Raw genomic sequence first — 72089 nt, 5'->3', positions numbered from 1 at the left:
ATGTAACAGTATAGCTTCCGTCCCTCTCCTTGAACCAGGGACCCTCTGTGCACATCAACAACTGACACCCACGAAGCATCGTTAACCATCGTGCCACAAAAGCCACGGCCCTTGCTGAGGAGGGGGAATAACTACTTCAGGTCTCAGAGCGAGTGACGTCACCCGAATGAAACGCTATTAGCGTGCACCACCACACACCACCTAACTAACTAGCCATTTCACATTGGTTACACAGACACAAATGAGAGAACACCTCACTCTGACCATTTTACTTGCCGAAGCAGAGCTGGTTAAGCTGTTTACATGTCATTTAGAGTGTTGTTGACTAACAATTACTTTTTTTTGCATACGTTTACTGAAACCAGTCATATTCAGCAGGTGTTGCGCGTTCGTAAATCCATCAGCTGTTCTGCGCCCTGGCATAATCAGACGAGAGTACTCTGATATCAGAGTAGACAGCCAGAGTGAATTTGCGAATGCAAGAGATATGCTAACTGTATAACAGTCGTTCAAGTTCATGCTAACTAAAAAAATGACACCTGAATCTCTAGCTGTGTATAGCCACTGAAAAATGATATGATGGGAAAGAGTCAGTCAGTCACTCACTCCTCTAGTGGCATGACATGACATCCTCCTAGCAGCTAGCTATCTAGCTAACGTTAGGCTCTGTGTTTTTTAGCTTTCTACATAAATAGATACGCTAGCCTATTAGCCACATGACTGGCTTGTGGTCATTGCCCTTGCTAGTTTGATTGTATTGACATTCCCAGCCTTAGTTACATTCGTCTGTTTTTGTCCAGAATATTGAGTCATTGAAACTGAAACAGTGCATCCCAAATGGAATGTGATTTAGAACCTTATACAGTAGCAATATTTTTGGGACTACCAAGAAATGTATTTGGTGAATTATATTAATCATGCATTGAACTGCATCCATCTATTCTGCCAACAATGCCTTAGTGTACGTCATGAAACATTGAATCAAATAAAACCTATTTTTACAACCTCTTATAAAGTTGGTTATGTAGCATAAACTGGGAATTTGATATTTTTTACTGATATTAGGATTGACTGTTTGTTTCATATATGCAAAGTAGTTAAAACGCTGTCAGTTCCACTTTAGACTTTAGTCACCGGTTACTTTGTGTGCTAAAGGTGAAATGTTTCTTTGCAATGGGAAGTAATAGTTGTAAATTTCGATTGGGAAATGCTTAATGGTTGTGTTTTTGTATTCTTATGATTGGGACCTAGTTTATGGACTGCTTATCCTTCAACATCGTGCTTTGTGTGACTCATGTCTTTCCATCGGCCCTGTGTAGTGGTGCCTGGAAAAGTGTGAATACTCAAATTTTGCCAAAAAGTTGCCAAATGGCCCACCTAGCGAAGGAAAGCCACCCTGTGTGAAAAAAATCCTATGTTTTTTATTCATTTTCCTACAGATTTTTCAGATGTTCACTCTCAAATTCACACCTTTTAAAAATTATGTGTTATAATTCTTTAAAAATATTTTGATGGTCTGAGTCCACAACAATGTTTAAACCACATCAATCTGATTGGGTGGACCTCTCAGGGCCTGGCTCCCAGTGGGTGGGCCTCTGTCCACCCAGGCCCACCCATGTTTACGTCACTGATGCAAACAGCGCATGATGACAATTGCACATCACAAATAGCCTACTAACCAACACTTCGGGCTAAATTTTATCATTACCTGGTTTGCATACCCATTGTTTCCTTAGTTAGCATATACTGGTAGATATCACAAGTTGAAACGTCTTTCCTACCCTAACGGCTACCGATGTCTTTCTTCTGTGAGCTGCTTCGTGCCAAAACCAGTTTAGAGCTGCACACTCTTGCTGCCTACCTGCAGATGATATTCAGCTGAAACTACGCTATGTATACAGCACGCATGAGAATATATTACACATGCTTTGCGATTGTCTAGGCTACTTTGAGCATGATTTCTCTATTGTACTACATAATTGATAAATCGTATACCTCAACTACACTACTTTGATACGTATTAGTAGGGATTAAGAAGTGAGCATGAGTAATGCCCACTGGGAAAAAAATCAGTATAAGGTTTATAACCGCGTATACCCTCCAATACACCATTGGCCCTTAGTGTTTTACAAAAAGTGCACTCCTACATTAGTGAGCTGGTATTACGTTTGATGTCCTTTCAGAATCATGAACCTGTCACACATTGAAGGCCTATAGGTTCGCCACTGCGCAAATGTCTAGGACGAAATTGAATCCTCGCTGTCCGATTCAAGACCGAGTACACTTTGTGACAACTGGTAACATGATATCAGGAAACATCCTATGACAATTTTGCAAAAAGTTAGGCATCACAACACATTATGCTTATGTCAATACATTGCAGTCAATGGGAAAAGATGAACGTCACCATGCTGATGCTTATCTGAATACATCGCATTCAATAGGAAAAGATTAGCATCACAATGACAGATTTGACAATAGCTCATTATCTTAAACTCCCATACTTAAACAGGCGGGTATAGGGACCAGCTATAGATCCCCACTATAGGGACCTACTCCCTATCCTGCTTTCAATTGCCTGGGGCAAGGTACATCATGCCCTCTCCAATGTGAAAAATCTATGCCTGTACTCCACTTAAATCAACAGGTGACTGGTGACAACAAGTAAAGAGAATTTGCTGCACTGTACATCCTGTACATTCTGATACTTTACTGTATATTTTTTATTTTTGTTGATCATTCTTGAATTTTATCAGTTTAACGGTGAGTAGTGGAGAGGAGGTAAGTGTCGCATATGGGAGCGTTTGTGGGTCACCACCACTTCCCACATTCACCCAGCTGCTCAGGAAACATGTGCCTCTGTGTGTGGGGGGACTGTGTGGTGACGGGCAGCGGGCTGGGTGTGACCTGGGGGTGACACCACAGCCTGCCAGCCAGAAGCTCGAAGATATAAAAACCACAGTGGGGTTAAAGGAAAGAGATGGGCAAGGGGGGCACCAAGGGACAGGGGGCGGGGGAGTACAGTAAGCATGATTTATCTAAGGTACACTGCAATTCTCCTGTGGTACACCAGACACCTCCCTCCTGCTCCCAGCCCCCTGTGCTTACACACGCATACATAGGGAGGGCACAGGGTACACACAGTCCCAGTCTGGGATGACCCAGAAAAACAGTAAATCAGTAAAGATAAAGAAATGGATGGGGATTACACTGAGACTGGGGTGAAGGTGCAAAGGTTTTTTTCATCACATGCTTTTTCTGTACATGTACTTTATATTCAAATGTGTGCTCTGACACCGCCTGGTATAGAGGTCCTGGATGGCAGGAAGCTTGGCCCCGGTGATGTACTGGGCCGTACGCATTACCCTCTGTAGTGCCTTGCGGTCGGAGGCTGAGCAGTTGCCGTACCAGGCAGTGATGCAACCCGTCAGGATGCTCTCGATGTTGTAGCTGTAAAACCTTTTCAGGATCTGAGGACCAATGCCAAATCTTTTCAGTCTCCTGAGGGGGAATAGGTTTTGTTGTGCCCTCTTCACAACTGTCTTGGTATGTTTGGACCATGTTAGTTTGTTGGTGATGTGGACACCAAGGACTAGAAGCTCTCAACCTGCTCCACTACAGCCCCGTCATTGAGAATGGGGGTGTGCTCGGTCCTCCTTGTCCTGTAGTCCACAATGATCTTATTTGTCTTGATCACATTGAGGGAGCGGTTGTTATCCTGGCACCACACGGCCAGGTCTCTGACCTCCTCCCTACAGACTGTCTCATCATTTTTGGTGATCAGGCCTACCACTGTTGTCGTCGGCAAAGTTAATGATGGTGTTGGAATCGTGCCTGGTCATGCAGTCATAAGTGAATAGGGAGTACAGGACGGGACTGAGCACGCACCCCTGAGGGGCCCCCGTTTTGGGGATCAGCGTGGCAGATGTGTTGTTACCTACCCTTACCACCTGGGGGTGGTCCGTCAGGAATTCCAGGATCCAGTTGCAGAGGGAAGTGCTTAGTCCCAGGGTCCTTAGCTTAGTGATGAGCTTTAAGGGCACTATGGTGTTGAACGCTGAGCTGTAGTCAATGAATAGCATTCTCACATAGGCGCTACTTTTGTTCAGTTGGGAAAGGGCAGTGTGGAGTGCAATATAGTTTTCATCATCTGTGGATTTGTTGGGGCGGTATGCAAATTGGAGTGGGTCTAGGGTTTCTGGGATAATGGTGTTGATGTGAGCCATGACCAGCCTTTTAAAGCACTTCATGGCTACAGACAGTGTGTGCTACAGTGTGTGCTACGGGTCGGTTGTCATTTAGACAGGTTAACTTAGTGTTCTTGGGCACAGGGACTATGGTGGTCTGCTTGAAACATGTTGGTATTACCGACTCAGTCAGGGTCCGGTTGAAAATGTCAGTGAAGACACTTGCCAGTTCGTCAGCGCATGCTCGGAGTACACGTCCTGGTAATCTGTCTTGTGAATGTTGACCTGTTTAAAGGTCTTACTCACATCGGCTTCAGGGAGCGTGATCACACAGTCGTCCGGAACAGCTGATGCTCTCATGCATGCTTCAGTGTTTCTTGCCTCGAAGCAAGCGTAGAAGTTATTTAGCTGGTCTGGTAGGCTTGTGTCACTGGGCAGCTCGTGGCTGTGCTTCCCTTAGTAATGCGTAATATTTTACAAGCCCTGCCACATCCGACGAGCGTCGGAGCCGGTGTAGTACGATTCAATCTTAGTTCTGTATTGACACTTTGCCTGTTTGATGGTTCGTCGGAGGGATTTCTTATAAGCTTCCGGGTTAGAATCCCGCTCCTTGAAAGTGGCAGCTCTGCCCTTTAGCTCAGTGCAGATGTTTCCTGTAATCCATGGCTTCCAGTTTGGTACATACAGTCAGTGTGGGGACTACGTCACTGTTTTTTTTTTACCCCCTTTTTCGATCTTGTCTCATTGCTGCAACTCCCCAACGGGCTCGGGAGAGGTGAAGGGGGAGTCATGCGTCCTCCGGAACATGACCCGCATAACCACGCTCCTTAACACCCGCCAGCTTAACCCGGAAGCCAGCCGCACCAATGTGTCGGAGGAAACACTGTTCAACTGACGACTGGGGTCAGCCCGCAGGCACCCTGCCCGCCACAAGGAGTCGCTAGAGCGCGATGAGCCAAGTAAAGCCGCACCGGCCAAACCCTCCCCTAACGACACTGGGCCAATTGTGCACCGACTCCCGGCCATGGCCGGTTGTGGCACAGCCCGGGAAATTAACCCGGGTCTGTAGTAACACCTCTATCACTGCATGCGATGCAGTGCCTTAGACCACTGCACGACTCGGGAAGCCCTGACTTTCACTTTTACTTTAGTGATTTTCTATTAAGTTATCTATACTTTTACTTAAGTATGGCAATTTAGAACTTTTTACGCCACTGATCGTTTTTCCACTATTCAATTTTCCCATAGGAGATTTTAGAAACACTTAAAATAAGGGCTGTGTTTCGTGTAGGCTTACCCTGGCGTAACATTTTGATAACCATATAAATCTCTCTTGGACAAGATTCATTTTTTCAATAGGCTTTATTCGGCTTTATTTACTCTCAGATTGGAAAATACTAATTAGCATCAAAGCAGATATCATGTAAAACTACATCCCAGCAAGCTCTAGCTGACACTTTTACTAACAAGTATTGTGTCAATTTAAAACTTGCACAAGACAGTTCACAGAATTGTCAATTTAAAGAAATGTAGTCAATTTATTCATTACTACATTTAGCTAACATCACACCCACACTAGAACGTATCAGTTAGTTGGAGGGGCCTTTGATTTCCATGGGTGGGCCCTTTTTTTAAGGGAACTCCTATGTGTCAATGCACTTGCATGCATTTTTTAATAGTAAAGACGATAGGCAGCTCATGAGTTTTAAGTTTGGGGAAGCTTACATTTTATCTTACCATTTCTACCAATCTGCATGCCAGTCACAATCTCCGTGCCGATCTGCGGGCCAGTTATTTTTATATGCGCATTTTAATTTAACAGTTTCATTTCAATAATACGTTTTTGTTTCTCAAAATCATTGTTACATGGTTAATCATAACAATCTGAAGTAAAATTATAAAAATCTAAAAGTTAAAATTAAACTATGGCGAGAGTACTAGATGGCGAGAGCACTAGCCTCTGCCATATGGACACATTGTAAACTGTGATCCATTGGCGGCTAAAGAAATGAGAGCATAGAACTCAGAGATAGCCAATGGGCAGTGGCGCCCCACCTGTTTTGAACCCCACCTGTTTAGCTAAAAAAACATGTGTCGTATATTAATTTGTGTCACATATCAGTTTGCAAACAATGTAAAAAAATATAGAATTGAGTTAATAAAGCTGCATACAAACATGGTCTCTTTTTTGCTTTCTTGAATAAGGTAGCTCCAAAATGCAGGTGTTTCAACCTAGCTCAGTGCTAGGTAGTGGTGGGGCAGCCAGCGGAAAATATGGAGTGTAGGGGTTGGTAATGTTCTCTAGTTGCGCCATGATTGGCTCAGTGTTCTGTCACTCCTGGGGACACTGCGTCACTGAAAAATCCACAGAAAATTAAATTCCCTAGGGTGCTGCCATAGAGTTACATTAGAAGAAGGCTCAAGGTCATTGGCCACAAATTAAATGAGTCAAATCACGTTACATCTACCGTAGCCTTGATTGGACTGATCATGTCAATATCATACTTTCAAAATCTTAGCTATCAAGCTAGTAGTCATCATGAATCAAGTTGACAATCTACTGGCAAATCCTTTTCAAGCCTTGTCATATGAAGAGAAATGATGAAGAGAAATTATAGATAAAACGCATCAGTGCTCATTGGCTGTTGGACATAAACATTACACAATAAGTTGGAAATCGCAAATTCAACAATGAGTGGTTTGGAAGGTATCAGCGGCTAACTGCAAGCTTTGCAAAGCAATCACTAGCCTGCTATTCAGTGGAATTGGTGTGTGGTCCAAGTCTGGGTTTAAGCATCTCTTTTCCAAGCTTTAAAAGATAAACATTCAACACCATGGGCCATAAAAGTTTGAATACATTGGCCATGCTGTCAATCCAGCATGACGTCTGCCACTTTCTTCAGTGAGTTCAAGACTGGGAACTCGGAAGAAAACGTGCTCCGACTGGGAAAATACGGTCATCCAACTCAGCCCTCTTTCTAGAGCTCCGACCTGAAGATCACTGATGTCATGACTCAACCTTGTTTTTTTCCAAGTTCCCAGTTGTCTTGAAAGCATCATAAATCCAGAGATTGCCAGACTTTGATGACAAAGTTTGATGACAAAATTTGCCCACAAAGGACCGCCGCACCACCTTCCTGTTCAAGTGAGCACAACAAGGTCTAAAAATATATTGTATGCTGCTGCATAAATGATGTAATATGCCAGGGAGGTATGTATACTGTAGCTAAGAAAGTAATACTAAGTGTATGTTGTGTAGTAAGCTGTTAGTAGCCCATGTGCCTCACCGTAATAATTTGGTCAATTTCCCCCTCATAATTTAGCCTACTGTTCTGACTTGGAAGTGCACATGTAGCCTATAGCCTGTTTTAGAGAAATGTAATCATTGAATATTGTAAGAGCTTTCATTGTCTGCTTATATGTTCCCTTTATTTATCCTGCGGTTCTGACTTGGTGTACAGGGAGAATACTGTAAGAAAGGACCATGTTCTGAATTATGTTGCTGTACATTTCAAAAGTGCTGAACAAATAGTTATATTGACTATGTACGTCCTAGCTCGGTCATTAATGTCTTAATCTAAATTACAGATTGGCTCTCATCCTCTCTTTGTCCACTTATGCTATAGTTTGTACACCTTAATTGTCAGTAGAAACCACATTTGTTTATGAAAGTCAGCCATATCAGCTATGTTTTTTTAAAGGCTGTAAATGAGGCTGAATGAACTGTTTCGTTGCCAGACAAGGCTCTGCTGATAGCCAGGTATAGCAGTGGTAACGATTCACTACATGGTGCTGAAAAGAAAGCTATGCTGTTGGGACAGCTTTAAGAGTTTGTGGGCACCGTTTGTCACCGTTATAGTGCAATTAATGTATTGTGTTGTGTAGTGGCTTCGCTGGCATGCATCTAAATGTATATTATTTTGCCCCGCCAAGATTTACATCACTGCCTATAGTCCAAATCAGCAGTAGTCCTATAACTTACATCATCAACTAAGTAAAATATATAGGGTTAAAGCCTACAAAATAAAAACAGTAGAAAACATCTGGTTCTTTCAATCAAGTTCATCTCTCTTCTCCACCTGTCTGCCTCCCTTTCCATGTCTTGAGCTATTGCTAGTGAAGTTCAACATTGTATCTGTCATGACGTGGCCCTTTCTGGGTGTAGATCGTGGCTTCCCTCTCTCTCTCACTCTCTCCTACACCCAGGTTCTGTTATCTCAGGCCATAAATTACTGATGGGAGACTTGCTCCCCCTGATCATGCAGAGAGAGAGACCACAGAGAGAACAAGGGATTTCACTTGGCCAAACTCCTAAATCCCCAAAATGGGAGAATTAAACAAAATGTCCACTTTTGAGAGTGTGGGAATGGTCCATGGACACTTAAGGGACAGTTATGTTGAGTGCATTTCATTTGGTGACCTCATGAAGGACAGGAAACACACACAACTATATCTCTGAATGTGTACATTTCTCAATTATGAGGTTTGCATCTAATTCTTGTATAAAATGAATGAGTAAAGATGAAACTATTTGTGAAATGATGTAATGTGATGTTAATCTTTTATTTGAGAGAATTGTATTCCCTGTAAAGTTTAACTAGTCAGTGGCCACGCCCCTGTGACACCGACATGATCAGGCGTCATGGGACCGCTCTTTTCTATTGTTACGAATAAAACCTCCTGAGGTAATTCTCATCAGACTAAGCAAACCCCCAGCATGAGCTGTGTTTGCGAATAGTTAAGACAACACAAACCCCGGTGTAAGCTAAGGTTGCAATGGTTGTTGAATTCCTAACCATACCACGTGGAGCATTGGCTACACGACTAGAAATGGTTAAACTCTAAGACTCTCGATCTCTACAGAATAAGAGCAAATCTTAGATACTAATTACAAGACTGCAGCTAGAAATGATGTAAACCTAGAATTTGAATACCGCCGAAACAACTATTCTAAGAACAATGGACGCCTGACGTATCCATTACAACAGACACTATCAGGAGCCGCTGATAAAGCTACCGCCATGAAAGACATAGTGACTTCTGGGAAAGTAACCAGAGACTCTCTGATGAACTGACTCTCCAGCAGACGGACCGACGATTCCAACAGAGAAGCCAACAATGACATATGGGCGTAAATATATTGATTACAATTATCCCCAAATGTGCAAGCATTCATGTGCAAAGGATTAGCATTTCAATGAATATATTTATCCACTGTGTGTAGTGATCCATTTTGTCTTTCCCGCGCCTTTATCGGTCCACACACCCTTTTCTATCAGACCTCAGGATAAGACCCAGATGCAGACAGTTCGAAGTAACAAAAGGTTATTACAAAAACAGGGGGCAGACAATTGACAGGTGAAGGGCAGGCAGAGGTCAGTAATCCAGAGCAGAGTCTGAAAGGTACAGAACGGCAGGCAGACTCCGGGTCAGGGCAGGCAGAGGTCAGTAATCCAGAGCAGAGTCTGAAAGGTACAGAACGGCAGGCTCAGGGTCAGGGCAGGCAGAGGTCAGTAATTCAGGGCAGTGTCCCAAGGTACAGAACAGCAGGCAGACTCAGGGCAGGCAGAATGGTCAAACCGGGAAAACAAGAAAACAGGGACTAGAGTGAAAACAGGAGTACGGGAAAACCACTGGTACGCTTGACAAGACGAACTGGCAACAGACAAACAGAGAACACAGGTATAAAGGGGATAATGGGACAAATGGGCGACACCTGGAGGGGGTGGAGACAAGCACAAAGACAGGTGAAACAGACCATTTTGAATGGTTTTATTTAGACGCAGGAGTAATTATATTATTTTAGCGAAACATCAATTTAATTTAGGGCAATCCGGCACTGTACACCGGCCAACCATCCTTTACAATTCGCAAGAGACTGAAACCAGAGATCTGTAAAATGACGAGATGCTCATGTCTCCGCACTAATAATTGGAGTCTTTCAATAAAGACGGCAAGGCAGGCGACAAGTTTAGGTCTGCATATTATTCCCATAGAAACGCATTGGGTTAATACTGGACAGATTTTAGCGAGAGTGAGCACTCTTCCTCTATGCTAAAACTAGATGACCGGAAAAAGCATTTGAGCGAGCGAAACAGCGCCCCTCAATATGTGCTGTCTGGACTGAAATAATATGACATGCCATACTATTTTAGTCCAGACAGCATCGGATAAATGGTCTACACATACTTAGACAGAGGGGCACTGTTTCGCTCGCTCTAATTCTTTAATGAGATTGATGCGTCTTTCAGTGGGCGCATCACGGTTAAATAAATGATCAATATTTCAATATTTTATTTGGACGGGCAAGGAGGTACAGTAGGGCGGGCTAAGCCCCTCTAAGGCCTGCCCATAACGCCGGCCCTGGCTAACATTAGTTAGATAATCCAGAGATTCTTACCTTTGCCTCTTTTCGGCATTCTCATCCAGATCATCATGGCATTTGTAGTTCTTCATGATACCACATTAGCAGCTAATTAGCATTTCATTTTTGGGTGTCAAATACAAGTGAATATGTTGATAAATGTCACCTTGTCCTAGAGAGATTTACACGGTTATCAAAATGTCACGGCAGGGTAAGCCTACACGAAACCCAGCCCTTATTTGAAGTGTTTCTAAAATCCCCTATGTGAAAAATTAATGGTGGGAAATTATTGGAACCATTTCCCTGTTTGACCACTAGGTTTGATGGGTATTATGACTCATACTGTGGTACTCTATTTAGGTCAGCTAATACAGGACTAGTAAAGGCCCAGTGCACTACTTTATTTAAATATACATATTTATTTGTATTATTCCGATTTTTCAGGGGCATCACCCCTACTTTCCGTGCCTTCAGAAAGTATTCAAATTGTGGTAGACTATATAGGTCTGCTAATACAGGACTAGTAAAGGCGCAGTGCACAACTTTAGTGTTTTTTTATTTTATTTTTACAATTTATACATATTTTTTATTATTCCGATTTTTCAGGGGGTGCAGCAGCTCCCTCAGCACCCCTACTTCGCGCGGCTATGTATGCAGTGCCTTCAGAAAGTATTCACACCCCTTGACTTTTTCCACTTTTTATTGTTACAGCCTGAATTTAAAATGGATTAAGTTACGATTTTGTGTCACTGGCCTACACACGATACCCCATAAGTGGAATTATGTTTTTAGAATGTTTGTTTAATTAATAAAAAATTAAAAGCTGAAATGTCTTGAGTCAGTAAGTATTCAACCCCTTTGTTATGGCAAGCCTAAATAAGTTCAGGAGCAAAATTGTGCTTAACAACTCACATAATACGTTGCATAGATGGACTCTGTGTGCAATAATAGTATTTTTTAATGACTACCTCATCTCTGTAGCCCACACATACAATTATTTGAAGGCTCCCTCTGTCAGATAGTGAATTTCAAACACAGATTCAACCACAAACACCAGGGAGGTTTTCCAATGCCTCGCAAAGAACAGCACCTATTGGTAGATGGGTAATACAAAAAAAAGCTGACATTGAATTTCCCTTTGAGCATGCTGATGTTATTAATTACACTTTGGATGGTGTATCAATACACCAAGTCACTACAAAGATACAGACGTCCTTCCTAAATTGACGTAGAGGAAGAAAACCGCTCAGGGATTTCACCATGAGGCCAATGGTGACTTTAGAACATTTACAGAGTTTAATGGGAGTGATAGTGGAAAACTGAGGATAGATTAATAACATTGTCGTTACTCTACAGTACTAACCAAAATGACAGAGTGAAAAGAAGGAAACCTGTACAGAATACAAAACATGCATCCTGTTTCCAATAAGGCACTAAAGTGAAACTGCAAAAAAATGTTGTAAAGAAATGAACTTTGTCCTAAATACAAAGCGTTATGTTTGGGGCAAATCAAACACAACACATCGTTGAGTACCACTCTTCATATTTTCAAACAAGGTGGTGGCTGCATCATGTTATGCTTGTCATCGGCAAGGACAAGGACGTTTTTGGGGATAAAAAGAAACGGAATAGCACAGTCATAAACCGGAAAACCTGGTTCAGTCTGCTTTCCAACAGACACTGGGAGACAAATTCACATTTCAGCAGAACAATAACCTAAAACACAAGGCCAAATATACACTGGAGTTGCTTACAAAAACCGCATTGAATGTTCCTGAGTAGCCAAGTTACAGTTTTGACTTAAATTGGCATGAAAATCTATGGCAAGACTTGAAAATGTCTTTCAAGCAAGGATTAACAACCAATTTGACAGAGCTCTAAAAAGAAATTTAAGAATAATGTGCAAATATTTTACCTTCCAGGTGTGCAAAAATCTTAGAGACTTACCCAGAAAGACTCACAGCTGTAATCACTGCAAAAGGTGATTCTAACATGTATTGACTCAGGGGTGTGAGTACTTATGTAAATTTAATATTTCTGTATTTCATTTTCAATACATTTGCAAAAATGTCAAAACATGTTTTCACTTTGTCATTATAGGTTATTGTGTGTAGATCGGAGAGTTTTTTTTATCCACTTTGAATTCAGGCTGTAATAGAACAAAATGTGGAATCAGTCAAGGCGTATTAATACTTTCTGAAGGCAATATCTTTTCTGCTTTCTATCTGGTTTTGGTCATTTAAGTTTACACTGAAACTGTTTTTCCATCGCTAAAATTACCACTTACCTCTTAGATGGCCCTTCTAAGAGTTTTCTATAAAGAAAAAAACGTAATTTGCTCCAATGACTGTAATTTCATCCATATTAACCCCCTAGATTCGAATTAGCATAATACAAAAATCGCCTTAGAAATCCGTCTTTTTAAGCAAGAGATACAGTGCCTTCGGAAATTATTCAGACCTCTTGACTTTTTCCACATTTTCTTAGGTGGCAGCCTTATTCTAAAACTGATTTAATTAAAAAAAATGTACCCATCAAAATACACTCAATATCCCACAATGACAAAGCAAAAACAGTTTTTCTGATATTTTTGCTAATTTATTCAACATAAAAGACTGAAATATCACATTTAATTAAGTTTTCAGACCCTTTACTCAGTACTTTGTTGAAGCACCTTTGGCAGCGATTACAGCCTCGAGTCTTCTTGCGTATGATGCTACGGCTGAGTGCTTCGGGTTGTTGTCCTATTGGAAGGTGAACCTTCGCCCCAGTCTGAGGTCCTGAGCGCTCTGGAGCAGGTTTTCATTAAGGATCTCTCTGTACTTTGCTGCGTTCATCTTTGCCTCGATCCTGACAAGTCTCCCAGTCCCTGCCACTGAAAAACATCCCCACACCCCCACACCTGCATGCTTCACCGCAGGGATGGTGCCAGGTTTCCTCAAGACATGACGCTTGGCATTCAGTCCAAAGAGTTCAATCTTGGTTTCATCAGACCAGAGAATATTGTTTCTCATAGTCTGAGACTCTTTAGGTGCCTTTTGGCAAACTCGAAGCAGGCTGTCATGTGCCTTTTACTGAGGAGTGGGTTCTGTCTGGCCACTCTCCCATGAAGGCCTGATTGGTGGAGTGCAGCAGAGATGGTTGTCCTTCTGGAAGGTTCTCCCATCTCCACAGAGGAACTCTAGAGCTCTGTCAGAATGACCATCGGGTTCTTGGTCACCTCCCTGACCAAGGCCCTTCTTTGCTCAGTTTGGCCGTGTGGCCAGCTCTAGGAAGAATCTTGGTGGTTCCAAACTTCTTCCGTTTTAAGAATGATGGAGGCCACTGTGTTCTTGGGGACCTTCAATGCTGCAGAATTTTTTGGGTACCCCTTCCCCAGATCTCTGCCTTGACACAATCCTGTCTCTGCGCTCTAAGGACAATTTCTTCAACCTCATGGCTTGGTTTTGGCTCTGACATGCACTGTCAACTGTGGGACCTTATATAGACAGGTGTGTCCAATCAACTGAATTTCCACAGGTGGACTCCAATCAAGTTGTAGAAACATCTCAAGGATGATCAATGGAAACAGGATGCACCTGATGCACACTTCGAGTCTTATAGCAAAGGGTCTGAATACTTATGTAATTAAGGTATTCTGTTGTTTATTTGTAATAAATTAGCAAAAATGTCTAAAACCTCTTTTTGCTTTGTCATTATGAGGTATTGTGTGTAGATTGCTGAGGATTATTCTTTTTTAAATCCATTTTAGAATAAGGCTGTAACACAAAGAAATGTGGGAAAAGTCAAGAGGTCTGAATACTTTCCAAATGCACCGTATGTGTTTCCACCACATCTGCTGATGTTGGTCATCCGCATCTGTGGCAGAGCTACAGTGGAGTTTATCAGACCATGAGACCATCGGTCTTCTCTGGAAAACATCTGTAGCGTCTAAACTGTTTGGCCTACAAACTTATGATCCTTCTATGAAAGATGAAACTCTCATGAACACGATGGTGTTCTCCACAAGCGTCATGGGACTAGTCTGAAGTGGGTACCGCCGATCTGCCAATTTCTGTCTGTAGTGTCCAAAGAGTTTGGGCTACACACTAATATGACCCCTCTCTGGAAAGGTAAGACTCTTACGAACACATACAAGCTTTACAAGACTCTTCTGAAGGCAGAACGGTACCAGTAGAAAATAAATATGGAAGTATGTATGAAAGTAGTTTTGTGCCTAAGAAAGGAGATAAATCCACTACATGGCCAAAAGTATGTGGACACTCCTTCAAATTTGTGGATTTGACGATTTCAGCCACATTCATTGCTGACAGGCGTAAGAAATCGGACACGCAGCCATGCAATCTCCATAGACAAACATTGGCAGTAGAATGGCCCGTACTGAAGAGCTCAGTGACTTTCAACGTGGCACCATCATAGGATGCCACCTTTCCAACAAGTCAGTTCCTCAAACTCCTGCCCTGCTAGAGCTGCCCCGGTCAACTGTAAGTGCTGTTATTGTGAAGGGGAAACATCTAGGAGCAACAACGGCTCACCTGCGAAGTGGTAGGTCACACAAGCTCACAGAACAGGACCGCCACGGTGTGCTTAGCATGTAAAAATCCTCTGTCCTCGGTTGCAACTCTCACTACCGATTTCCAAACTGCCTCTGGTAGCAACGTCGGCACAATAACTGTTCGTCGGGAGCTTCATGAAATTGGTTTCCATGGCCGAGCAGCCAGACACAAACCTAAGAACACCATGCTCAATGCCAAGCGTCACCTGATGTGTGGTACAAAGCTCACCACTCTGGAGCAGTGGACTCTGGAGCAGTGGTTTTCTGGAGTGATGCTTCACCATCTGGCAGTCCGACTGACGAATCTTGGTTTGGCAGATGCCAGGAGAACGCTACCTGCCCCAATGCATAGTGCCAACTGTAAAGTTTGGTGGAGGAATAATGGTCTGTGGCTATTTGTCATGGTTCGGGCTAGGCCTCTTCTTTCCGGTAAAGGGAAATCTTAATGCTACAGCATACAATGGCATTCTAGACAATTCTGTGCTTCCAACTTTGTGGCAACAGTTTCTGTGAGGCCCTTTCCTGTTTCAACATAACAATGCCCCCATTCACAAAGTGAGGTCCATAGAGAATTTTTTGGGGGAAGAACTTGACTGGCTTGCACAAAGCTCTAACCTCAACCCCATCGAACACCTTTGGGATGAATTGGAACTGCGACTGCAAGCCAGGCCTAATCGCTGAACATCAGTGCCTGACCTCACTAATGCTCAATGTTCCAACATCTGGTGGAAACCCTTCCCAGAAGAGTGGAGGCATTTTATAGCAGCAAAGGGAGTACCAACTCCACATTAACGCCCATGATTTTGGAATGAGATGTTCGATGAACAGGTGTCCACATATTTTTGGCCATTCAGTGTATGTGTCAACCCCAAAAAGTATATCTGTTTCTGCGTTTCTATGAGCTAATTCAATGTTTTCATATTTTGGGCCTTCCGAGTGCTTGAGGCGTCACTACAGCCCTGGATATGATCCCAGGCTGTGTCGCTCTCGACTTTTGCCTCTCCCGAGTTCGTAGGGGAGTGTCATCGATGGAACAAGACTGTAACTACCAATTGGGGAAAAAAGTACAAGTAAAAGTGCACAGAAAATATATATTCAGTACCAGTCAAAAGTTTGGACATACCTACTCATTTAAGGGGTTTTATTTATTTGGACTATTTTCTACATTGTAGAATAATAGTAAAGACATCAAAACTATGAAATAAAACATATGGAATCATGTAGTAAACAAAAAAGTGTTAAAACAAATACATTGTCAAAATATATTTTATATTTGAGATTTTTCAAAGTAGCCACCCTTTGCCTTAATGACAGTTTTGCACACTCTTGGCATTCTCTCAACCAGCTTCATGATGTAGTCACCTGGAATGCATTTCAATTAACATGTGTGCCTTGTTAAAAGTCAATTTGTGGAATTTCTTTCCATCTTAATACGTTTGAGCCAATCAGTTGTGTTGTGACAAGATAGGGATGGTATACAGAAGATAGCCCTATTTGGTAAAAGACCAAGTCCATATTATGGCAAGAACAGCTCAAATAAGCAAAGAGAAATGACAGTCCATCATTACTTTAAGACATGAAGGTCAGTCAATGAGGAAAATTGTAGTCGCAAAAACCATCAAGCGCTATGATGAAACTGGCTCTCATGAGGACTGCCACAGGAAAGGAAGACCCAGAGTTACCTCTGCTGCAGAGGATAACTTCATTAGAGTTACCAGCCACAGAAATTGCAGCCAAAATAGATGTTTCACAGAGTTTAAGTAACAGACACATCTCAACATCAATTGTTCAGAGGAGACTGTGTGAATCAGGCCTTCATGGTCGAATTGATGCAAAGAGACCACTTCTCAAGGACACCAATAAGAAGAAGAGACTTGCTTGATTGTGATTGTGATTCCCACAATACGTTGGGTGAATGTTGACCCATTCCTCCTGACAAAGCTTGTGTAATTGAGTCAGGTTTTATAGGCCTCCTTGCTCGCACACGCTTTTTCAGTTCTGCCCACAAATTTTCTATGGGATTGAGGTCAGGGCTTTGTGATGGCCACTCCAATACCTTGACTTTGTTGTCCTTAAGACATTTTGCCACAACTTGGAAGTATGCTTTGGGGTCATTGTCCATTCGGAAGACCCATTTGCGACCAAGCTTTAACTTCCTGACTGATGTCTTGAGATGTTGCTTCAATATATCCACATAATGTTCCCTCCTCTTGATGCCATCTATTTTGTGAAGTGCACTAGTCCCTCCTGCAGCAAAGCACCATTTCCCAAGCTGTTTAAAGGCACAGTCAACTTAGTGTCAACTTCTGACCCACTGGAATTGTGATACAGTGAATTATACATGAAATAATCTGCCTGTAACAATTGTTGGAAAAATTACTTGTGTCATGCACAAAGTAGATGTCCTAACCGACTTGCCAAAACTATAGTTTGTTAACAAGACATTTGTGGAGTGGTTGAAAAACAAGTTTTAATGACTCCAACCTAAGTGTATGTAAACTTCCGACTTCAACTGTATATAGAATTTTTTTATGTATAATTTTTTTATATCTACAGGTGTCTTAAATCTCAAAATGAAATAGCTAAATTATCCTTGATATGACCATCTTAAAACAAATCATATGTTAGCTTAGTAGAACCCCTCGCTGAGAATCCAGGGGGTTAAAGGGATAGTTCAAGATTTTGGCCATCAAGCCATTTATCTACTTCCCAGGAGTCGGATGAATAGAAACAGCTAGCATGCTAACTGTTCCTGTAGACTTCCAGTCATTGCGCTAACGCTAGTCAGCATTGGCTCAGGAAAATACCTCTAACTTCCTTCATACTGGACGCAGATACATAAAAATGGTATCCAGGGTAGGATTCTGTTTTAGCTAGCAACATTCATAAAAACAATGTTTCATATAAAAGAATCCACAAAAATTCTTAAAATAAAAAATCAAGGAACTGGTGAGCTGCCGAGAGCTGCGGACTTCAGTTTTTGCTACCATTGAACAGAAATGTTTGGCAACACCTCCTGTTTCTCCCTGTAATTTCCTAGGATCTTTAGAGTGCAGGATGGGCCGGTTTTGTTTTCGTTTTTGTTTTTTTATACAGAAGAATGAGAGTCTCATGCTAGAGGCTGGATCTGTAGAGTTGGCTCTAGCAAGGGATTGTCTTTGTTTGGGCACTTTTTCAAAAACCTTTGCTAAGATTGTGGATAATAGGTATTTTCTTGCATGTCCAGGCTAAGTTCCTTAGTTGTTAATTTAATCAAAATCTAAGACACAGCTTAGATTTGAGTCAGTGTCTTGAGCAGTTGAACATGTTATTACTCCAACCGCATTTTCATTTTAGTCAAAACAACTTCATATCGAAGGCATTGGTATGACGGCCTTCACATGTCAAAACATGTTTTCACTTTGTCAATATAGGTTATTGTCTGTAGATCGTTGAGTTTTTTTTATCCACTTTGAATTCAGGCTGTAATACAACAAAATGTGGAATCAATTAAGGAGTATTAATACTTTCTGAAGGCAATACCTTTTCTGCTTTCTATCTGGTTTTGGTCGTTTAAGTTTACACTGAAACTGTTTTTCCATCCCTAAAATTACCACTTACCTCTTAGATGGCCCGTCTAAGAGTTTTCTATAAAGAAAAAAACCTAATTTGCTCCAATGGCTGTAATTTCATCCATATTAACCCCCTAGATTCGAATTAGCATAATACAAAAATCGCCTTAGAAATCCGTCTTTTTAAGCAAGAGATACAGTGCCTTCGGAAATTATTCAGACCTCTTGACTTTTTCCACATTTTCTTAGGTGGCAGAAATTCTAAAACTGATTTAATATTTATTTTTTTACTCATCAAAATACAGTCAATAACCCACAATGACAAAGCAAAAACAATTTTTCTGACATTTTTGCTAATTTATTCAACATAAAAGACTGAAATATCACATTTAAATACATTTTCAGACCCTTTACTCAGTTCTTTGTTGAAGCACCTTTGGCAGCGATTACAGCCTTGAGTCTTCTTGGGTATGATGCTACGGCTGAGTGCTTAGGGTTGTTGTCCTATTGGAAGGTGAACCTTCGCCCCAGTCTGAGGTCCTGAGCGCTCTGGAGCAGGTTTTCATTAAGGATCTCTCTGTACTTCGCTGCGTTCATCTTTGCCTCGATCCTGACAAGTCTCCCAGTCCCTGCCACTGAAAAACATCCCCACATCCCCACACCTGCATGCTTCACCGCAGGGATGGTGCCAGGTTTCCTCCAGACGTGACGCTTGGCATTCAGTCCAAAGAGTTCAATCTTGGTTTCATCAGACCAGAGAATATTGTTTCTCATGGTCTGAGACTCTTTAGGTGCCTTTTGGCAAACTCGAAGCAGGTCACCTGGAATGCATTTCAATTAACATGTGTGTCTTGTTAAAAGTCAATTTGTGGAATTTCTTTCCTTCTTAATACGTTTGAGCCAATCAGTTGTGTTGTGACGAGATAGGGGTGGTATACAGAAGGTAGCCCTATTTGGTAAAAGACCAAGTCCACATTATGGCAAGAACAGCTCAAATAAGCAAAGAGAAATGACAGTCCCTCATTACTTTAAGACATGAAGGTCAGTCAATGAGGAAAATTGTAGTCGCAAAAACCATCAAGCGCTATGATGAAACTGGCTCTCATGAGGACCGCCACAGGAAAGGAAGACGCAGAGTTACCTCTGCTGCAGAGGATAACTTCATTAGAGTTACCAGCCACAGAAATTGCAGCCAAAATAGATGTTTCACAGAGTTTAAGTAACAGACACATCTCAACATCAATTGTTCAGAGGAGACTGTGTGAATCAGGCCTTCATGGTCGAATTGATGCAAAGAGACCACTTCTCAAGGACACCAATAAGAAGAAGAGATTTGCTTGGGCCAAGAAACACGAGCAATGGACATTAGACAGGTGAAAAACTGTCCTTTGTTCTGATGATTGCTATTTTTGGTTTCAACCGCCATGTCTTTGTGAGACGCAGAGTAGGTGAACGGATGATCTCGGGATTTGTGGTTCCCACCGTGAAGCATGGAGGAGATGTGATGGTGTGGGCGTGCTTTGCTGGTGACACTGTCTGTGATTTATTTACAATTCAAGGCACACTTAACCAGCATGGCTACCACAGCATTCTGCGGTGATACACCATCCCAGCTGGTTTGCTCTTTGTGGGACTATTATTTGTTTTTCAACAGGACAATGACCCAACACACCTTCAGGCTGTGTAAGGGCAATTTGATCAAGAAGGAGAGGGATGGAGTGCGGCATCAATAACCTGACCTCCACAATCACTCGACCTCAACCTAATTGAGATGGTTTGGGATGAGTTGGACCGCAGAGTGAAGGAAAAGCAGCCAACAAGTGCTCAGCATATGGAGGAACTCCTTCAAGAATGCTGGAAAAGCATTCCAGGTGAAGCTGGTTGAGAGAATGTCAAGAGTGTGCAAAGCTGTCATCAAGGCAAAGGGAGGCTACTTTGAAGATATATTTAGATTTGTTTGACACTTTTTTGGTTACTACATGATTCCATGTGTTATTTCATAGTTTTGATGTCTTCACTATCATTCTACAATATAAAAAATAAAGAAAAACCCTTGAATGAGTGTGTCAACTTTTGACTGGTACTGTATATACAGTTGAAGGCGGAAGTTTACATACACCTTAGCCAACTACATTTAAACTCGGTTTTCACAATTCCTGACGTTTAGTCCTAGTATAAATTCCCTGTCGTAGGTCAGTTAGGATCACCACTTTATTTTAAGAATGTGAAATGTCAGAATAATTATTTCAGCTTTTATTACTTTCATCACATTCCCAGTGGGTCAGAAGTTTACATACACTCAATTTGTATTTGGTAGCATTGCCTTTAAATTGTTTAACTTAGGTCAAACGTTTCGGTAAACTTCCACAAGCTTCCCACAATAAGTTGGGTGAATTTTGACCCATTCCTCCTGACAAAGTTTTTGTAACTGAGTCAGGTTTTATAGGCCTCCTTGCTCGCACATGCTTTTTCAGTTCTGCCCACAAATTTTCTATGGGATTGAGGTCAGGGCTTTGTGATGGCCACTCCAATACCTTGACTTTGTTGTCCTTAAGCCATTTTGCCAAAACTTTGGAAGTATGCTTGGGGTCATTGTCCATTTGGAAGACCCATTTGCGACCAAGCTTTAACTTCCTGACTGATGTCTTGAGATGTTGCTTCAATATATCCACATAATGTTCCCTCCTCTTGATGCCATCTATTTTGTGAAGTGCACTAGTCCCTCCTGCAGCAAAGCACCATTTTCCAAGCTGTTTAAAGGCACAGTCAACTTAGTGTCATCTTCTGACCCACTGGAATTGTGATACAGTGAATTATACGTGAAATAATCTGTCTGTAACAATTGTTGGAAAAATTACTTGTGTGATGCACAAAGTTGATGTCCTAACCGACTTGCCAAAACTATAGTTTGTTAACAAGACATTTGTGGAGTGGTTGAAAAACGAGTTTTAATGACTCCAACCTAAGTGTAGGTAAACTTCCGACTTCAACTGTATACAGAATTATTTTATATCTAAAGGGGTCTTAAAATTCAAAATGAAATAGCTAAATGATCCTTGATATGACCATCTTAAAACAAATCATGTTAGCTTAGTAGAACCCCTCGCTGAGAATCCAGGGGGTTAAAGGGATAGTTCAAGATTTTGGCCATCAAGCCATTTATCTACTTCCCAGGAGTCGGATGAATAGAAACAGCTAGCATGCTAACTGTTCCTGTAGACTTCCAGTCATTGCGCTAACGCTAGTCAGCATTGGCTCAGGAAAATACCTCTAACTTCCTTCATACTGGACGCAGATACATAAAAATGGTATCCAGGGTAGGATTCTGTTTTAGCTAGCAACATTCATAAAAACAATGTTTCATATAAAAAAAAATCCACAAAAATTCTTAAAATAAAAAATCAAGGAACTGGTGAGCTGCTGAGAGCTGCGGACTCCAGTTTTTGCTACCATTGAACAGAAATGTTTGGCAACACCTCCTGTTTCTCCCTGTAATTTCCTAGGATCTTTAGAGTGCAGGATGGGCCGGTTTTGTTTTCGTTTTTGTTTTTTTATACAGAAGAATGAGAGTCTCATGCTAGAGGCTGGATCTGTAGAGTTGGCTCTAGCAAGGGATTGCGTTTGTTTGGGCACTTTTTCAAAAACCTTTGCTAAGATTGTGGATAAAAGGTATTTTCTTGCATGTCCAGGCTAAGTTCCTTAGTTGTTAATTTGATCAAAATCTAAAGACACAGCTTAGATTTGAGTCAGTGTCTTAAGCAGTTGTACATTTTATTACTCCAACCGCGTGCAAGTGAACTGACACGTTTTCATTTTAGTCAAAAACAACTTCATATCGAAGGCATGCCTTTGGTTTGACGGCCTTCACATGGGCAGTTCGGTGCAAGATGACCGTTAGACGACCGTTGGATCCGATGTTGTGTTTCTATACATGAGTTTAGCTAGCCAACGTCGCCACGACATCGCTTACAAGCGTGATCGGGGATTTCTATTGGAGAAGCCGTTTTAGCCTATCTTCATACTTTACTGTCTATGCTAAATCCTTTCCCAAGCTGTCATTCTCAGGTTTGACTCAAGTGTTTGGATTGTCTATGGGAAGGCTTAGCCATGGAACATTCCATTGGGTGTAGGAAGATCACCTGTCCACCCAATAATGATTCAACAGCAGGCATAAAGGACAGGTAATAAAGGACAACCCACTGGGTACAGACATCAATTCAACGTCTAGTTTGGATTTACATTTGGTTGAGTTGTTAACTAACGTGAATTAATTGTGAAATCAAAAACAAATTAACATGTCATTGGATTTAGCTTAAAAGCTGTGTGGAAAAAAATATTGATTACTTTTTTTCAATTCAAGTTTTCCATGTTGATTCAATTTCAGCACATTGAATCAACCAGTTTTTGCCCAGTAGGAAGGTTTGAAGTGTCCTGTGAATGTTTGTCTGGTGACCTTTACCCTGTGCTCAATAAATGAATTCATTTGAATCAACTTCATTTTTATATTAGATAACAGTGTCTGATAATGTTGGATAACCCTTTTATATATTGTATGATCTATGTAATATCCTTCCATCATACACATTTCTGCTGTAAATCCTTGCTGTCTAAATAAGTGCTGTGAAGGGCTGTCACTAGCATGTGTGTTTTCACAGTGCAATGGGTCCAGTAAGGAGTCCACTGGACTGGAATTCAAACAATCTGTTCCTGATGGTCCCTCTGCCCTTTTACATATGGTGCTAATGAGAGCAAACGCACGGGGAGATAGACCCGATGGAGCGTGACTGACTGGATGGTCAGGGGTTAAATGAAAACCTATGGTCTAGTCCTGGCTGGCCAGCTGGCACAGTCACACATAAGCGTAACCCAAAGCACAGGAGACTTATAAAAGATTGTAGGTTGAGTCATTCAAGAGAAATGATGGATCAGCTTGATCTGAACTGAGAACACGTTTATTTGTGGAGTGGGCATACGCCCTTTCATCTCTGAGAACATTGTGATCGGTAAGCAAGTGATATAACACCACATCAGGCCCAGTTCTATTCCAGTCACTGGTCCCACCCCCTAGCTTCTTTCCCCTAACCCTTCAATACTCACAGATCTGAAAGGACTGGAGATGGTGAAAGCAATTTGCTATAAGCTCCACTTCACCTAAGGGAGGGCTACGCAAAGGCCATCACAATACCGATTACCCCATTCCCGTTCTTTCAGATCAGTCAACACATATGGAGTTGTCTCTAGGAAACGGAGCTAGGGACTGAAATTAAATCAGACCTGCTGCAGGCTATGTACGTGTCATTCAGATGTCAATAGGATTGGCTTTCATGCTTCACTGTCCTGTTCGGTTAGACTGTTAGATTGCTGTCAGTGAAGTCAAATAAGCCAGAAGTCTGTGAGCAGTAATGACCTGTCTGCCCCTTGTCATTTTAGGCCTCACTCACTTTGGTAGAAAGGTGCAGACACATCCAGATTAGTTTGTGCGACATGCCTCTCTTCCTCTCTTTAGACAGAACTCAACATATTACTGTACTGAAACAGATGTGGCCTGAGCAGCAAATGCTAGCTAGCCCCTGGGCACTGGGCAGTATGTTTGGCTGAACGCACTCAAGATAAGTGGCTGTTAATTGATATAGACACGTGTCAGATCAGTCATTACTCTTTAATGGGGTGTCTGTAAAACTTTTTGGACAACAGGGAAATGTATTATCAGTTTCAATAAATATTATACAATCATATCTAGAAAGATTTGGATTAATCCGCCATACCATTTTGGTTGTATTAAATGACTCCAATACTGAAGAGCTGTTTTGACCTTCACAGTCTGACCCTCATTGATCGTGGGCTATGGGTTAAGGCTGCTAGTTAACCACTGCCACTCAGAGAGAGTAGTCACTCAAACTAGCACTGTTAGCTGTTGAATAACAGCGAAAAGCAGATCTAATTTGTGCTGAGACCTGTGCATCCCAACAGGCCATTACATGTCTGGGAGGACCCATGGGCCCTAGGGCATAGAAGTGTGTGTGTGTGTGTGTTCAACTAAGACACCCTTTATAACTGAGAAATACAAACCCTCTGAATCAATATTAGAAAGTATATTAACCTTTGAAGATCCTGTTTGGCGTGTCTGGTGTGTCCCACTACCCCTAGCCTGCAGACATAAACCCCAAACTGTTTAATAAGTCACATTTGAATGTCTCACTGTACTCTGGTTATTAAAACAATTAATGAATCCAAGAACAGTACGATACCTTTTCTTTTTTTTCCCACGTTAGGTTATTACAGCCTAAGAACATCAAAGACAGCTCTCTTACCCACATCTCCTCCTGACTGCACAGCACTTGCTCTTCATAACTTCTCCCCAGTCATATCTGATATGTCTGTATTGCTCTTATCCCAGGACATTGTGCCTTTTATTCATTACTGTTATTTAATTATGGGGGGTCACCATAATTAAACATGGCCCTGTCTGAACTCAAATTGAAAGTCAGTGAAGCATACTAACAGTCTGTCTGGAAAAACGGATATTTGGATGGTTTACAGAGTGAACAGAGATACCTTAGATATGAGGAAACAGCAAGGTGTTTTAGCTGTCACTTTTACTATTACAATTATTACCCAATATTACTATTATAATTATGATTGTGGACTACAGAAAAAGTAGGACCGAGCACGCCCCCAATCTCATCGATGAGGCTGTAGTGGAGCAGGTTGAGAGCTTCAAGTCCCTTGGTGTCACCATCACCAACAAACTATCATGGTCCAAACACACTAAGATAGTCATGAAGAGGGCACGACAATGCCTATTCCCCCGCAGGAGACTGAAAAGATTTGGCATGGGTCCTCAGATCCTCAAAACGTTCTACAGCTGCACCATCGAGAGCATCCTGACTGGTTGCATCACCGCCTGGTATGGCAACTGCTCGGCCTCCGACTGCAAGGCACTGCAGATGGTAATGCGTTCGGCCCAGTACATAACTGGGGCCCAAAAAATTGCCAAGGACTCCAGCCACTCTAGTCATAGACTGTTCTCTCTGCTACTGCACTGCAAGCGGTACCATAAGACTCTTGAACAGTTAATTAAACGCTGCTGCTACTCTCTGTTTATTATCCATGCAAAGTCTCTTTACTGCTACCTACAGTACATGTACATATTACATCAATTACCTCGACTAACCGGTGCCCCCGCACATTGACTCTGTACCGGAACCTCGTCTATATAGCCTCGCTACTGTTATTTTATTGTTGCTCCGTAATTATTTGTTATATATTATAAAAAAAAATTTAAACTGCATTGTTGGTTAAGGGTTTATAAGTAAGCATTTCACTGTACGGTTTACACCTGATGTATTTGGCTCATGTGACAAATACAATTTGATTTGATGTCACTGCTCAATGTTTTTCCATGTCATGTTTGAGCTGTATCTCTGCTCTAGGCTGTTCCAGGATCACTCAGGGATATGTTTGGGCAGTCTTGTAGACCTAGCTAATAATATTCAAATGATCATATTCATATTTTATTTCAATGTTTTTTGTTCAGTTTTCTACTCGGACCATGGTGGAGGATTTATTTGCGTTCTGATATAATGAGGCTTAAAAACTGCATGGGAGCAGATTTGCACATAGGAAAATAGATGTTAAACTTCTGAGGTGATTGGTCATATGATAACTGTCACGTCCTGACCATAGTAAGAGGTCATTTTCTATGGTAGAGTTGGTGAGGGCGTGACAGGGGGTGTTTTGTGTTTTTCTGTGTTTTGTATTTCTATGTTTAAGTTCTAGTTTTTCTATTTCTATGTTGTTGTTTTTTGGGTTGATCTCCAATTGGAGGCAGCTGGTACTCGTTGTCTCTAATTGGAGATCATATTTGAGTAGGGGTTTTTCTTCCTGGGTTTTGTGGGTTATTATATTTTGAGTAGTGTTTGTTTCTCTCTGCGTCACGGTTTGTTGTTTTTGTCAATTCAGTTATTTCTGTTTTGCAAAGTTTCACGGATTTAATAAAATGTGGAACTACAACCATGCTGCACTTTGGTCTGCTCCTTTCGACAGCCGTGACAGATAACCATAAAAAAATTGACATTTCACCTACAGAGATCCGGCTTCAAACACCACATTCTCTTTCTTTGTCTATTTTATGCCTCTTATTTTACAGAAATGCTATGATATCAATAGATATAAACTATTCTTGCTCTATTTGGTCAAATGGTTAATAAATGTGTGAATCTAGGTTCCTCAATATAGTTTCACTTGTGTTGTTGCTGTGCTCTTCTCTTCATGTATCTATAATTAGGTAAGCCACAGAATCTTAGTATAAGATGAGACAGGGCTGATCTGATGTAGGCTACAGATAAAATGACCAATACTTGTTTTTTTAATATTTGGCCCAGATGCACGCACGCACACACACAGTGTTAATTTCGTCAACAAAAATAGTGACAAATATTCGTCAAACACCTATTTTGTCAGTGCCAATTGATGAGACTACAGTATAACCGACTATTTAGACCCAGAAAACACTAACTAAATCAAATATATTTTTCCGTTCACTAAAACGAGACTAGATTAAATTATCTCTGTGACTAAAATCTGACTAAGTGAACTGGACAATAGTTTTTGGAGAGATTGAGAGCTTTTCAGTGATAAGCATTATTAATATTAGCAGCACAGATGCACAGTGCTGTTCTATTCAGCAGCGGGAAGGACATGCCGCACCTGGCACACACAGCCTACATCAGCTGGTGAGGAGTGGTGTAAAGTTCTTACTCTAGATACAAATTCTTTAAAGTACTACTTAAGTAGTTTTTCTGTGTATCTTTACTTTACTATTTATATTTTTGACAACTTTTACTTTTACTTCACTACATTCCTAAAGAAAATAATATACTTTTTACTCTATACATTTTCACTGACACCCAAAAGTAATCATTACATTTTGAATGCTTAGCAGGACAGGACAATGTTCCAATTCATGCACTTATCAAGAGAACATCCCTGATCATGCCTACTGCCTCTGATTTGGAGGACTCACTTAACACAAATGCATAGTTTGTAAATTATGCTGGAGTGTGCCCCTGGCTATCGGTAAATTAAAACAATAAAATCGTGCTGTCTGTTTTGCTTAATAAAATGAATTTTAAATGATTTATACACTTTTACTTTTGATACTTAAGTATATTTGAACAATTAAGTTTACTTTTGATACTTAAGTATATTTAAAACCAAATACTTTTCGACTTTTACTCAAGTAGTATTTTACTGGGTGACTTTCGCTTTTACTTCAGTCATTTTCTATTTAGGTATCTTTACTTTTTACTGACAATTGGGTACTTTTTCCACCACTGCTGGTGAGATGCGGGGGAGCAAACAATGGTGCGGATAAACAAGCTCCGCTCCGGCTCCGATTATACACATTCTGCAGGCGACTCTCTTGCTTCTCTGAAGCTAACCAGTCACCACCAGTCTAGTTAGCTACCCTTTGCCTGGTTAAGAAATACAAACTGCTTTACTAAATTAAAACAAAAGCAGCATTTAGTTTAATAGTAAAACAACAGTCTAGCTATGTTTTTATCTTCCTTGAGTATAGAAAAGTAGACTGTCTTTGAATTTGTAATCTCGCTCAACCCTCCCACTTTACCCACTGCATTTCATAGCCAGGTTCTGTAGCCAACGTCGCCAAGTCTCTCTAATTTCCTCAGAGAAAACGGTTTGATTCTAGCCCTTGCAGTTTAAAAGATATGACCCATAATACCTGCGCTACGTTCTTTTTAAAGTACATTGAAGGGGCCGTTCGTGGGCCGTTCTAAAACTAGGCAACTTGCGGACCGGATCGTTAACCGTTTGTTTAGGCTACACCTTGTTCAGTCGTGTTACCGCATTAGCTAGCTAAAGCTTACAAAATTGGGCAGGTTCAGCAGGACGCCACGTTTTGAAACGTTCAGATAGAAATATGCTATGTAGAACAAACATGCCTTTCTGATATATTGAATAAGGAATAACGGCAGCTCTATTCATGGAATTTCAATCTGCAATGTTTGAGAACATTACCAGAAGCCTATATGCAAACATTTGTTGTCACAGAAAGAAAGAAAAATGTATTGCAAACAATTGATTGACTAAATTCCTCTTGGCCTCCTTTGACGAGGTAAATAACTATATTGAGTTCATGTGGACCCAGTGACTCAGACTTGAGCACTTGGACAAGGACTTGAGAACTGGGACTTGGACTTCAGCCATAGGGACTTGTGATTCGACTCGTGACTAGTCCATTGCTGCTTCAAGCTTGGACTCCGACTCAAGCACAGGGTACTTGGGACTCGATTCAGACTCAAGGTTTAGTAACTGAACTACATCATTGGGCGAAACAGTCATTAGCTCCCGCTCAAAGTCATTAGTCCCCGTTCTACTCTGGACAACAATGTGGCTGCAACATCTTTGGAATGTTGATAACAATGGCAATGACACGACCATTGTGATGTAACAAAAATTATATGGAATGTAGTTGACTAGAATGGCCCATTGTTTTCAACATTTTGACAATAACTAGACTAAATCATTATTCAAATGACAAAAATGTGACTTAATTATATTTTTGTCAAAATGACTAAGATCAGTGGAGGAAAAATTACTCAATTTTCATACTTGAGTAAAATTAAAGATACCTTAATAGAAAGTGACTCAAGTAAAAGTCAGTCACCCAGTAAAATATTACTTGAGTAAAAGTCTAAAAGTATCAGGTTTTAAATGCCAAGTACAGTGGTAGAAAATGTACCCAATTGTCATACTTCAGTAAAAGTAAATGCTATACCAGAGGGCACAATTTCCTTGTTTTTATTTATTTACGGACAGTCAGGGGCACACTCCAACACTCAGACATCATTTACAAATGCATTATTTGTGTTTTTTTCATACCTTTTTTCTTTCACCTTTATTTAACCAGGTAGGCTAGTTGAGAACAAGTTCTCATTTGCAACTGCGACTTGGCCAAGATAAAGCAAAGCAGTTCGACACATACAACAACACAGAGTTACACATGACATAAACAAACATACAATCAATAATACAGTAGAAAAAACTATATACAGCATGTGAAAATGAGGTAGGATAAGAGAGGTAAGGCAATAAATAGGCCATGGTGGCAAAGTAATTACAATATAGCAATTAAACACTGGAACGGTAGGGTGTGCAGAAGATGAATGTGCAAGTAGAGATACTGGGGTGCAAAGGAGCAAGATAAGTAAATAAATACAGTATAGTGATGAGGTAGATTGGATGGGCTATCTACAGATGAGCTATGTACAGGTGCAGTGATCTGTGAGCTGCTCTGACAGCTGGTGCTTAAAGCTAGTGAGGAAGGTAAGAGTCTCCAGCTTCAGAGATTTTTGCAGTTCGTCCCAGTCATTGGCAGCAGAGAACTGGAAGGAGAGGCGGCCAAAGGAAGAATTGGCTTTGGGGGTGACCAGTGAGATATACCTGCTGGAGCGCGTGCTACGGGTGGGTGCTGCTATGGTGACCAGTGAGCTGAGATAAGGCGGGGATTTACCTAGCAGAAACTTGAGGATGACCTGGAGCCAGTGGGTTTGGCGACGAGTATGAAGTGAGGGCCAGCCAACGAGAGCATACAGGTCGCAGTGGTGGGTAGTATATGGGGCTTTGGTGACAAACGGATGGCACTGTGATAGACTGCATCCAATTTGTTGGATTAAAGACCAGGTTATCATGTTTGACATCCTGCCCAAATAGATTAAGTAATGTCAAAGCAATTATACTGAATTCAAAACAAGATTTCACTGTAAATGACATCGCCGAAGTTGAGGATCGGTAGGATAGTCAGTTTTACGAGGGTATGTTTGGCAGCATGAGTGAAGGATGCTTTGTTGCGAAATAGGAAGCCGATTCTAGATTTAATTTTGGATTGGAGATGTTTAATGTGAGTCTGGAAGGAGAGTTTACAGTCTAACCAGACACCTAGGTATTTGTAGTTGTCCACATATTCTAAATCAGAACCGTCCAGAGTAGTGATGCTGGACGGGTGGGCAGGTGCGTGCAGTGAACGGTTGAAGAGCATTCATTTAGTTTTACTTACATTTAAGAGCAGTTGGAGGCCACGGAAGGAGAGTTGTATGGCATTGAAGCTCGTCTGGAGGTTAGTTAACACAGTGTCCAAAGAAGGGCCAGAGGTATACAGAATGGTGTCGTCTGTGTAGAGGTGGATCAAAGAATCACCAGCAGCGAGAGCGACATCATTGATGTATACAGAGAAGAGAGTCAGCCCGAGAATTGAATCCTGTGGCACCCCCATAGAGACTGCTAGAGGTCCGGACAACAGGCCCTCCGATTTGACATACTGAACTCTATCTGAGAAGTAGTTGGTGAACCAAGTGAGGCAATCATTTGAGAAACCAAGGCTGTTGAATCTGCCAATAAGAATGTTGTGATTGACAGAGTCGAAAGCCTTAGCCAGGTCGATGAATACGGCTGCACAGTAATGTCTCTTATCAATGGCAGTTATGATATCATTTAGGACCTTGAGCGTGGCTGAGGTGCACCCATGGCCAGCTCTGAAACCAGATTGCATAGCGGAGAAGGTACGGTTAGATTCGAAATCGTCGGTGATCTGTTTGTTAACTTGGCTTTCAAAGACCTTAGAAAGGCAGGGTAGAATAGATATAGGTCTGTTGCAGTTTGGGTCTAGAGTGTCTCCCCCTTTGAAGAGGGGGATGACCGCGGCAGCTTTCCAATCTATGGGAATCTCAGATGATACGAAAGAGAGGTTAAACAGGCTAGTAATAGGGGTTGCAACAATTTCAGCGGATCATTTTAGAAAGAGAGGGTCCAGATTGTCTAGCCCGGCTGATTTGTAGGGGTCCAGATTTTGCAGCTCTTTCAGAACATCAGCAATCTGGATTTGGGTGAAGGAGAAGTGGGGGAGGTTTGGGCGAGGTACTGTGGGGAGCGCAGGGCTGTTGACCGGGGTAGGGGTAGCTAGGTGGAAAGCATGGCCAGCCGTAGAAAAATGCTTATTGAAATTCTCAATTATTGTGGATTTATCGGTAGTGACAGTGTTTCCTAGCCTCAGTGCAGTGGGCTGCAGGGAGGAGGTGCTCTTATTTTCCATGGACTTTACAGTGTCCCAGAACTTTTTTGAGTCTGTACTACAGGATGCAAATTTCTGTTTGAAAAAGCTAGCCTAAGCTTTCCTAAGTTAAGTTGGTTCCTAACTTCCCTGAAAAGTTGCATATCACGGGGGCTATACGATGCTAATGCAGAACGCCACAGGATGTTTTTGTGCTGGTCAAGGGCAGACAGGTCTGGAATGAACCAAGGGCTATATCTATTCCTGGTTCAACATTTTTTGAATGGAGCATGCTTATTTAAGATGGTGAGGAAGGCACTTTTAAAGAATAACCAGGCATCCTCTACTGACGGGATGAGGTCAATGTCATTCCAGGATACCCCGGCCAGGTCGATTAGAAAGGCCTGTTCGCTGAAGTGTTTTAGGGAGCGTTTGACATTGATGAGGGGTGGTCGTTTGACCGCAGACCCATTACGGATGCAGGCAATGAGGCAGTGATCGCTGAGATCTTGGTTGAAAACAGCAGAGGTGTATTTGGAGGGTGAGTTAGTTAGGATGATATCTATGAGGGTGCCTGTGTTTACGGATTTAGGGTTGTACCTGGTAGGTTCATAGATAATTTGTGTGAGATTGAGGGCATCAAGCTTAGATTGTAGGATGGCCGGGGTGTTAAGCATGTCCCAGTTTAGGTCACCCAGCAGCACGAGCTCAGAAGATAAATGGGGGGCAATTAATTCACATATGGTGTCCAGGGCACAGCTGGGGGCAGAGGGTGGGCTATAGCAAGCGGCAACGGTGAGAGACTTGTTTCTGGAAAGGTACATTTTTTGAAGTAGAAGCTCGAATTGTTTTGGTACAGACCTGGATAGTAAGATAGAACTCTGCAGGCTATCTATCTCTGCAGTAGATTTCAACACCACCCCCTTTGGCAGTTCTATCTTGGCGGAAAATGTTATAGTTAGGGATGGAAATTTCAGGGTTTTTGGTGGTTTTCCTAAGCCAGGATTCAGACACAGTTAAGACATCCGGGTTGGCCGAATGTGCTAAAGCCGTGAATAAAGCAAACTTAAGGAGTAGGCTTCCAATGTTAACATGCATGAAGCCAAGGCTTTTACGGTTACAGAAGTCAACAAATGAGAGCACCTGGAGAGTATGAGTGGAGCTAGGCACTGCTGGTCCTGGATTAACCTCTACATCACCAGAGGAGAAGTAGGATAAGGCTATGGCTTAAGGCTATAAGAACTGGCCGTCTAGCAAGTTTGGAACAGAGAGTAAATGGAGCAGGTTTCTGGGCACGATAGCATAGATTCAAGGCATAATGTACAGACAAAGGTATGATAGAAAGAGAGTACATTGGAGGTAAACCTAGGCATTGAGTAACGATGAGAGAGATATAGTCTCTAGAGACGTTTAAACCAGGTGATGTCATCGCATATGTGGGAGGTGGAACAACATGGTTGGTTAAGGTATATTGAGCAGGGCTAGAGGCTCTACAGTGAAATAAGACAGTAATCACTAACCAGGACAGTAATGGACAAGGCATATTGATATTAGGGAGAGGCATGCGTAGCCAAGTGATCGTATGGGTCCAGTGAGAGGTTGGGCTGGCTGGGGACACGGCGATTCAGACAGTTAGCAGGCCGGGACTAGCAAGCTAGCAGTTAGCAGGCTGGGGCTAGCAAGCTAGCATAAGGGCCTTGGAGGGACGTTGTGATGTCGCAATGCAACTGCATTGTTGTTTAGTGAGGCTGCCAGAGCAGAGGCAGTAGGGATGACAACACGTTTTATATTGATAGGTGCGTGAATTGGACCATAATTGCTGTCCTGCCCGAGCATTTGAAATGAAATCTCACTTTACCCCAACCTACATGTACATACCTCAATTCCCTCGACTAACCTGTACCCCTACACATTGACTCGGTACCGGTACCCACTGTATATATCCTCGTAATTGTTATTTTATTGTTGCTCTTTTATTTTTTACTTTAGTTAAATTAGTAAAGATTTTTCTTAACTGCATTGTTGTTTAAGGGCTTGTAAGTAAGCATTTCATGGTAAGGTTTACTACACATGTTGTATTCGGCGCGTGTGACAAATACAATTTATTTAATGAGTACTTTTGTCTGGGAAAATGTATTTACAAAGTACATATTGTCTTTAGGAATGTAGTGGAGTAACAGTAAACATTTTCAAAAATATAAATAGTAAAGTACAGATACAGAAAAAAAATACTTAAGTAGTACTTCAAAGTATTTTTACTTAGTTTCTTTACACCACTGACTAAGACTAGACTAAATCTAAAAAAAGAGTGCCGAAATTAACACTGCACCAGTGGCATACAGCAGTTTTGCAAGACCACCCTGCAAAGTTTGATCAAGGAGTTTTAGGAAAACAGATTGTTTGGAAAAACAGCTAACTTCTTGCTATTCTACACATTTTGCCATGGGGACAGAGAGAAACATGTTTAATTAGCTGATTTTCTGCTATACAAAAAATAAAATAGGGTGGGGGGCTGCTGTGTTGTGTGGTACGCCAGTGACACACACACACACACATCCGGCAGCATGTTATCATACATCTCTCTCAACCCAGTATCACCGTATCATCCAAACATCCTGTCTTACCAGTATAGTGATATCACTCTTCCTGCCCTCTCAGCCATCAGTATCTATGTTTACACTAGCTAAATAAACACGCACTATGTCAACTTGAGTGTAGGTGATGCTTTCCCTATCCACACGGTAGTTTGAATAACAGATTAAACTCATGGTGTGATGTTGGCTAGGGACGATACCAATAAGACACGTTTTACTATAATTTTTTCTGGCTCAGTTGGTAGAGCATGGCGCTTGCAACGCCAGGGTTGTGGGTTTGATTCCCATGGTTGACCAGTACAAAAATGTACTGTAAATTGCTTTGGATAAGAGTGTCTGAAGGGACAGTTTTTTGTGATCTCTCAATGCAGAATTGTGTTGACGTGTTAGCTAGCCAACTCTGTATGTTCCTTTATGGCAATCTAAAGAAATAGCAAGTGTGGTGATGGTTTATTGAGAAGGGCCGTGGAGCTGGTGAGGGGTGTTAGGTGTTCAGGCTGGTTTTGTTGGGTTGTGTTGTGATGGCATTGGTACCTATGTGGTCTGTGTAGGGGTTGATGTGGAGTTCTCTCAACTATGGTGTCCCTATCCCTGTCCCTGCTGCGTTTCTCCTGCCACTGTGGGTTTTCACGAAGACAGAGCACAGAAAACACTGAGACGTCTGCAGCGTAGCTGGGATCGAGAGTGACGTCCATGTCTCCGGTGAGAGTCCTGATAACCTGACAGGGTCGACTTCCTGTACAGCTGGACCACTCCAGCTACAAAACACTCACTGGTGAATCATTCACAGAAAGACACACCAGAACACACACACACACCGGAATAAACACACTTTACGTACGTGAAGTATGAAAAACTCTCTCTCAAATGCACATACACGCGAAGACATAGATTCTAGCAGAGGACAGGACACTACTGCCATTCGGTGTTTTTCCTTGATATTCCTTCCTATTTGTCATTTGTTTTTGCAGAAGGAAGAGACAACGAGAAAGAAAAACATCCTGAGGTTATCCAAATAAAGATCCCTGTTCTGCACCCCTCTCTGCCCCAGACCCCTCTCCCTACCCCTGTTTTCAATCTCAAACAGTTAATTACATCATTAGACATTTTGTGAATTGAGAGTGCCTGGTCATTCAGTCTTATCAGCCGCAGCAGATTTCACCCCCCCCCCCACCCCTCCGTAGGCCCAGGAGACACACAATAACAGTGAGACAACCCATCCTGTCCGCCTCAATGCATAATGGTTAATTGTGCAGTGAAATCTTGTTTTGAATTCAGTATAATTGCTTTGACATTACTTAATCTATTTGGGCAGGATGTCAACCATGATAACCTGGTCTTTAATCCATTTAATATTAATGAAGCTAACAAGAAATATAATGATCATAATCATATCAATTTAGCAACCTGTATAGCAGTCTATCTAATTCCAAGACACGATTATTCTTTGCCTTATATTTGAATGTTTGGAGTCTTCCTAAAAATCATGACCACCTTGTTCATTATCTGTCTTCTCTCAACCATGAATTTCCCATGATTGCCCTTTCAGAAACATGGTTTACTGAAGCGACAACAATGCATTATGATATGTCTCCTTATAATACTGTTCCCCAACGTAGAACATCAAGAGTGTGGGGAGGTTTGTCCATTTTTGTTCATAAATGTCCAAATTTCTTTGTAAGAGAGGACCTTGCGCTTACATCTGATAACATTGATGTTGAATCGCTTTTCCTGGAAATTCCCTCCTTGAAAAATGTTTGTGGTAAAAAAAAATGGTAATTGGATTTGTCTATCGGCCACCCGATACTGCCATTGGTAGTTTTATTGACGTCCTTGCATCAACCTTGGATTTGATTAATAATTAAGATAAAAGAGGTATTCTATTGGGTGACTACGGCATGAATTTATTTAAAAGTGAGAACCACTCACTAACATCTGACTTTTTTGAATATTTTACAAACCTACACGAGACACCAGATCATCTGCCACCCTTATTGATCATTTGTTTACTAATTCTTTGAATAATGTGGCTATAACACGTATATTTTATACTGACGTTTCTGACCACTTTCCAATATTCCACTTCTCGTTGGCAGCTGGAAATGAACAGGTGGGAATGGATGGTAGCATTAAATGTAGAATATTTAACAAAAGCAATTGTGAAAGCTTTATGATGTTGATTGATGATATTTCATGGGAAAATGTTTAGAATCATCCTTCAATTCTGTATTTTACCACTTTCCCTTAGACTTAGTAAGAGAGCAACAAATGGGTTTTGGAAACCTTGGTTTACAACCGGTCTTAGAAAAGTTGTACAAAAGGTTTCTCACGAATCTCAATTTAATGATGGAAATAAGACCTATAGTGATCCTCGTTATATCATGTGAATTTAATAACATTTTTGTGAATGTGGGTTCCTCTCTGTCAAAGACAGTTAGAAAAAATGTACGTTTTCTGAATGGTTCCAGATAAACAAATTATCTTTCAATAAACAAAAATCCAACTTCATTGCATTCACTGGTAAGAATAAGAAATATAGTAAAAAAAATTGGGGAAAAGAGACAGAATCTCAATTGGTGGGAATGAACTACACCAGGTTGCGTACATTGGATTCCTACACTCTGAAAAATAGGTGTCACGTCCTGACCCGGTAAAGAGGTAATTTGCCATAGTAAAATGGTCAGGGTGTGGCAGGGGGTTGTTTTGTGTGGGTTTTGGGGTTTTCTGTTTCTATGTGGGAGTGTTCTAGTTTTCTATTTCTATGTATTGTTTTTCCATGTTTGGCCGGGTATGGTTTCCAATCAGAGGCAGGTGTCTTTCGTTGTCTCTGATTGGAAGCCATACTTAGGCAGCCTGTTTTCCTTTGGAGTTTGTGGGTAGTTGTTTCCGTTTAGTCTTGTGGACCTGACGGGACTGTTATCGGTCGTTTGTTGTTTTTATTGATTAAAGTAAAAAGAATGAGCACTTTACACGCTGCGCCTTGGTCTCCTTTCAACGACCCCTGTGACAATAGGCTGTCTCCATAGAAGAACCCATTGAATAACTATTTTTGGTTCCAGGTTGGGTTCTACATGAAACCCAAAAGGGTTCTATCCGGAACCAAAAAGGTTTTTCCTATGGGGACAGCTGAAGAACCCTTTTGGAACACTTTTTTCTAAGATTGTAGGTGTTCTAGTTGATGAAAAGTTGTCCTGGAAAGATCATCTCTTTGTCTGCAGTAAAATAGTGAAGTCCGTTGCTATAATCAGAAAGATTAGTGGTTTGGTTCATCAGGCTTGCTTCCTTTTACATTTTAAGTCATTTAGCAGACACTCTTATCCAGAGGTGAATACATTTCATAAATTTCATATATTTTTCCGTACTGGTCCCCCAACCCTGGTGTTGCAAACACCATGCTCTACCAACTGAGCCACACGTGACAGGGCTTCCTGACATTATACTACAGGTTACACGTGGCCAGTACATATGCTTCCCACCTACACAAATTACTAATCTCATAGAAGACATTTTCAAGACTAGCCACAAATTTTAGCTACTTGGCTCCATGTTCCCCTCTGTTTAAGAAAAACTGAACAAAAATATAGAAGTAACATGAAACAATTTCTAAGATTTTTCCGAGTTACAGTTCATATAAGGAAATCAGTCAATTGACATAAATTAATTAGGCCCTAATCTATGGGATTCACATGACTGAGATTACAGATATGCATCTGTTAGTCAGAGATACCTTAAATAAAGGTAGGGGCATGTGACCACCATTTGCCTCATGCAGCGCGACACATCTCCTTCGCATAGAGTTGATCAGGCTGTTGATTGTGGAATGTTGTCCCACTCCTCTTCAATGGCTGTGCAAAGTTGCTGGATATTGGCGGGAACTGGAACACGCTGTCATACACATCGATCCAGAGCATCCCAAACATGCTCAATGGGTGACATGTCTGGCGAGTATGCAGGCCATGGAAGAACTGAGACATTTTCAGCTTCCAGGAATTGTGTACAGATCTTTGCTGCATGGGGCCGTTCATTATCATGCTGAAACATGAGGTGATGGCAGTGGATGAATGGCACGACAATGGGCCTCAGGATCTCGTCACGGTATCTCGTTGCATTCAAATTGCCATTGATAAGATGCAATTGTGTTCGTTGTCAGTAGCTTATGCCTGCCAATACCATAACCCCACCGCCACCATGGGGCACTCTGTTCACAACGTTGACATCAGCAAACCGCTCGCCCACAACGACGCCATACATGCTGTCTGGAAACTATCAAATTACAGTACTTTTTGTTTTTAGTTCAGTGCTTGTCCAGTTTTGTTTTGGTCGGTTTGTTTTTATTAGTCTCTAGTTTTCTGGATGAGCTCTAAAACAAAGAGCCTCTAGTGTTTCTGGATTAATTCTAAAACAAAGAGCCTCTATGGTTTCCAGGATTACTTCTAAAACAAAGAGCCTCTATGGTTTCCAGGATTCATTCTAAAACAAAGAGCCTCTATGGTTTCCAGGATTACTTCTAAAACAAAGAGCCTCTATGGTTTCCAGGATTACTTCTAAAACAAAGAGCCTCTATGGTTTCCAGGATTACTTCTAAAACAAAGAGCCTCTATGGTTTCCAGGATTCATTCTAAAACAAAGAGCCTCTATGGTTTCCAGGATTCATTCTAAAACAAAGAGCCTCTATGGTTTCCAGGATTCATTCTAAAACAAAGAGCCTCTATGGTTTCCAGGATTACTTCTAAAACAAAGAGCCTCTATGGTTTCCTGGATTACTTCTAAAACAAAGAGCCTCTATGGTTTCCTGGATTACTTCTAAAACAAAGAGCCTCTATGGTTTCCAGGATTCATTCTAAAACAAAGAGCCTCTATGGTTTCCAGGATTCATTCTAAAACAAAGAGCCTCTATGGTTTCCAGGATTCATTCTAAAACAAAGAGCCTCTATGGTTTCCAGGATTACTTCTAAAACAAAGAGCCTCTATGGTTTCCTGGATTACTTCTAAAACAAAGAGCCTCTATGGTTTCCTGGATTACTTCTAAAACAAAGAGCCTCTAGTGTTTCCTGGATTAGTTCTAAAACAAAGAGCCTCTATGGTTTCCTGGATTAGTTCTAAAACAGCTTTTTATCATCTGGTCAACAGATTCATTCTTAGTACAGTAACTGGCCTTAACGCAACACAGGTACCCAACAGCCAATAGCTTATTTCCCTCAATCAACCAATCCGTACTGGCTTGACATCAGTTGTCGAGGACAAATTCCAACAGAACAAAGTGTATAAATCAATATCAAATATTTCAATGCCCAAGGTTCATGAAACATGGGACCAACACTTTACATGTTGTGTTTATATTTTTGTTCAGTGTACAAATACACATACCTCCCAGACAGCCTACCAAAACCCTTCAATGGATTCTTCCAGGTTGATTCCCAAATCCAACAATATACAACACAAGACACTGCAATAACCTTCATCCTCTCCACTGCCACACCTCACATAGTCAATTCTCTATCAGATACAGAGGTTTCATACTCTCAAATTTCTATCTTCACAATGCCAAAACTTCATCATCCCTCAATAACTTGAAGCGTACACCGGGGATCAGCCTGATGACTCAAACTACCCAGTAGCCTAACTCTCACACCCTTTTGGGTTTCCAACCTCAGCTGCACAGTATTTTTTACAATTTTTTTTATCTGTACTGTTTTGTCTTTACTTGTTTTCTTTTGTGCGAATAAATGAAACCATAAAAATAAAACATTTCCTGATAACAGCTGGCGATAGCTGTCTTTGGTCCAGAATGCAGGTTGACTGGACAGTCATAGAGAGCCTCACGTGGGTGTTTGTGTTCACACTATCGTTGTGCTGTTTAACAGGGCTAATTGGGGTACCTGATAGGACACGCTGTGGGGGAATAGAATTTACATGCCAAGTACCCAAAATCATTCAAAGAAAGGGCCACTGTACATTAAGAATGAACAGGCAAAATTTGAGAGGCTCTTGGCTACGTAGATTTTTTTTGTGCATAGTTTGATCAACAAGAACTTTGTATCACCATTATCCATAAATGATTGCTAAAGTAAACTCAATATCAGAATCAACATAATCACATAGGAACAATTTCTTATCATCCATCTTTATTGGTATTTTTCAAACTCATTTCACTGCTGCTTGTGGATAGGCTCACATATTAAGTTATGGTTTCCTTGTGGTCTTTTTCTCTGCAATATAATCACATTGCTTCTAAATGATGTGAAATGTATCTCTTTTCCATATTTCCTGAATGGCTCCTTGATGTAATAAGGATCTTGTTCTTCTTGATGTCCCGGTCATCTTTTGCTTTTCATTGGATCAAATCTATATTTCAGTATAGTAATATCTGTGAACTAATGATCCATCTGAATTATCAAATCTTATACCAGCGAGGGAAAACATGTGGGTCAAAATCTGCATCAATTTATTAAACCAAACTATTTCCTTAGGAGAACAGTATAGTGGCACCAGCACCATCTTCTATTCCTTATATGGGGATATAGGACACCTTGATAGGACGTCCTATTATAATACACACTCCATTGTTATGTCGCCTTGACTATTTTAAACAAATAACCAAACTGATTATCTGTAAGGGACTCGTGATTGGCTGGTGTTTTTATTAAAGGTGCAGTGCAGGGTAAATTAAACCCATTTGTCCCATCGTTAGTGAATGGAGTGAATTGGAATACCACTATCTTGCTTTTGGAGACACAATACAGTAAACCATTTAAATATTGATGTTTTAAATGACAGCAGAAGAACAACAAACCAACAGAATGTGACACCTGCCGATGACTTTATCTCCACATACATTTTAACTGAGATTGATCAGTTGACATTATCAGGGTCTGACCTCCTAGCTAAACCTGCAGGTTCTTCCAGACACATTTCTTCCTGTGAGTGTGAGGTTATACTGTAGATACGGATCAGTCAGTGTGGGGCGTGCGTGGTGGCAGTATCACACCTGAGGATTGATGTGTAATGTCTCTTTAACACAGCTGACTGATTAGGAGCTGACACTGATAGATGGATGGGTGGCACCGCTGCTCTCAACATCCTGGCCAACCACAGCCGCACATAGAGATGATGGATAAACGAGGACATTATAATCTGGCATCAAAGATGACACAGCACTTTCATCACCTTTGACCCCCTTGGTCATCTGCTCAGACACAATAGGATGGATTGTGATAGCTCCTGTTGAAATAGGTTAAGCATCTGAAGGTTAAGTTAATTGTTAGAACCGATTGTAACCATTGTGGTTCTAACGATGGATTTAGCCTTAAGATGCTTTTGGGAAACTGGGCTCTGGTCTGTAACAGAGTGAGCGAGTGAGGAGGAGCAACACGGGCCTTCAAAGAAGCGGTGGTCATGACTCATGAACCAAGGTCTATGATGCCCCCTAAGGGTACATTTCAGTACTTATCATACTCTGCTGTTGTAGAAGGTCTTGAGAAAGAGATAACAACTGTGTCTCTTAACCTGACAAGCAAAGATGAGAGATGAATTAGTAATTACATGAACTGCAGTTATCTACATACAGCAACGTCTCTTCAAACTGACAGCCCCCAGAATCAAACCAAAATCCAACAAATTCCTCTGAAATATCATGACCAGTCACCCTGCATGCAGACGTTATTTACGAATAAGTGTGTTTGAAGAAATGACTGGGTTATATCTAGCACTAGACAAACCTGCATCCGGACACACGACACAAGCACACACACACACATACACACACATTGTTTAGTAATAGACAGTTTGGCTGAGGGAGGGAGGAGCAGGTAAGAGAAAGATTGACAGGCTGATAACAGTGGGGGTGGAGGTATGCGGACAGAGCTGTGTGTCTGTTTCCCAGGGGCAGCAGGAGAACTACCCATCACACCCTGCTGCCAAGGCCCAGACACCTACCCACCCCACCCTACCCCAGCTGACACACTCCCACCTCAGGCCTCTGATAGCACCTGTGAATAATGAATTATGCTCCAACAGTTTGTTCCATAATAAGCACAGTTATGAGTTATGATGATGCTCTGCTGTTCTGAGCATACATGCTTTCGTTTCCACAATGACGATGGAAAGAATCTGCCGTTATGATATTGTTTTTCAGTATGCGTGACTAAATAATACAATATTGCAGCAAGATTCCAACTAAATGTTGTCCATAGTTATCAGCTCGAGGCTGTTTGCTGTTGACATATCTCAGGGATTCTTTTTTTTTACTAACGATGAGATCTGTGAATATTTCAGTAAATATTTCAGAGCAACTTCTTTAATGTGCTAATACAATATGCACAGTTAAATGTGGATTCTGATCATGATGTGCTCTTTTGAATACGATAATAATGATTGAAATGTTTGACAAACACAGCATAATACTTTTAGCTATCATTTTAAACAGAATATGTTTCGAATGCTGCAATTGAAAGATAAGTCAACCTCTCCCTCCCCCATATGCAGACACACACACATTATTCCTTTATAAGACACAGACTCTTCCCACTCCTAAAGTAGTTGCTTTTCCCATGCTGATTTCTTTCCAGATTGACAGAGAATCCCAGAGTCAATCTTGACTACAGAGGAGTGAGGGACAGGTCTTTATAAACCAGCCTTTAGAGGCGTGTGGCAATTGATGAGCGTATCTGATAAAGGAAGGACATCAATTATAAAGCTGTCAGATCCCAGTCAGATTCCAGTCAGAAAGACAAGCCTATTTCTCTGCTCACTGTGTGTGTTATTTGTAATGTAGGGACTGGGCACAGACGTCAGTTCAACGTCTAGTTTTGATTTACATTTGGTTCAGCTGTCAACCAATGTGAATTCAATGTAAAATCAACAAAAAAATGTCACCATTTCATTGTGATGACTTTTTGCAACTCATCACATTGAATTTGTTTGTTGAAATGATGTGGAAACAACATTATTTCAACCAGTTTTTGGCCTGGTTACTCAGACTCCAGAATGAGTCAGTTTTGTATACCTACAGATGTAGATTTTGATCCCCCTGTTTAACTTGTAATGAGGTTAAAAAGGCTTCTAAAGTTTGTAATTTACACAGTGAAATTTCAGACTTGATTTTCCCTTATGAAAAATGTATTAACCGCTACAAAAATGTCCATCAATTACACTGACTATAAAAAACATTAGGAACACCTTCCTAATATTAAGTTCCACCCCCTTTTGCCCTCAGAACAGCCTCGATTCTTCAGGGCATGGATTCTACAAGGTGTCGAAAGCATTCCACAGAGATGCTGGCCCATGTTGACTCCAATGCATCCCACAGTTGTGTCAAGCTGGCTGGATGTCCTTTAGGTGGTGGACAATACTTGATAAACACGGGCACTGTTGAGCGTGAATAACCCAGCTTAAATCTTTTGTCTTGCCAATTCACCCTCTGAATGACACACATACACAATCCATGTCTCAATTGTTTCAAGGCTTAAAAATCCTTATTTAACCTGTCTTCTCCCTTCATCTACACTGATTGGAGTGGATTTAACAGGTGACATCAATTAAGGGATCAACTCTTTCACCTGGATTCACCTGGTCAGTCTATGTCATGGGAAGAGTTCCTCATGCTTTGTACACTTAGTGTATAATCCACATAATAATTCACATTTCCTGTTGCTGCAGGATTATTTTCCTGCCGTAGGAGGCTGGCTCAAATTAAGATCCTACATCTCTATAGGCCTACCCTTAAAACATCTATTGGCGATACATTTAAGAGAGAGACAAATCGTTGAAATCAATTCCTCAGATAAAACAACGAAAACATTGTCTACTGTCTATTGTTAGACCAGTGTGTATGGATGTTATGCGGTGAAAATGAACTCCAAACTCACATACCAGAGGGCGCTATAGCATTGTCTTAATATCGCATTGTCCTTTTACACAGTGCACGGTCTGTAACACACCAAGAGAGAGCTCATGAAAGGCGAAATACTAAGATACACTCAAGTTTTTCCAATACTCAGTGGTATCGGTGCTGCCCAGACATTCACACCATAATGTAGGTTATAGTATACCCTCTAACGAAACAACCTTATGGCTGAGTGTGTTTGTGCTGTGGGTGGGGGCGCATCTTATACCCTACTGCCCATAAGTCTCATGTCCAGTCAAGTCAGTCGTATGTGTGTGTGTGTTTGTATGTGTGCATGCGCGCATGAGTGTGTGTATGTGTGTTGTGTCAGGGTCTAGGCCTGTGTCTGTGTATATACCAAGGTATTTCCTGGTGGTACAGAACTATGCCCAGGGCCCATTTGTCCATTCCAGAGGAAATGACACTGAGTTCCTGAAACAGAGAAGGATGGGCTGTTCTACCCTTTAATGTTCTGTTTTTATATGAGTGTCTGTGTCTCTACTCTCTTCACCAACAAACACATTTGTATCCACACATTTGCAGCCTTTCTTTTAACATTTTGTTTTATTTTACCAAACACATAGACATTACCGGAATTTGGACCTAATCACAGACACACACACACACACACACACACACACACACACACACACACACACACACACACACACACACACACACACACACACACACACACACACACACACACACACACACACACACACACACACACACACACAAACAGATACGCATGCATGCACAGACACACAGACAAGCACACATGCATGTGCACTAACATGTTCCCCACAGGACCGAACAGTGTAAGACATGTAGATGCTGTATCTACATCATTCAAACAGCATAGGGTCCCGTAGCTGTGCTATCATTTGAGTACAGACAAGGCACATAAGACAGAGGCATCTACAGTCAGTGAGTGGAACTTCAAACAATTTCCTGAAACCCATTAGAACTACCAGATGCTGCAGAACCACGGCTCAGAGTTCCGCTCGAACGGACAGTTGAGAGTTTTGGTGTTCTATATTTACTCCTCTATATTTATTGTAGAAGTGGGAAAAAAATTTCAGCTTTACTTCCTGGTACAGTGGGGGTCAGAGATAAAAATACATTCATTCAACAGAACCCAGTAAAGATGCCAACTCCAAACCAATACCTTGACACAAAACAGTTACAAACTGTCAGTGTCACCCAGGATAAGGCTCAAAAGTAGTTTTACAAGTACTGTATCTGCATGGATGTTGTTTTGTTTTTTACATTGCCCTCAACTTTCAGAGTCATGCCAGCAGTGTACCCCCAGCTTAAAAACACCCATTATGTCACCAAGTTCACACTGGCCTTGTCTGGGCTATTCTGGGCATCTGTTGAAGGCTGGATATACATAAGAAAATACCCAAGGGTGGTGGACGTATTGTTTCCACAGAGATCTCATACACACAAACACACACACGAACAGGGGAACTCAGACCTTGGTTATACCCACGTAAATGGAATTGACTTAATTCCCTTTTTATGCCCTTTTCTCTCTACAGGGATTCTGACCTTTAATTTAAGCATGGGGAAACGCATGCGCCAGCCAGGTATTCATTTGGGGTGGAGATCACACAAATGGAGGTGTGGCAGAGGTGTGTCTACAGATATACCGTATTCTGACCTTGACTTAATTCCCTCATAATTCCATCACCTTTACACGTGAAGAAACCATGAGTAAGGAAGAGCAACCTGTCAGTTCCACGTGTCTTCCAGACTGTCTTTTTCCCAATAGAAATAACACCGATCTCCATGCACTGTAATTAATAAATGAATTAGAGCTATTGATAAGACTCAGGTAAATGGGTAATCCATTTGTGTAAGGGGATTGTAAATATAAATGACAATTGTTTTAGACCTATTTGACCTTATAATGTGATACCAGTCATATTTTAGCAAATTGAAAAGCATATCAACATGACAGATATTTCGGTCTCTTTTCCACAGTGAAGTGTAAATGGCTGTCATTATTTTAATTGTAGGCCTAACTTTGGAGACTCAAACCGAGGATGTAGCCTATGGAAACTTGCACTGACAGTAGCACCGATCCTACTGAGTGGAATTATGCGCTCTAGAATGTTTTACTTACAGTGCATTTGGAAAGTATTCAGCTCACGACTTTTTCCACATTCTGTTACGTTACAGCCTTATTCTAAAATTGATAAAACAAAAAATGTTCCTCATCAGTCTACACACAATACCCCATAATGACAAAGCGAAAAGAGGTTTTAGAAATGTTAGCAAATATATTAAATCTTATAAACAGAAATACCTTATTTACATAACTATTTAGACCCTTTACTATGAGATTCGAAATTGAGCTCAGGTGCATCCTGTTTCCATTGATCATCCTTGAGATGTTTCTACAACTTGATTGGAGTCCACCTGTGCTAAATTAAATTGATTGGACATGATTTAGAAAGGCACCCACCTGTCTATATAAGGTCCCAAAGTTGACAGGGCATGTCAGAGAAAAAAACAAGCCATGAGGTTGAAGGAATTGTCCATAGAGCTCCGAGAGAAGATTGTGTCAAGGCACAGATCTGAGGAAGGGTAAGGAAAACATTTCTGCAGCATTGAAGGTCCCCAAGAACACAGCGGCCTACATCATTCTTAAATGGAAGAAGTTTGGAACCACCAAGACTCTTCCTAGTGCTAGCTGCCCTGCCAAACTGAGCTCCAGAGTTCCTCTGTGGAGATGAAAGAACCTTCCAGAAGGATAACCATCTCTGCAGCACTCCACCAATCAGGCCTTTGTGGTAGAGTGGCAGACGGAAGCCACTTCTCAGTAAAAGGTACGACAGCCCGCTTGGAGTTTGCCAAAAGGCACCTAAAGGACTCTCAGACCATGAGAAATAAGATCCTCTGGTCTGATGAAACCAAGATTGAACTTGTTGGCCTGATTGCCAAGCGTCACATCTGGAGGAAACCTGGCACCATCACTACAGTGAAGCATGGTGGTGGCAGCATCATGTTGTGGAGATGTTTTTCAGCGGCAGGGACTGGGAGACCAGTCAGGATCAAGGGAAAGATGAATGGAGCAAAGTACAGAAAGATCCTTGATGAAAACCTGCTCCAGAGTGCTCAGGACCTCAGACTGGGGCGAAGGTTCCCCTTCCAACAGGACAACGACCCTAAGCACACAGCTAATACAACGCAGGTGTGGCTTCGCAATAAGTCTCTGAATGTCCTTGAGTGGCCCAACCAGAGCCCGGACTTGAACCCAATCGATCATCTCTGGAGAGACCTGAAAATAGCTGTGCAGCGACGCTCCCCATCCAACCTGACAGAGCTTGAGAGAATCTGCAGAGAAGAATGGGAGAAACTCCCCAGGAGACACTGTGGCCCCGTTGACAATACACCCGGACAGGGCCAACCAGGCAGGATATAACCCCACCCACTTTGCCAAAGCACAGTCCCCACACCAAAAGAAGGATATCTTCAACCACCAACTTACTACCCTGAGACAAGGATGAGTTTAGCCCACGAAGATATCCCCCACGGCACGAACCCGAGGGGAGCGCCAACCCGGACAGGAAGATCATGTCAGTGACTCAACCCACTCAAATGATACACCCCTCCTAGGGATGGCATGGAAGAGCACCAGTAAGCCAGTGACTCAGCCCCAGTAATAGGGTTAGAGGCAGAGAATCCCAGTGGAGAGGTGGGAACCGGCCAGGCAGAGACAGCAAGGGCGGTTTTTTGCTCCAGTGCCTTTCCATTCACCTTCACACCCCTGGGCCAAACTACACTCAATGATAGGACCTACTGAAGAGATGAGTCTTCAATAAAGACTTAAAGGTCGAGACCGAGTCTGTGTCTCTCACATGGATAGGCAGACCATTCCATAAAAATGTAGCTCTATAGGAGAAAGCCCTGCCTCCAGCTGTTTGCTTAGAAATTCTAGGGACAATAAGGAGGCCTGCGTCCTGTGACCGTAGTGTATGTGTAGGTATGTACGGCAGGATCAAATTGGAAAGATGGGTAGGAGCAAACCCATGTAACGCTTTGTAGGTTAGCAGTAAAATCTTGATATCAGCCCTAGCCTAAACAGGAAGCCAGTGTAGAGAGGTTAGCACTGGAGTAATATGATCAAATGTTTTGGTCAAGATTCTAGCAGCCGTGTTTAGCACTAACTTAAGTTTATTTAGTGATTTATCTGGGTAGCCGGAAAGTAGAGCATTGCCGTAGTCTAATGTAGAAGTGACAAAAGCATGGATACATTTTTCTGCATTATTTTTGGACATAAAGTTTACTGATTTTTGCTATGTTACATAGTTGAAAAAAAGCTGTCCTTGAAACAGTCTTAAAACCTCTTGGGGCTAGGGGGCAGTATTTTCCCGGCCGGATGAAAAACGTACCCAATTTAAACAGGTTACTACTCTGGCCTAGAACATAGAATATGCATATTATTAGTAGACTTGGATAGAAAACAATCTGAAGTTTCTAAAACTGTTTGAATGGTGTCTGTGAGTATAACAGAACTCATATGGTAGGCAAAAATCTGATAAAAATGTTATCAGGAAGTGGGAGAAATTAGAAATGTAGTTTTTCTTTTGAATCCCTTGAAAAACTACAGTGACATAGGATTTACGTTGCACCTCCTAAGGCTTCCAATGGCTGTCAACAATCTTTAGGAACTGATTTCATCCGTCACCTGTTACCGGGCAGAAAATTGTGGCTCAGTCAATCAGTGGCCAGTCTGAGGACAGGTGTCGCGTGATGCGCGTGCACGCGAGTTTGCTGTTCGTTCTTTTTCTTCTGGGATGAATACCTATTGCCCGGTTGTAAAATTATCACAATTTTACGTTAAAAAATACCCTAAAGGATTGATTGTAAACATCGTTTGACATGTTTCTACAAACGGTAATGGAACTTTTGAACATTTCGTCTATGGATTTGCATCCACGCCTCATGGCATTTTAAAGTGTTCTGGATGGGTCAACAAAACGGACGTATTTGGACATAAATGATGGACTTTGCAGAACAAATGAACATTTCTTGTGGAAGTGGGAGCCCTTCCGAGTGCATTCTGCCGAAGATCAGCGAAGGTAAGAAAATATTTCGAACATATTTTTGAGATTTGTCGATGCCATGGTTGTAGGCTAACTGTATAGCTTAGCATTGAAGGCTAAGTTCTGTACTCAGATTATTGAACAATGTGTTTTTCCGTAAAGTTATTTCGAAATCTGACAAAGTGGTTGCATAAAGGAGTAGATTATCTCTAATTCTTTAAATAATTGTTATACATTTTGTCAACGTTTATGAGTTCTTCTGTAAATTAATGTGCCCATTCACCGTAAGTTATGGGGAGAAAACATTTTCTGAACGTCACGCGCCAATGTAAAAATGGTTTTTTTGGATATAAATATGAACTTGATCGAACAAAAAATGCATGTATTGTCTAACATGATGTCCTAGGAGTGTCATCTGATGAAAATTGTCAAAGGTTAGTGCTTAATTTTAGCTGTATATCTGGTTTTGTGACGGCTATCCGTGCTTGGAAATTATTATTATTTTTTTTGCTAAGGTGCTATCCTAAAATAATCTAATGTTTTGCTTTCACCGTAAAGCCTTTTTGAAATTGGACAATGTGGTTGGATTAACGAGAAGAATATCTTTAATGCCGTATAATACTTGAATTTTAATTTTGAGATTATTATTTTTTTTATTTCGCGCCGTGCTATCTCACTGGTTGTTGTCCAACCAATCCCGTTAACGGGATTTTATCTCGAAGGGGTCCTCAAGAGGTTAATTAATATGTTTGTCAAAAGATCGGAGAGATCAGGGTCCAGAGTAACGCAGAGGTCCTTCACAGTTTTGAGACGACTGTACAACCATCAAGATTAATTGTCAGATCCAACAGAAGATCTTTGTTTCTTGGGACCTAGAACTAGCATCTCTGTTTTGTCCGAGTTTAAAAGTAAAACATTTGCCACCATCCACTTCCTTATGTCTGAAACACAGGCTTCCATGGAGGGAAATTTGGGGGCTTCACCATGTTTCATTGAAATGTACAGCTGTGTATCATCCGCATACCAGTGAAAGTTAACCATTATGTTTCCGAATTACATCACCAAGAGGTCAAATATATAGTGAAAACAATAGTGGTCCTAAAACGGAACCCTGAAGAACACTGAAATTAACAGTTGTCAGAGGACAAACCATCCACAGAGACAAACTGATATCTTTCCCGACAGATAAGATCTAAACCAGGCCAGAACTTGTCCGTGTAGACCAATTTGTGGTGAATGTGGTGATCGATGGTATCAAAAGCAGTAATAAGGCTGTAACATAACAAAATGTGGAAAAAGTGAAGGGGTCAGAATACTTTCCAAATGCACTGTATATGCCCAGACTTTTCCATTTTTTTTTTTACCATTTTACTGTCAGTAATATCCATATACTAAATAACTGTCATTTTAGTGCAGTGACTGTTAGTTTCCTTCAATTTGTAGCCTTCATTTTTCATCATTCCTTTACATTGTTAGTTTACCTTTCTTTCCTCTGTCATGTCCATGTGGTTGTTTCTGAGGGCCGGTAGTCAATTTAAACCTTTATTGATCTAGGCAAGTCAGTTAAGAGAAAATTCTTATTTACAATGACGGCCTACACCGTCCAAACCCGGACGACGCTAGGCCAATTGTGCGCCACACTATAGGACTATAGGCCGGTTGTAATTCAGGCTGGATGTCATTGTTCCTGATGGTCAACTGAGGGTACTGCTGTGTGCTGCAATAGTGGATCATAATAGGCTAATGTATTACAAGTTGTGCAATAATTTGGGACATGTAGCCTATCTGAATCATTATGGAATGCAGACCATACATAGCAGTTTAAACATGAAGACTGACCCACGGGTCATTGTCATCACAGTTCTGTGATTAGTGAGGATTATTATTGTTCAACAACTATTTCTTACCTTCCAATATTTTATGGATTAGACAATTGAATTATTATTTTCTATGGTATTTGTTGTTTTGTTCATTCAGTTTATTTGTATGTATTGCACAGTTTCACAGTTTAATAAAGAAAATGTGGAACGATACACACGCTGCGCTTTGGTCCGCTCCTTCATCCTACGACAACCGTGACAGAATCTCCCACCACCAAAGGACCAAGCAGCGTGGTAAACAGGAATGGACATGGGAGGAAATCCTGGATGGGGCAGGACCCTGGACAAGGCCCGGGGAGTATCACCATCCTAAGGAGGAGATTGAAGCAGCGAGAACAGAACGGCGATATTACGAGGCGTTATACCATCAAGGCAAGCAGGTGGAGACAGCAAGAGAGGAACGGCGACAATACGAGGAAATAGCATGGCAACGACGGAAGCCCGAGAGGCAGCTCCCCCCCAAGAATTGGGCACACGGGGAGTTTGGTGGAGTCAGGTTTGGGCCCTGAGAACTCCTCGTGCTTACCGTGGAGAGCTGAGGGGTGAACCAGAGCCAGTCAGGGAGACGAGTGAGGAACTCGACGCAAGATTCCGGAGAGAGGTGTTAGCATTGAGAGCGCTGCAGAGCGGGCGTGCTGAGGAGCGTGACACCAGTCCGGTGTCATATGCACCTGTTTCATGACATCGGGCCTTCAGTGCACCTCCCCAGTCTGGTACGTCCTGTGTCTCCTCCACGCACTCGCTTGAGGGAGCGTGTGACCTGTCAGGCACCATGTTTTGCGGTGATACGCACGGTGTCTCCAGTGCGCATTCACAGCCCAGTGCGTCCTGTGCCAGCGCCCCGCACTTGCCGGGCTAAAGTGAGCATCCAGCCAGGACGGATTTTGCCAGCCCTATGCTCCAGACCTCCAGTGCGCCTCCACAGCCCAGTACGCCCTGTGCCTGCGCCTCGTACTCACCCTGAAGTGCGTGTCACCAGTCTGGCTCCACCTGTGCCAGCCCCACGCATCAAGCCTCCAGGGTGCCTGCCCTGTCCGGGGTGTCCTGTTCCTGCTCCCCGCACTCGCCCTGAGGTGCGTGTTACCAGTCTGGCGCCACCTGTGCCAGCCCCACGCATCAGGCCTCCAGTGCGCATTCCCAGTCCAGAGCTTCCGGCGACAGTTCCCAGTCCGGAGCTCCGGCGACAGTTCCCAGTCCGGAGCTTCCGGCGACAGTTCCCAGTCCGGAGCCTCCTGAGACGGCCCACAGTCCGGAGCCTCCTGAGACGGCCCACAGTCCGGAGCCTCCTGAGACGGCCCACAGTCCGGAGCCTCCTGAGACGGCCCACAGTCCGGAGCCTCCTGAGACGTCCCACAGTCCGGAGCCTCCTGAGACGTCCCACAGTCCGGAGCCTCCTGAGACGTCCCACAGTCCGGAGCCTCCTGAGACGTCCCCCAGTCCGGAGCCTCCTGAGACGTCCCCCAGTCCGGAGCCTCCTGAGACGTCCCCCAGTCCGGGAGCCTCCTGAGACGTCCCCCAGTCCGGAGCCTCCTGAGACGTCCCCCAGTCCGGAGCCTCCTGAGACGTCCCCCAGTCCGGAGCCTCCTGAGACGTCCCCCAGTCCGGAGCCTCCTGAGACGTCCCCCAGTCCGGAGCCTCCTGAGACGTCCCCCAGTCCGGAGCCTCCTGAGACGTCCCCCAGTCCGGAGCCTCCTGAGACGTCCCCCAGTCCGGAGCCTCCTGAGACGTCCCCCAGTCCGGAGCCTCCTGAGACGTCCCCCAGTCCGGAGCCTCCTGAGACGTCCCCCAGTCCGGAGCCTCCAGCGACGTTCCGCAGTCCAGAACCTCCGGTGATGATCCACGGTCCGGGTCCTTCGGCAACGATCCAGGGTTCGGTGACACAAAAGCAGAGGGATCAGCGGGCAGAACGGGGGTTACGCCCTGAACCGGAGCCGCCTCCTCTGCTGGAGGATCCGCGGGATGAGAAGGTTCTTCGTCCTGCACCAGAGCCGCCACCGACATTAGTCACCCACCCTAACCCTCCCTTTTTTTTGTTTTTTTTGTTGTTTTAGGTGGCGTTCGGAGTCCGCACCTTTGGGGGGGATACTGTCACGTCCTGACCATAGAAAGCTGTTATTTTCTATGGTAGACTAGGTCAGGGCGTGAGAGGTTTCTTTTTCTAGTTTAGATTTTCTATGTTGTTATGTTCTAGTTTTTGTATTTCTATGTTGGGCTTTTTTGGGATGATCTCCAATTAGAGGCAGCTGGTCATCAGTCTCTAATTGGAGATCATACTTAAGTAGTTGTTTTTCCCACCTGGGTTTGTGGGAGATTGTTTTTGAGTAAGTGTATGTTGTAACTCTTCGTCACGGTTTGTTGTTTTGTTCATTTAGTTTATTTGTATGTATTACATAGTTTCACAGTTTAATAAAGAAAATGTGGAACGATACACACGTGGTCTGCTCCTTCATCCTACGACAACCGTGACACTCCAACCCTGTTTATGTATGACTCATAAATACTTTCCTAACCCTAAATAATCTACAAAATCAGAGTATTTTTTTTATCTATCAATTGGTGCAACAACAAATAAAGGATACAAATATATGTGTATTATTTAAGATGGTTTGCTTTCATAATTCCTATTCTGAACTTCTCTCGATATACAGTATATTCTAGTCAGTGAGTCTGAGAAAATTCTCATTTTCGTATGTTTTCGTAAATCGTATGTAAAGATATGGCTTTAGATAAATGTACTGAAAACCCTGTTGAATGAAAACTCCATGAGAAAATCTGTTGGCCAGCAAGTGGGAGGGTTTTCAGCGGTTTAATTAAATGTTTTCAATGCACATCAGGGAGTCACACCTGCAAAGCCTGTTATGCATAAGGTAAGTGTAAATACCAATTACTGAGAAGGGCTTAAATCAAAACACCGACTATGGGTGGGAAAGTATTGTCTCCTCAAGTTCAATTTGACAAAGAAAGGAAAATACACACACACAGGTCTACAAGTATATATTTATTTTATAAAACTAGTTACATTTATTACAGGTTTAGTACAGTAGATATCAGTTTCGATCAAATAAGGCAAGTTATTATAATAAACTGTACAATTGAGAGGCAAGAACAATCTAGAAAAAGCAAAACATCTGATAGAAACTTGTCCGTACAAAAGATTTTAAGGTGTTGCATTTGATAAAACCACTTGTGTGAGATGTAGACTGGCTTTTTCCAATAAAACACAATTGACAGAAAAAGAAAGAAAAAACTATGAAAACATTTGCTAATTCAATTGTCAAATTCCAGTTGCCATTTCCTGCAATAGAGGAAGTGGGCGGATTGCTTCTCAGGAACTGGGTGTGTCCCTGTGGCTCCCCTGACCTTCCATCGACTGTGTAAACATGATTGCATTCCAAGGGTTTGCTAAAAACAGTGGTCTTTACAATGATGAATGATCTCATACAACCTTCATCAATCCCATTGAATATATTACATTTATCTCATAACAAAATACTTTGACTGAATAAACAATGCAATGGATAAGCCACTACTACGTATGTGATGTCATTGTTCCTGATGGTCACCTGAGGGTACTACTGTGTGCTGCAAAAACAGGCTCAAGGAGAGGGGTATATTTTGTGGGCAGTTAGGGGAACAGTGCTAGTGATGATGGTGGTGACCATTAGGGGCTAAACAGGGGGTGCACTGTAGCGCACCTCAACACTGAACTTGTCTGCTGTTTTGGGCGGCAGTGGCTTCTTTACAATGCTTCTCTTCATGATCATCTCCTCATTAGCATAAATGGGTGCGTCAGTGTCGTCTGAGTGGTAGCCTGACTGGTACCCACTCGTCTGATTGGACGACTCGGAGGCCAGAGACTCCTTACTCTTACATCGCTGGATGTGACTATAGGAGGACAGGAACCATTTATAATCCAATAAACAAATACAGTAACAATCACACAAATGCTGTGAGAGTCCAGAGTGTAATACATAACCATTGGGTTGGGGGTTATGGGCCTCCTGTTTTCTCACCTGAAGTTGGACGTGCGGTGACGCTGATGGTCCAGACTCTTCATCTCCTCTGGTGATAGGCCCATACCGCTGTCCGTCTGACCCTCCTGTAGGGAACACCCACATGCACTCAGATTATTGGCTGTTGATATGTAACAGTGACACTGTTTGTAACCATGGAGACACTCACCATGATGCTGCTATGGCCCACAGGGACGTCATCAAAAGTCTTCACACTGAGTGGTCGACTGCACCTGTCACTCTGCTGGGAGAGCCTATAAGGAGCAGTGGGGTTGGGGGGGTAATCAACAGCTAGGCATCACAAGTTACACTAACAACTAGCAAGTGTCCATACAAACTACACAAAGGTAGTCCACTATATTGGGGTTTAAATTGTGACGGATCAATGTGATGCTTGGTGTTAATTTGAGTCAGTGTGCATGTTGCTGACCCAAGCGAGATGGCGGGTGTGTTGTCGCAGTGTATCTGGGGGACATGGGTTTCCTCTCTGATGATCCTGGTGAAGGGGTTCCTGGGTTCAGGGCTGAGTGAGCCCCCCTCCACCTCCACTGCTGTCAGAGGGATGTAGTCCTTCCCATCCTGAAGGTAAACACACATCGATTACACTCTCAGACCTTACACTCTCACCTCATACACACACAATAAGATGAACTAACTCACACACCGTGCACCAATACCCTCATAAATAAACTAGCGCTCGTAACACATGTATGTACACCAACAGACCTGATGAGCGCTGGCCTGTAGCAGGTTCCCCAGATGTTCTACGAGCTCGGTGAAATTTGGTCTGTCGGTAGGTTTGTCCAGCCAGCAGTCCAACATGGTTTGATATCTAGCAGAACAATCATTACCTGGTCATTTGTTAATTCATCACTGCAACACACTGCAATGGAGTCACATTGTTGTCTATGGCTTCACGTGGCAGATTCTATTGGCAGATAATTGTATTTCACAGTCATAATGGAATTGAGCAGGCTTCAGTATGTAATGTCGTGTGATATGCTGTATTTCAGTAGTCCACTCACATCTCAGTGGTGGCGTAGTCTGGTGCTCTCATCCTAGTCCCTTCCTTCAGCCTCCTGCAGAAGGCCTCATCAATGCCAACACCAGGGTATGGAGATGCCCCTGTGGTGGAGAGAACAACCGTTATAATACAGTTACAGTGTGGTTATGGTCTGGCCACTAAGTGGTCAAGTTGTGTTTGAAGAGGTACTGTCACTTGGCTCACCCAGAGAGAAGATCTCCCAGAGCAGAATGCCAAAGGACCACACGTCGCTCTGTGTGGTATAGACCCGGTCAAAGATGGTCTCAGGAGCCATCCATTTCAGAGGGAGCCGCGCCTGTAGAGAGAGTCACAGTTTATGAGACGTTGTAATAACCACGGATAGTGACTGAGGTACGGCGTGTTCTTAGTAGCTTACGTCTCCCTTGCGGACGTAGTCGGGGTCTTTGTAGACGTCTCTGGCCAGACCAAAGTCACAGATCTTCACAATGTTGTTTTCTGAGAGCAAGATGTTCCTAGCTGCTAGGTCCCGATGGATGCACTTGCGAGAGGATAGGAACTCCATGCCCTTGGCCACCTGGAAGCTGTAGCTGATCAGGTCCTCCATGGTCAGGTGCTCCTCCCACTCACAACTCTCTGCTTGGGTTCAAATTGGGCATTTAGTAATAGCAGAGAGGTTATATTATCACATTATCACGTCATACATTATACATTGTGATCAGTGAAGTGGTGCATACAAATGAAGGATCTTAATTTGATCAATCTTTTGTTGTTTAGAATTTTCCTGCAAATAGTGTATTTGAGTTTTAAAAAGGCTTCTAAAGTTTGTAATTCCCACTTTGAAATGAATTTCAGACTTGATTTGCCCTAACAAAAAACGTATCAAAACCTACAAAAATGTATATTAAATATAACCCACATAATAATTAAAATGTCCCGTTGCTGCATGATTATTTTCCCGCTGTAGCACACTGGCTCAAATTAAGATCCTACATCTATATAAATCCTATTGGTGATATGTACAGTATTTGCATGAGGTGAGTATAGCGAAATAGAGCTGCAGTACCATCCTCCTCCTCTACGTGGCTAACAGAGCTCTCCTCTCCCAGTCTGGAGCAGACTGCTGTCCCAGTGCAAATGTCCAAGTGGGTGCTGGTCCCCAAACCCAGGTCCCCTTCAGTCACGTCCTCCTCCATCCGCTCCCACTGACCTGACCGAGGCCGCCTCCTCTGTAACCATGGAGAAATGGCATGTCAAAGGATCAAGGACGAAAAGTCCAATAGAAAAACTGGACTGGAAAACTCCTGGCCCAAGCAATACAACATGAAATGGAAGCTGGTAGTTTCCAGCGGCTCAGGCAGGCAGACAACGTGAGAGAATCACGGAGAACACTTGTGTAATGTTCTGGGATCAGTGTAACCACATCAGAGGCTGGCTGAGCTTTACAGACCGCTGTTGCTGGGGCATGGCTCATTTACCTTGAAGGGGCTGTACTCTCCACGCTTGCTCTTTAAATAGCTGGAGAGGTTGCCGTGTTTACAGTACTCCACAATCACCATCAATGGACCTGCGGGGAGAGGGAGAAAAGGTTCAATATCAGAGGAAGATCATCACTTCACTAGAGCACTGTAGAATGGGAGTGTGTAGTAAAGTAAGGGAAAGCGTAAGAGTGAGAAAGAGAGAGAGGGCATGGAAACAGAGGCCCTCTTCCCCGTTCCCAGAACAGGGCTTCCTCTCTGCGGTTTGAGCAGATATACAATTAGGACAGATAGAGCATGCTTGTTATTCTCTGCCTCTCACCACTAATAAAGCAGACACTTCCTGATGAACACAATGTGCAGAACACAAATGGAAGAGTGGGAGAAAGGGGTGCCAAGAAAGGTAGAAGCAGAGATGGTGCGAGAGAAAAAGAGGGGGGAAAGAAAATAGGAAAGGGAATATGTGAAATATGAAATGTGTGAGTGTGTGAAGACTCACTCCCTGGTTTGGTGCAGGCCCCCAGCAGGTTGACCACATTGAGATGGTGGCCGATGTGGATGAGGATCTTCAGCTCTGACATCAGTGCACGGCACTCACTGGAGGTGGCTCCCTCTGTGGTGGGCAGAGATAAAAACTCAGTCAGCTCATTTAGTATGTGTGTGTGTGTGTGGGTGTATGTGTGTGTGTGTGTGCATGCCAGGGGATGAGAAGGAGGTGTACCCACCTTTCAGCATCTTGACTGCCACTGTAGTACAGGTAGTGGCTTTCTCTATGCCAAAGGCTGCGGCCTCTACTACCTGTCCAAAAGCTCCACGGCCCAATTGGTCACCTTCAAAACACACCATATATCATTTCAGACAGTGGATTTAAAACGTTCATCTCGCCTGTGTATAGCGTCTCTTTCTCCCCAAAACTGTGCCCATAAGGATCTGAAAGTCTCACCTAGCTTCAGCCTGTCACGAGGGAACTCCCACTTGTTGGCGTCGTATGTGAGCCTCTCACAGTTCTCGTCCATGGGCATGTCCTCAGAGTCAAGGATGATGGACAGGTACCCTGTCTTCATGTCCCCATTATTTGGCTAGAGAGAGGGAATGGGGGGATGAGAGAGAACGAAAGAGAGAAAAGTATATATTTTTTATATTTATTACATCTTTTCTATAATGACCTACAGATACAGTGTCTTCAGACATTACCCCTGATGGATGGAAAGCCCCCTTTTATGTTTATTTATGGAAGTTTGTCTATGAGAGTTTGTCATGTGGAAGTTTGTCCATGAGAGTTTGTCATGTGTTAGTCCCCTCTCTGCTGGTTCATCAGTTAGATGCCATGCCAGGCCCGGCCAGTAACGGAGGGACTGGCAGCAGAATGTGGCTCTGTTGTTCCCCAACACAAAGGAGTGTAGACACTGACCGCTAGACCAGTCACTTCTCATCTGTCAGACCCATCCGTCTGTGTGTGTGGCTGTGTGTGTATGGCTGTGAGTGTGTGTGTGTGTGACTCTGTGTGTGGGCCTGTGCAGAGGAGTGTGGAAAGGGGATGAGTAGAGCAGTCTGTCTTACTCTTTTCCTGCTGCGGATGACGAAGACGATGAGTAGCCAGAAGAACATGGCGATGACCACAGAGCCAATAGGAACAATCAGCTCTACATTAGTCTTCTCCTCTGCTCCTACAACCAAAACAATAACCAGAGTGAGTATGAAGTAGTATGAACTACAGTAAACTGTACAAGGGTATTTACCTCTTCATTACTCAATCGTTATACAGTGCTGCTTGAAAGTATGTGAACTCCTTGTTGAAATTACAGATTGTTTTAGTTTTTACCATGAAATCTTAATTGGATCAGAACCAGTCGTTTTGATCTGACATAGCAGGTTTATATTTACCAATACCGTATGTTGGTGTAGAGAAAATCATGCGTGTAGTAGAAAAATGAAATGAAAAAGGAATTAGTGCAGGTGAAAAAATAAGTGAAAGCCAAGTTGCATTGGTTAAATCAAGTAGGTAAGTAGAATCAGGTGGGTAAATAATTGGGTACCAAATGAACCAATCAAAGGAGAGATCGTTAGGAAAGAGTTTGGGCGGGACTCTGATAAATAGAGATAAGAAGCCTGGTCAGTTTGTTGTTACCCATCCAGGTGAATGCAAAGCACACCATGCCGAGAGGAAAGGAGAGGTCAGAGGACATCAGGACTAGCGTAGTGAGAGCTCATCAGTCTGGGGAAGGCTATAAAATCATCTCAAGATGATTTGAGCTCCATCAGTCCACTGTGAGGCAAATCATTTACAAATGGAGAGCATTTAACATGACAGCAACTCAGCCTAGAAGTAGACGCCCTTCCAAAATATCCCCAAGAGCCACAAGAAATCAGGTAAAAGCCAACCCTAACATAACATCTAGAGATTTGTAGACCTTCCTTGCTGCATCTCAGGTGACTGTGCATGCTTCAACAATAAGAAGAACACTGAATCGAAATGCCATTCATGGGAGGGTTGCTAAGGGAGAAGCCGCAGCTGTCAAAAAAGAACCAAACTGCCCGTCTTAACTTTGCCAGAGACCACCTGGACAAACCTGAAGGTTTCTGGAAGTCCATTCTCTGGACCGATGAGTCCAAAATGTACCTTTTTGGTCACAATCAACACTGCTATGTTTGGCAAAAACCCAACACTGCCTAACACCAAAATAACATTATCAGAACAGTCAAGCATGGTGGTGGGAATGTCAAGATCTGGGGCTGCTTTTCGTCCTCTGGACCTGGAACCATGAATTCTGAGGTGTACCAGGAGATTCTTAAACAGAACGTCAGGCCATCAGACAAGGAACTAAAGCTGGGCTTAAAATGGGTCTTCCAACAAGACAATGACCCAAAGCATTCAAGCAAATCTACCAAAGAATGGCTCAGGAGAAAGAAGATTTGTGTTTTGAATTGGCCATGTCAAAGTCCTGACCTAAATCCAATCGAGATGCTGTGGCAGGACCTGAAGCGGGAAGTTCATGCCAGACACCCCTCAAACCTCACTCAATTGGCTGAGTTCTGTAAGGAGGAGTGGGGGAAGAAATCTGTCAAAACAGACGTCAGAGACTGATTACTGGCTATAGGAGACGTTTACTCCCAAGTTATCGCTGCTGATGGAGGTGACACAAGCTATTGACTGAAGGGGTTCACATATCAAATCTGAGTTTCTGTTAAATAAACCACTTCTGTTAAATAAACAAAAAAATGATTTGAAATAGATTTTCTCTGTCAGTTTGGAATTTGCCAATTACAATGTGCTTTGGCTATAAATCAGTACCAAGCTAGGAGGAACACGGTTTCAGGAAACCTGTGTGTGTGTGTGTGTGTGTGTGTGTGTGTGTGTGTGTGTGTGTGTGTGTGTGTGTGTGTGTGTGTGTGTGTGTGTGTATTGGAGGAAGGGCACTGTTGGAATTCAGGCTGTGAGCAGACCTGATATTCTATCTAGTCATAACAAATGTTCTGGGGTCAGCATCACTCTGGCCAAAGTCAACCTGGGAAAAAACTGTCATCACACCATAAGCCTGTGACTACAAGCTGTAGAACCCTAATGATCTACCCTCATCGTTAATGTTTCCACCCTACTCCTTCTCTCTCTTTCCATCTATATCCCCTTTTCTCTCTTTTGCCTAATATCCCTCTCTTGTCCTCCGCCCACATATAAGAGGAACTTCTCGTTAGTGAGCTGAGGCAGCCTCTGTCCTCTGTCCTGCCTCGTTAGTGAGGCTCACTGGCGCCTGAGAGACCCTGAGCTCTGACTGGGTGACGGGCCGGTGGCCAGAGGCCTGTGATGGGGGCTGGGTCACGTAGGCCCTACAGATGCAGGATCTTAATTTGAGACAGTTTTCTACAGAAGGAAAATAATTCTGGAGCAACATTTAATGTGAATTATTATGTGGATTAGAATTAATGGACATTTTTTTGTAAGGGTTGATACATTTTTTTGTTAGGGCAAATCGAGTCTGACATTTTAAAGTAGAAAATTAAACACAGCAAGTTTGCATTTTCTGTTGTGCCAGGAAATTCTTAGCAACAAAAGAGTGATCAAATTAAGATCCTACATCTGTAACTGGTTTGTTACACTCTCTGTACGTCTGTTTGTTTGTTTGTTGCTGTGTCTCAGCGTTCTAGGCCGGCCTCTCCCTTTGTCCTTGCTGGGCTTCTTATTGTTTGGTATTCTGAAACTCCCAGGAGGATGTGCTCTAACAGGGCCCGCTTCCTGCTCCGTGAGGGAACAGTTATTTATACACTCCATCTTTGATATAGCAGAATGTCTTAAGTGGGAGGTGAATCAGGCGAACCTTGAGGCAAGCTATAATAAAATCTAGAAATGAATGAATGGTCTATATGGGAGTTTATGGGTAAGATATCATGAGTAAAACTGAATAAATTCATTGTGGTGTGAATCCCTCTTTGGTTATGCCTGTACCTTCTTTTGTTTATGGATACACCACCAGAGAACAGGAAATACAGGCATTATGTCATACTGCATTATATCTGTAGCGTGATTAGTGCTGGCTGTTTCCTATGCTGTGGTCCAGTTTCCCGTAGTGGGAGAGACTGACCTTCAGTGATAAGGTTGCTCTGAGATGTGTCACAGCCCCGGCTATTACAGGCAGTACAGGTATACAGACCACCGTCCTCCTTCTTCACACGCTGGATTGTCAGGGTCTGGTTCAATCGGCTCAGAATCACACCTGTGGCAAAAAAAGGTCCATGGCATTAATACCAGTATTGTACTGTATGTAACACAAAGTAGACATGGTAGCAGCAGAAGTGGTATTAGTAACCATTGGGTCATGCCATTACCAGAGCCGTCCACCACTGTTTGGTTGTGTTTGGTCCACATCACGGTCGGGGTGGGTGTACCGGTCACCTCACATATTAGCATGGTCGTCGCACTGACGTTCACTCTCTGGTCTGTCAAATTGTTCAGGATCCTCGCGGCCTCAAGTGCTAAAAAAAACCCAAGACAGGACTCTAAATATTTTGCCAAACACTAGACTAGATCTAGAAACCTGCGGTACCCATGAGAGGACCTTGGTTAACCTGTTAGGGCTAGGGGGCAGTATTGACACAGCCGGATAAAAAACGTACCCGATTTAATCTGGTTACTACTCCTGCCCAGTAACTAGAATATGCATATAATTATTGGCTTTGGATAGAAAACACCCTAAAGTTTCTAAAACTGTTTGAATGGTGCCTGTGAGTATAACAGAACTCATATGGCAGGCCAAAACCTGAGAAGATTCCATGCAGGAAGTGGCCTGTCTGACATGTGTTTCATCTAGGCTGTTTTTATTGAAGATTTAGGATCTTTGCTCTAACGTGACACTTCCTACGGCTCCCATAGGCTCTCAGAGCCCGGGAAAAAGCTGAAGGATATCGAGGCAGGCTCTGGCTGAAACACTTTATCGCGTTTGGCAAGTGGCCGCTCAGAGTACTGTGGGCTTAGGCGCGTGCCCGAGTCGACCGAATGCTTTATTTTTTTTCGTCTGTTTACCTAAATGCAGATTCCCGGTCGGAATATTATCGCTTTTTTACGAGAAAAATGGCATAAAAATGGATTTTAAACAGCGGGTGACATGCTTCGAAGTACGGTAATGGAATATTTAGAATTTTTTTGTCACGAATTGCGCCATGCTCGTAACCCTTATTTACCCTTTCGGATAGTGTCTTGAACGCACGAACAAAACGCCGCTGTTTGGATATAACAATGGATTATTTTGGACCAAACCAACATTTGTTATTGAAGTAGAAGTCCTGGGAGTGCATTCTGACGAAGACAGCAAAGGTAATAACATTTTTCTTATAGTAAATCTGACTTTGATGAGTGCTAAACTTGCTGGGTGTCTAAATAGCTAGCCCTGTGATGCCGGGTTATCTACTGAGAATATTGCAAAATGTGCTTTCACCGAAAAGCTATTTTAAAATCGGACATATCGAGTGCATAGAGGAGTTCTGTATCTATAATTCTTAAAATAATTGTTATGCTTTTGTGAACGTTTATCTTGAGTAATTTAGTAAATTCACCGGCAGTGTTCGGTGGGAATGCTAGTCACATGCTAGTCACATGCTAATGTAAAAAGCTGGTTTTTGATATAAATATGAACTTGATTGAACAAAACATGCATGTATTGTATAACATAATGTCCTAGGGTTGTCATCTGATGAAGATCATCAAAGGTTAGTGCTACATTTAGCTGTGGTTTGGGTTTATGTGACATTATATGCTAGCTTGAAAAATGGGTGTCTGATTATTTCTGGCTGGGTACTCTGCTGACATAATCTAATGTTTTGCTTTCGTTGTAAAGCCTTTTTGAAATCGGACAGTGTGGTTAGATTAACGAGAGTCTTATCTTTAAAATGGTGTAAAATAGTCATATGTTTGAAAAATTGAAGGTTTTGCATTTCTAAGGTTTTTGAATAACGCGCCACGGGATTGCACTGGCTGTTACGTAGGTGGGACGATTTGGTGCCACCTAGCCCAGAGAGGTTAAAGACCTGTGAGAGTGGCCCAAGTGATTGTAGAGATGGCTGATAAATATGGTCCAGGTACAGATTTGTACCTCTGAGGGTGAGGTGTCGGAGGAGACAGGTCCTCTCCCCAGTCTTGATGTTCTCCACCTGGCAGGCGTACACCCCCTGGTCCCCCCGAGACACGTTGGTCAGGGGCAGCTCCAGGGTAACGTTGGTGCCCTGCAGCCCAGAGAGGACAGCCTGGGACAAGGGCTGCTGGGACAGGGACAGGCCTCGACAGGACTGCACGGCAGGGACCTGCTCTGGGTCAAACTCATTCTCCACACGGAACCAGGCCAGATTTCCATAGATCAGCCTGTCTGCCTTACACCTCAGAACCACCTGGTCCTGCTCAATGGGCTCACGGGATGGAGACACACTCAGCTCCAGACCACCTGTAGAGTAGACAATCACACGCACACACACACACACACTTAATCATGAGGTGTTCTCATGGACGACGCACCAATGAGCCCAACCTTAAAGAACAGAAGAAGCATAAAAAGAAGCGTACGTGTCACATGGAAGACGATAATGCGCGAATCTTGTCCCGCTCTGTTAGAAGTCAGGCATTTGTAGAGGGCGTGGACCTTGGCTTTCTGGATCTTCAGAGAACTCACAGTCTGCAGACAAAAATGATCTTGACTATTATTTTACTAATTCATTGATATAATAAATGACTGAGATCACTTAGAGAGGAAGGAATGATCTTTACCTTGTGTAAGTTATCTGTGTCACTGCTAATTTGGGCGATAGGATTCTGCCCTGTGGATTTGCTGATGTCCCTCCATTTGGTACAGTCCTCCAGCTTGACCCCAGAGCTCACCACTCCTGACCTGCAGGGCAAAACCAAAATCACTCCATTGACACACTGCTATTGTTCAACACAAAAAAAAATCCATATAAGCACAGCACCGTAGATACACAAAAACAAATAAACATACACACGGACACAGAAATATAAATAGAAGACTATAGCCTTTATAATTACAGCATGTTCCTGATCTATTGGTCCCTGTTCTCAGCTGGGAGATGGTGATTTCAGGAGAGGTTACGTCATTTGTTTACAGACTGGAGTGGGTGGGATTGTCAACAAAGACACACCACTACAGTAGAGACCAGAACTCAAACAGAGACGCATAGAAATAGACGGATCGAGAGAGAGAGAGAGAGAGAGAGAGAGAGAGAGAGAGAGAGAGAGAGAGAGAGAGAGAGAGAGAGAGAGAGAGAGAGAGAGAGAGAGAGAACACAAAAATGATCTGTGAAATGGGGAGCCAGAGATGAATGGAGTGATGGTGGTAGTGAAGGATGGAGGGAAGACGAGGAGGTAGAGACAGGGTTGCACAGGAAGAAGCCTTTAGACAGAGTAGTGCACTGGGAACAACAGGAAACCCTGACCAGGTCCGAGGAAGTGCTTGGATGTGCAGGCTGAAGATAAGACCTTACTGTTGGTCTGTACAGTAGACTGGACCATACACTCCAACCACTCTATCAACAATCCTCACATTACTGCATACCTGAGGGGCCCATTCACTAATCACAGCCCATTATGAAGCCCCAGCTCTACCCAATCACAATTTTCCTAAGAGACTCAATCATCAAAGTTCTCTGGAATACAAGGCTATCCATAATCCATAGAGAATACTGGGATCATATAAAAATCCATACAAAACCATACAAAGATAAGATCGGACTGTTTTCTCCGTCTAAAGCTCCCTGGTGTTTTTAAATTATGCACGCAACTTATTGTGAGAAGTATGAATCACATCCTACAATCTGATGCAGGGCACAGGGCACACTCATTGTCTCTGTTAATGCTTTCATCAACATCTAGAATGCTGATGTTCCTCCACAGAATCAACAACTGGTAACAATGAATGTCTGAGGAGCAGCAGGGTGAGGTTACACACACATGCACACGCATCATGCAGACACGCACGCACGCACACACACACACACACGCATAGTGAACGTGAGACTTACTGAAAGAGGAGTGGGCAGTCCTCTCTGGACATCCACTGCCATTGGATGCGTGTGGGTGTGGGGATTCCACGGGCAGTGCACCTGAGGGTGGGGCTGCTGCCGTACATGTGAACATCAGTGTCCACGGCAACCTCCTTCTCAATGATATGGGGAGGGACTGAGGAGACATGAACCATGACTTGACAGGTGCAAACTCCATATGGCCTAGGCTAAGTGCAGTGTGAACGTGGCAATGGTCACGTCACAGTTTAAGTCTAAGACAGAGGTACAGCATAAAGGAGAAAGAGAGAGGGGGTAACTATAAGACAAATTGGAGGGAGGCGCTAGAGGGGAGAGGAGGAGAAGACTGGTGAGAGTAATGAGAGAGGAATGGGAGAGAGGAGAGGGGAGGAGGTCCATACCATTGACCAAGAGCTGGACGGAGCGTCTCTGCTCTTCTTTTGTTATCTTATTGATCAAGACCACGGTGTAATTCCCAGCATCCTTTTCAGCTAGGCCAAGGATCATGAGAGAGTCCCTGGCAGGTTTAAATCTATAGTCATCCTTAGTGATAGGCTGGCCATTCTTATACCTGTAGAAATAAGGACAGGTTAAATTTACACAAATATCTAGTATACATAGAATACAATATAAACTACTGCAAGCATATACACTACATCATTACTGTACATAATCAACATACCATCTGACTGTAGGTTCTGGGTAGGCGTCGAACTTGACTGGGATCTTAATGTTCTGGGCACTAGCGTTCACCCCCAGAACCTTAACCCACTTGTGGTCATCAAAATCAATAAAAGGCTTTTCTAATGACAACAAAAACAACATAAACATTGTCAGCTACCATCGTCATCAAAACAATTCAATGTCACAAAGTAACATAACGGATTATTGTGCAATAAATCCAGACCAGGGGTCATTATTAATATAAGACAATAAGAGGATATCTGCAAAAGAAGTGTAAAAACCTCCAGACTATGTACCTTGGACAACAGATGTGGCTTAAACCACTAAGTGTACCTACCAAAAACCACAAGAGATGCAGATGCAGTTTTGACCATTTTTCCACTGGAGGCTGTGCAGGTATACTTTCCTGTGTAGTTGCCGGTCACGTTCTCCACTATGAGTGTGTTGGACAGTTCCAGAGAGCTCCACAGCTTCTTCTTGTGTGATGTGATGTAGGTCCGACCAGAGCCATTCACCGGGGCCTGCAAGTGGGGCAGAAAGAAGAGTGAGGGGATAAAAAGCACTGTAAATCAACCTAAAGACTGGTAGAAGTGAGAAGACAACACCATGAATTATATAAGGGCAGCATTGAACTGAAGTTGTGTTTAAAAACATTCCTGAAAGCAGGAAGTAAGGAGGAAACCTTGGGAGTAAGAGGAAGGGATATATCATATGGTATCCCTCTCTTGAATGGAATATGTCTATGGTGAGTCAGGTTAGTGTCAATATCATCACCATGTCTATGATTTCCGTGTCTGGTGGAATGTGATGAGTAACATGTCAGTCAATAAAGCCTGAGTTAGTGATTTCATGTGCATTTAGTAATCACAGTCTGTCTATAAGAGTGGGCCATGCAGGGTACTGACCAGGCTGATAGGGTGTGTCCAGGTGAAGTTGATGGCCACGCTGAGCTCTGTGTAGGCAGTGCAGTTTAGCACCAATTTCTCCCCCACAGACAGCCTCTCATGTGCCGGGGTCAGGGTGAGGTCATAGATCTTATATCCTGCGGAAAAGGGAGGGGAGACACAGCGGAGTGGTGAGCAGGCTATTGTTCCCCTGAGACTCACAAACACATGCATTTAAGTTAAATGAACACAAACTTAGATTGACAGTTTCAATGACACCTTGGTAAGTCATACATACAGTGGATTAAATAGGATTCATACACTAAGCTGAAAGCTAACCCACTTACCAACAACTGTAACAATGTAGAGCGATGACTTGTAGGTCTCATTGTTTATGCGTGTCTGACAGAAGACCAATCCAGCGTAGCTGATCAGGTGACTGGGGACTGAGACACCCTTCATGCTATCCCAATAAATGTCCTTCCCGTTTGGATAAAGTTCTTTTGTGGGATACTTCTGACGAAAAAAGGACACAGAATAAAAAAAGAAAAACTAATTACAGATACATCACAACATTGCATCGACTTGACAAAACGGAATAAAGCAGGTTCTTTGCTGGTGGTGGTGACCGACCAACCCTCACATGGAAATGATGAGTGATGTTTTACCATTTGATCAGCACTGGCTAGGTCAGAGGGCATTGTGGCTTTTCCAACACTCATTTTCAGTAAAATGTCCTATGAACCATACAGGCCATATACAAGGTCCCAGAGTTCTAATACTGACTGAAGGTGGGGACAACCCAGACAGGAAATGAAAACTCAGTTTATTGTTCCCTTGAACTGACATGGAAACAACGCAACAGACTCAGAATCTCAACTGACATTATCTGCCGCCCACAAAGCCTGCAGTCTAACAAAAACATACCTGAGAGAGCAAGGTCTTTACCAACTGGCTTTGTTGACAGAAGAGAAGCACAAATGTAGGCCACTTCATGTAGTTAGACTAGAGGAAAGGCAGGTATGAGGTGAAGCAGTCTTAGTTGTCAACTTTAGACAAAATAAGACGCGATAGAATAACTTCTGGAATTTTGACTCCATTCTGAACAGAATATATTGCATGTATCCCATACTGTACATACTGTTCTGTGTTTTAATGTCTTTAAAGACATTCTCCAGAACATTGGAAACTACTAAATCATTTTAAAACCTGCCTCTTTGGGCTGGATATGTCAATGTGTAGTTCATACATGCATAATCTATTAGCAGAATTACTGTCTTGCCTCAATTAGCCACGGAATCCCTAGAGCGACTGTTTTTCTGGTAGCTGTGCTGTGCAATTTTCCCTACATTTTCCCCCACTTGGGTAAGCCCCCTAGCATTTTTGAGTTCTAACCAAGGAGCTTCAGTCGCTGCCATTTGAGTGACAGCTGGCAAGATGCACACACAGCAGAGCGAGAGAGAGCAATGATGTAGGGCACATATCTGCACATACAGTATGTGACACAGCGAGCAATTTTCGGGGGCCACTTTTGGCTGGTGAGGTCTACTTTAGTATGCCTTAAAATGTCCGCCCAAATGGACAATAAAGTCAGTGGATCTGTCCTTACGGTATGTAGCGTGACATTGAGATTTTCCACGGACCCTAGGCATGGGATGACCACCTGGACTCCCTCACTGATGAACACAACGTCATAGTCCTTGTCAGAGGGAACAAATGGCACTTTATAGTCTGAAATAAAACACAAATACATAAAGGAGTCATGAGACATCGTGAGAGTCAACAGCATACACTGTATGTAATCCATACTGTACATACATCAGATCAGGTAGGCTCATTATTAAGGCAGCTCTAAGCAGCTCTTGGGTCAGATAGTCAAGATTACCCATTGGGTCACGCTTGAGGGATTCGGTAAGCCTACTTGTCATTCCAAAGTGAGGTAATGATGATGCACACCTTGGACATAGACATAAACGGCCACAGAGGTTTTTCTATCCTCCACCGCCAGGTCTCTGTAGGAGCACTGATACTTCCCAGTCTCATTGACGGTGGCCGAGGAAATGTGTAATTTGATGCAGAAGAATCCTGACCCACTGCAGTCTACTATGGAGAGACGACTGCCAGCACGGCTGCGATTATAGGATGTGGTCCATTCCAGGTTCTGACGGCCACTGCGGATCCAAAGAACAGAGTGAGAATGATGTAAGGGAAAAGTTTGATGATGGATGGATGGATGGATGGATGGATGGATGGATGGATGGATGACTTATATGGAGATTTATTATGTGAGGTATCAGAGTTATTTATTATCAGTTTTAAGACCATTTGAGCTATGTTTGCGGCCATATTTGCCAGGCTTCTGGAGAAGAGAGGCCCATCAGGTTCCAGTATGTCTCACCTGCAGGTGATCGCCAGTGTGTCTGAGGTGTTGATCCTGAGGACTTTCTCCTGGATGCTCAGTGTTGGCGGGTCAGGCATGAACCGGAGTTCTAATGCTGTAGGAATGGAGAGGTAAACAGTCAGTCAATCACCCTGATGATTGACTAATCTCAACAGTTCAGTCAGCATTAGCACACAGTGGAGATCAATATGAGACTGCTCACTCTCATGTCAAACCAACCTTAAATCATGTGTATAGAAACATGTGGACTGGGAGACTCCCGGAGTGTAGAGTGTGAGTGATGTCTGAACATGAAATCAGATGGGTAATGGTTCCTATCCCAACTCTGGTTATGCTCTCCAATATCTAATCTCAGAATCCACACCAGACTCCTCAGACACACTAGTTTATTCTCTGCATCTAGAATGCTGATAGCTAGAACACATCATAACACATTTGTAATTCAATGATAAAATGAAGTTTCATGAATCATTCCAACAGTGGATCGCACAGACGGGAGAAATGTTTTGCATCCATGGCGTGGACTCTATGGACTCTGTCGCTATTTTTCCACTCCTGTAGCAAATGGCGGAGCGGAGCTGTGTCAAAACAGGAAGCCAGGGCAGATGGGCCGGGTCAGGCTGAATAGCCCAGCTCTGTGTCGCCTAAGGTGGGGTTCCTGTTCCAGAGGATACGGCCTCCCAGAGAGGGCCAGGACATATACTATACATGCAGAAATGTGGAATATCTAGCCCCAAATTATCCAACGTTTATGGAACAGTTCAATATTACTGATGTCTTTGATTAGCGTACTGATCCAAAGAATATGAAAATGAAGTGTAGCACCAGAGTATTGAGGGGAGGAACATCTGTTGGCTCAATGGTCATTTGCTATACTGCCACAAATGAAGTGTCAAAATGGATTGTTAAAAGGATTGAGGGCCAAGGGCCAGGTATAATGAGGGCCACAACAGAATGTGGGGCCAAACGAATTGTAACTGACCTATGCACATAAGAATAATCAAAGCCACTGTTAACACATTGTAATTATGTAATGCATCAAGTGTTATACCTGGCAACTGCACTTGTGAATGTTACCAATTATTACACAATTTCTACTAATTCATGGTCAATAATTCAACTGTGTTCTATTATATTGTCTACTGACCTAGTGAGATAGAACCAATATTTTCGAGTTCAGACTTTTATACCAAACACAAAATCCCTGAAATTATATTAAGTTCTTATAAACATCTAAATACAGTTGTTAGTTTTAGTAAAGTAAAAATAAACCACAATTGAAACACATAAAAGGTAGCCTAAGATCCCAATGTTTTCTGAACATATTAAACTTAATCATTTTGATCAATATGATTTCTGTTTCATCTTACCAATCACCCTGCTGGCTCCCAGAAGAATGCCCACGAAATATAAAGTAATGACGGAGAATGCCTTTGCCATCGTCGACAATAGAGATGGATTGTCCCCGCATGAACACGCAATACGCAAAGTTCACTCCAGAAAGTAATCCAAGGCTATCCTAACCGTTCATCACCTCTTCATGCACACTGACGATATTTGTCTATTCCACTGGACAATGTTAGAAAATGCTGAGCCAAAAACACAATGAACTGAATAAAATAGATAATCCTATTTCACAGCAGTGTAACTAGGCTACAGTCTGACAGTGAGTCGTGCTCAACAGTTTGGCGGAGTTGATGGGTCGCTCTGAGGAAGGATGGAGCGCAGATAGGAACGGGCAGTGGAAACGCGCTGTAGCGGAAAGAGGGAGAAAGAGGAGTGAGACAACGCAAGGGAGGAGTAAGCGTCCCCATCTCCTCAGCCCCCGGTTCGTTATCTCTCAACTTAACTGACCTGTTTCAAAGAAACTTGGATAAGTCCACCCAAATAATTAGGGTCAAAGGCTAGATCTATAGGGAAGGAACTTTGGGTTGTGCAACACAATCTCACTCTCAATTCGTGCAATTAT

The 72089-nt window shown here is 42.6% G+C and overlaps 1 protein-coding gene across 3 annotated transcripts; it reads right to left on the bottom strand.

The window, feature by feature from the left end:
- Positions 1-54128: 54128 nt before the first annotated feature.
- On the bottom strand, positions 54129-71886 carry kdr (kinase insert domain receptor (a type III receptor tyrosine kinase)). Of its 3 annotated transcripts, none has more exons than XM_014168997.2 (29): positions 71491-71886; positions 70118-70214; positions 69676-69890; positions 69329-69450; positions 68067-68235; positions 67741-67877; positions 67173-67356; positions 66834-66954; positions 66553-66722; positions 66152-66308; positions 64884-65004; positions 64683-64791; positions 64219-64563; positions 62459-62605; positions 62215-62346; positions 59198-59304; positions 58581-58716; positions 58363-58467; positions 58137-58250; positions 57638-57726; positions 57226-57388; positions 56578-56798; positions 56385-56496; positions 56182-56281; positions 55883-55988; positions 55587-55735; positions 55326-55410; positions 55157-55242; positions 54129-55028 (listed from the first exon to the last, which is right to left on the bottom strand). In XM_014168997.2, exons 1-29 carry the CDS (start codon positions 71558-71560, stop codon positions 54812-54814), a joined length of 4086 nt encoding a protein of 1361 aa, XP_014024472.1. In that variant the 5' UTR covers positions 71561-71886; the 3' UTR covers positions 54129-54811. The 3 variants fall into 3 exon arrangements, with proteins under 3 accessions (XP_014024472.1, XP_014024473.1, XP_014024474.1); XM_014168998.2 differs by having other exon boundaries at positions 56578-56795; XM_014168999.2 differs by having other exon boundaries at positions 68067-68232.
- Positions 71887-72089: the final 203 nt, after the last annotated feature.

The sequence above is a fragment of the Salmo salar genome, chromosome ssa23 (assembly GCF_905237065.1).
Source record: "Salmo salar chromosome ssa23, Ssal_v3.1, whole genome shotgun sequence".
In the NCBI taxonomy this organism is placed as follows: Eukaryota; Metazoa; Chordata; class Actinopteri; order Salmoniformes; family Salmonidae; genus Salmo; species Salmo salar.
This window is presented reverse-complemented; position numbering and strand designations above follow the sequence as displayed.

Bases quoted from the DNA above. Each gene is read 5' to 3' on its own strand.
- kdr (XM_014168997.2), bottom strand. From the start codon at position 71,560: ATGGCAAAGGCATTCTCCGTCATTACTTTATATTTCGTGGGCATTCTT. The intron at 67,878-68,066 runs GTAAGTGGGTTA...CCTTTTCCGCAG, and splicing joins CTACATTGTTACAGTTGTTG to GATATAAGATCTATGACCTC. The intron at 56,497-56,577 runs GTAAGCTACTAA...CTCTCTCTACAG, and splicing joins ACTACGTCCGCAAGGGAGAC to GCGCGGCTCCCTCTGAAATG.